Genomic DNA, 60,948 nt, shown 5'->3' with positions numbered 1-60,948 from the left:
ACAACAATATAAAGAAAATAACAGAGAACGAGCTATAAGGATTAACAAAATAGATATCAAAAGCAATGGGATATACAAAAGATGCCTGAAGTTGTGAATTGCAACATACAGAATGTGCGAAAAGGACTGGTTGTGGCCTTCAGCATGTTCAAGGTGAACCACTTTGGAAGCCAAAAAAAAAGAATATGTATATAATCATTGTAATTAAAAATTATTTAATTAATGTCATGTATACTTTTATTTATAAAATAATAATTACTCAACAAAATAATGTGTGATAAGTGATATTTATGATAATGAATTTCTAAAGACATTGAACAACTTTCAAAATACTACTGAATAATGTTATCCATTCTTATCACTGCATATGCTGAAAAAGAATTCAAAATAAAAATTATTAAAATTTTATTCATGGTTTTACTGAAAAGAAATTTTTAAAAAATCTTGATTATGAAAGAATTATGGATAATTTTGCAGAAAAAAGTGCAACAAAAATATTTATGATTAGAAGAGGACATCCATGACACCAGAAATCCTTGAGGGGACAGGTTTAGGTAGGAAACTTGAAATAGAAGTAATGCCTACATTGAAATAAAGTTTGTTTGAAAGACGATCAGGGTACAAATTTTGATACCTTTAAACTATTTCAACAACAAACTTTACAAAGAACATTGAAGAACTAAGCCATTACTCAACTTGGATGGTACAAGCATGCGTTGTAATAAGTTAATGCTGTTTTTTGTAGGATACAACGAGCAAAACTCAGATATGCCCTTCCGTTGGTTATTCAATTCTTTTTGTAGGTAATGAAGAGGAATGGTGAAGCAAACATATTCAGTAGATGAAACTGCAGACTAGTCTGCATGCATGTCCATGGCAGCATCATTGAAACTGAATGCAGCAGAGTCCCTGCTTTGCTGCTGAAGAAAGTTCTCTTCAGTGTTACGGCTTCCATTCCCCATGGAGAGACCACTTGAGTAGTTCCCTACCTCACCAATTTGACGAACAGGATTTGACAAAGCATTTGAAAACACGGAATTCTTTGATTGACTATCAATGTGCTCAGACCTGAGTCCCTGCCCCATAAGTGTCTGGCCAGGAAATTCTGCAGTTACGGGAAAACCTGAACCAGTGACAGTGACATGCATTAGTGGTTGTGATTGTTGGTGTTGCTGTGGAACTCTAGGTGACATACACGGTTCCTCTCCACAATAATCCAGCTCATTCTGTTAGCACAAAAATCAAATTTCATTCATGCAATTTGTGATCAGTAACAACAAAAACCAATATTACATTGCATGAAGTACAAAGACATCCCCATGTAGCCCAAACCTGCCATATTACCTAACCAGCCACTTTTGTTTTTCAGTACTGCAAGGTATCTAACTAGCCACAAGTGCACACAAGTTTCTGAGATAGCAAGCAATTTCTTAAAAACTGACAATCTTACAAATCTTTAAAATGGAAGGAAAAAAATGTTTCATTGTCTTTTCCATCCTTCCTAAACTGCTACAAAAAACTGACACATAATACTTGCCATTTCAATTTGGGGAAATTTCTCAGTCCTATGTATTTTCTACCTGTTTTTGCAATCAGCATTCATCAATGTAATTCTGCAACTTCTCAAAGCCCACAAGTGAAACACAAACTTTCAAACACTTGTTTTCACAAAAATTTAAAATAGCAATTACACTAAAGTTCCACCTCTTCAATAACTTTAGAAAATGAAAATTTAAAGAGAGAAAAGATCACATGAAAGAAAAGGGCAACATCCATCGGAGAAATCAAGATGGCTTTCTCCCGCTTAAAATTTTACCCAATTTTCAGACCTTCTCAAGTTAAACTTCATTTAATTTAAAAATTCACACTAAGAAACCTTTCCAACATTCTGTTATAACTTGCATATACGCAAACAAAACACTATAAATTTCAGTTCATCAACAAAATCACTAATTGATTCAAGGAAAACAAATTGACATTCCACTAAGAACAGAGAAATAAAAGAATGATAACAAAGTAAAACTGCAACAGACAAGGCAGAAAACAAGTAATTTAGAAAAAGGTAAAGACCTGCGTTAATCCAGCCTACAGAAACAAAAACACTACTGATCAATTAAGCAAATGTCAATACCGGAGAATGAAATCAAAATCTGGACAACAAGACTAACATGAACTTCATAGATTATTTTCTTGTACTTTTTTCCTTTCCATCAGCAGTATTGTTCAATAGTGCGATCTGGGCAAGCTTAAACAAAAACAACATAGCCTTGTCTCACCAAGTGAGGTTGACTACAAGACTTCACAAAGCCGTTTGGCTTGTTCATAAACAGGTTTGGCAAAAATTGACCATTTTGTTATTCATTTATGATTGGTTGAAAGTCTTTCAAAAATTTACATTTGTCTCAAGGGAAGTCTAGCTATAAGCCTTGCTGTATGATGATATGATACATGTGCATCATCTTATCAGTAACTAGCAAGCTATAACTCCTCGGCCTCCCTCATTTTGTTTGCTTCACAATGACATGCAAAACACAAAAAGAACAATAGAATGAAACCAACCTGAATGTAGCCGAGTATATCAACAGGTGCAGTTTTTGATCCACCTTCTTGTTGCCTCCGGATCCACTGATAAATCTTTTCCTGAAATCGGACACAGCACACACCAATTAAAACAAATTACATAGTTTAAACCCTAAACACGTGGAAAAAAAACAGTAAAAATGCGGAGGTAAGAACTCAATTGCAATCGAGAACAAGAATTAAAAAATGAAGTAAAAAAAAAGAAAGATAGTTTTTTTATTTTTGAAAAGTCCAGGAAATATATGGAATGGAAAAGGGTTGGAGGATAAAAGAGAAAATTGTTACAAGGGAGTGGCGTTCACCGGCTTGGAAGGAGAGTTTGTGGCGGTTCATGGAGAGAGTGTAGAGGTGTGAGAGAGAATTGGCAGCACTGGAAAATGAAGCGTACATGGTTCGGTCCACCTCGTCCATGCTTGAGGCTATTGATTTTCTCTTCTTCGCCATGATTGTGCCTTTGCCCAATTGCATAGAAGACGTTGTGAGTGGGTTTTATGCGCGAAGGAGAAAGAGGGCGTTTCGGTTTTCATCGGTTTCCACCAATACAAAAATCATTCCACTCCATGGATTGGTAATAAAAGCTTGTCCCTTGCTTTGAACCACTTTGGTGAAAAAATCCAACTTTAATCAATTTAATCTGATTCTTTATACAATGCTATTTATTGATTTTTTTTTCTTTTTTCTTTTACCTTTTCAAGAAACAATCTTTTCTTTCTTTTAGGGCTTATGGCAGTGATAAAATAGAATGAAATTTGTAATTAATGTTTTATTCTAAGATATCATAACCAATATTATAGAAATAACTAATAATCTTTTGAAATGTGTTTTATAATAAGGTCCTAAGGAAGTGTTTTATTTTTGTTTTATTATTATTTTTACATCTTATTCCATTTTCACTACTAAATATTTCGTTGTTATATATATATTTTAAACATACTTATTAGCAGAGAAAATGGAAAATAGAAAAATTATTGTACTTTGTTTGGTAACTAACAGTACAGAGTGGAAGGACACATAATATAATTGGCAAATATAAACCCTTCTTTATTTAGGCAAGGACACGTACGAGTGATAAAATATTACATTTTCTTTCTTTTTCTTCTTTTCTAAACAATTAAAAACAATATCCTCCTTTCTACGTTTTTTTTTTTCATTCTTTCAGTTTTTTTTTTCTTTTCACATTCTTTCTTCAAACTAAACACATAATTATTGTCAATTGATAAATGTCATTATGATTTTAACAATATTTATTAGAAAAAGTTAATAAAATTAAAATATATAATGATTTGTTATTAAATAGTGGTAACAGTTTTTCTTTTACAGAAAAAAATTATAATATTATTTGCACACAAAAACTAAAGATACTAGTATGTGACTAAATGGCAATAATTTTTTTTTATAGAAAGAATAAACTAAAGAACAATATTTATTAATATATAAATGAAAATAACTAATTAAAAACTTCTAATCAATGAATTAATTTAACAGCGACCTTTCATTTAAGACGTGATATACGAAATTTATTATTGTAACTTTAAATATCAATTTTAAATAGTCGAACATTCACAGTTTCCAGATATGAAAAAAATATATCAATTTTTTATTGTAACTTTAAAGAGTTATTCTACATACTATCTGTACTAACTCGTGGAAATATTCTTAATACTCTCGTTTTGTCGTCCCTCTTTAAATTGAGTTGGAATTATCTCCAATTTTAAACTTTAGAATTTGAGAGAATTCAATTACAAACCAAATTTTGAAAAAGATCATTTTATCAACAGTTGATATATTTATTGGAGTAATTTTATTAGGTGGAAGTTTGGAATGATCTTGTTTTGAAAAATAGTTCTTAGAAATATTGAATAGATTTGAAAATAAATGTTATGATATTGAATTTTGTGTGATTTTAAATTGGTATATCTATACCTAAAGAAGATATTTATTTTTGTATATATAATTTTTATTCTTATTTTATCTTTTATAATATATTTATTAATTGATTTAAAAAAAATATAATTGTTAACTAATTTTTTATGAGTAATTGTTATTTTAAAATATTTTATATAAAATTGTTTTTTTCTTATATTTCTTTATTATATTTGTAGTTTCTACTATCACCATTTAATTTCTTATTATTCTTTAATATTAACGTTAAGAATGAAATCCCAATACCCAAAGTTGTGAACAATATATAGATGGAATAAAGAAAAAGACATTAGGAGTAGTACGCAATACCTAAATATTAGCGGTACAAACTGCATATATGATTAAGAAAAAAAATTGAGACATAAGATAATTTTATTCTAAAAAACAAAATAACGTTACTCTTAAAAGTTTAATTAACAATAATAATATTATAAAAGATAAAATATAAATATAAATATAAATGATATATGAGAATTCTATATATATATATATATATATATATATATATATATATATATATATATATATATATATATATATATATATATATATATATTATATGATTTCCTAACTTATCGTAACATGTTAATAACCTCTTAAATTATATCAAAATTTAGTTGACAAAAATATCTTTATATATTATAGATTCAAAGTGTTAAGGTTAAAGATATTTGAATAATTTCTGATTTTTTTATTTTAAATTAAAAATAAAAATTATTAAAATACCCTTGTATTTGAAGTATGCCTTTTTTAATATGAGGGTATTTTTGTCAACTAAATTTTGGTTACTTTAAGAGGTTACGTAAGTTAGCAAACCCATAATATATATATATATATATATATATATATATGGGGTTGGCTAACGTGCGTAAGTGCTGTTTTTGAGTTGGATTCTAAGTTTTAAGCTTAAGGGTATTTTAATAATTTTCATTTTTAAAACTAAAAAAATACCCCAAACCCTTACTCACTTCCCTCATTCATCTCATCTCTCTCACTCCAACTTTTTCTCTATGATTCCTACTGTAGCTCCAATTGAAAAATTCACAAACACTTGTCGTTAAACCATTCGTCTTTGTAAAGAGTTGAGTCATCGACATATTCACCTTCAGGCAAAGGTTCATTCAAGATCTCTTCAATTTCACCATTTTCACTAACCGCTCTAATTTTATCATCTGCATATCTTAGAATCATCATCTCATAAAAAAAAATCTTCAGACCAATGATCAATTCCTTCGGATGTCATTATACTTGTGAAAATTAGATAAAATTATATACGACAAAAATTATAAAATGAAAACTCATTATAAAATCATTTTTTGTAAGAAATTGTTTAACAAGAGAGTGTTTCTGATTTTTGTAGGCCAATTACCAATTCCTTTGATGTCATTATGCTTGTAAAAATTAGATAAGACAAAAATTATAAAATGAAAATTCATTATAAAATCATTTTTTTATAAGAAATTGTTTAACAACGAGTAATTTTTATTTTTTTGAGGTCAATTACCAATTCCTTTATGCTTGTGAAAATTAGATAAAATTAGATAAGACAAAAATTATAAAATGGAAACTCATTATAAAATCATTTTTTGTAAGATTGTTTAATAGTCAATGTCAAAACCCGGTACACATTGGCTAAAATGTACCAACTGAAAAACAGGCGTACGCGCGTTAGCAAACTCATATATATATATATATATATATATATATATATATTATTTGTTTGTTTATTTATAAATATACTTATGTTATTATTTATAATTCTTAATTATTGAATTCTTTTTTCATATAAAATACCCTTGTCATAACTTACTTGCTACATCACAAATCAATTTAACATGACTCAACAATATATAATTTAAAATATTATTAATTGACTCCACCAACAATATATAATTTAAAATATTATTAATTGATTCCAATAATCTAGAATATATTTAATAAAAATCAAATATTTAAATTATTTATGTTCTTATTAACATGCTTAGCTTTCATGCAAGTTTTATACATTTGATTTTACTTTGGAAATATATGTATTGAATAAATTCAGAGATTTTATATTTATAATATTATCTCACACTTTCCAACAACATGCTCTTATAAGATAATAAACTATGACTAATGTTTTTTTTAAGGTAAATTTCTTATATTGGTTTGATCTAGTTTTACATCGTCCTTGGCTCTCAAAACTATATATATATATATATATATTCTTTTATTTGAGTTACATACTACCAAAATCAATATAATCTCCTTTAATACTTTCCGATATATCGTGAAGTCAAAATAATATACAGTAGAAGTCAACTATATAACACCTAACATCCTATCAAATTTTAAAGACTATTATATGTATCAAATTGGTTCATTTGTTTTGAATTATTTTACTCTTATTAAACATAAAATAAGTATAATTTAACTCCAAACATTCTCGGATAACACCAATTTAATTAAGTTCATACATTATAACTCATCTTAATTTTCACAGTTCCAAAAATATATATTCACCAACACGTCGATTTAACTCAACAATCTAATAGATAATTTAAAAAAAACAGTTTCGTTCACATGCAAACTTTAGAAGACTCAACATTTTCACAGTTTCAATATACCAAATTGATCACATTAATTTTCTCTCAATAAAATAATGTATCATAGTTTCATCACATCCACTAAACACTCTAAACTCTATTATAAAACAATAGATTCCTTTATTTAGATTGTGAATCACCGTCAAAAAGAGCTTTACTGTCTCTAAAAACCTATATTTACATATGTAATATTTAGATATAAAAAATTCAGATTTTATCATACTCTAATAATTTTAATGGAACAAAAATTCATCTTGAACCTTTAAACCTCACATGTGAACCTAACAACCTTTACATACAATAGATCTCACTAAAAGACTTCAAAGAATTAACTTATTCTTTTTACAATTTTGATTGGATAAAATTGTTACACTTTTCACCCATACTTTTATAATAAAATAGATAAAAAATGAACAGAAAAAATATTAAAAAAATAGGAAAAATATGATTCTTATAAAATAAAAAAAATTTATGGTATAACATTAATAAAATATTCAAAATATTATTTATAGCACAGTTTGTACCTTAAACTAATTTTTAATCCTCACACCATTTCAAAATTTGATAAACTAGTTCTATATAAAAAATAATAATTAAATGTTAAATTTTCTTAAGCATTTAGTGTAGTTAATAAATGCAATTAAAGTTAATGAATAAGAGTATTAGACTTGTTTTCAAACTGCATGGAATTAGTTAATATAGTATGGTTGAATACAATTGCTGTGATTATTTAAGAAAAGGAGGAAAAAGAAAATAGTTACTGTGTTGGTGTTGTTCCAAAATGATCAAAGCTGAGCATGTTTAGACAAAACAACAGGGATACTTGAGAAACATAACATGCTTATTATGCTCGTCTTTCTTGGGTACATAGCGCGTGCCACTTCTACTCCAATCTGCAAATTGCATTCTCCAATCTTCAATTCCTTTCTACCCACATTTCCTTATGCTACATTCATTCCAACGCCCAATGTCTTCTCCATTCACAGTTAGTTTATTTGTTCTCAACCTATTTTTGTTTCACATTCTCAATCCTTCTCATCTTTTACCCTTTAGTTTGTTTTAATTCATTCATACAATCTTATATTTTTCTTTGTTGAAGGGACTAAAAATATTGAATCTCGGTAAATACCAGGTTACCCATGTTTGATTATGATCTCTCTTTTAGAAAAGTTGTTACCATTTACTAAATTTTAGCGTCACCCTTCTGGATCCGAGATCCCTTTTGGGATCTGTTTATAATGGATATGAAAAATAAGAGTTTTAAATTTTGTTTACTCTGTATTTTATTTTTTCATAGAACGCAAAATATTTAGCATTGTCAAATTGTGTGGGTTCGTTTTGGTGATGGATTGGAGTTCAATTTATTTGAATTGGTTTCTTACATTACGGTGAATTTAGGAGTTTTGTCTTTGATAATTGTCACCCAATAAAGCTAAATTGGAATTGACATTTCATTCAAACGGGCTATCATACTGCCTTCTGCCCTGAAAATGAGTGAACAACTTTAGGGTTGTTACTATGCATGGTTAGAACCGAATTGTAATGTCAGCTTTCTTTGGATGCAAGATCCATTTAATCAAAGGGTGGTTCATTTTATCATTCTTCAGCTGGGTCTAATGTACCGTTTGTATATAAATATAAATGATCTTGGGTCCTGTTTTACATTCCGTTGATCACATTTCCATCTGTATTATTTTTATTTTAAACATGATAATTTCGTATTTTCCAGTTTACCAGGCTTTGTATTTGTTTATTTAAATGGATTGACCAATGCACATCATTTGAATGGTTCAACAGAATGCTATGGAGGCTAGTTAGAAGAACCCAAAGTCAGTTAATTTGTGAAAAATAAGCAAGAACATGGCAACGACTAGCAGGGCTGAGAAGAAGGCAGCAGTGGATGCAGCTGCGTGGGTGTTCAACGTTGTCACTTCTGTTGGAGTTATCATTGTAAACAAAGCTTTGATGGCCACTTACGGCTTCAGTTTTGGTAAATTCCTTTTCCAATTTTTAATGATGTCTTTCCTTGACTTACATTGTTGTTGGAGTTATGGAATTTTAGATATAATGGAAGGAAATACTAACTGTGATATACTACAATGTACAAATTTGTTAGATATGTTCATAAAATCTAGAATATTAACCCTTATACTAATCCTAATAACATATCATGGTAATACGTGAAAATATAGTAATTAGTCTTAAGGGACGATGAGGAAATAGGAAACAGTGGAGGATAATTTAAGATTTGACAAAATATTTTTCGATGTTTCCATAGATTTTAAGCCTTGTCCCAATAAATACATTATAATGTTCTGGCTTAATTTCTTATCATCTTTTAAATACGATTTGCCTTTTCCTGCAGCTACAACATTAACAGGTCTTCATTTCCTTACTACAACTTTGATGACATCCATACTAAAGATGGTGGGATACGTCCAGCCTTCGCATTTACCCTTTCCAGAACTTTTAAAATTTGTTTTATTTGCTAACTTCTCCGTTGTTGGAATGAATATTAGTCTAATGTGGAACTCAGTTGGATTCTATCAAGTGAGTTGGGTTGAATTTATCTATCTGTCGATCAATGCATTCAGAAGTTAACATTTCTTTTTAACCATTTTGCAGATTGCTAAGTTGAGTATGATACCTGTATCGTGCCTTTTTGAAGTTGTTTTCGACAAGGTTAGGTACTCTAGAGGCACTAAACTCAGCATATGTGTCGTTCTCTTAGGTGTTGGTGTTTGCACGGTTACTGATGTGAGTGTTAACACAAAAGGTTTTGTTGCTGCCTTTGTAGCAGTGTGGAGCACTTCTATGCAACAATATGTAAGAATGCATTCCACCATATGCGATGCTTCAGTTCAAAATTCAAACTTAAAATATCATATAATTAAATCTAGATTCATGCTTCTGCATGACAACACTACAAAGAGTGGTAGGCAATATGACAAACATTTTGAAGTTTGTCTTAAAATTGTTCCATGTTATGCTTAAATATTTGAATGCATTTTAGGTAGATTCAGGTATCATTTTTCAGCAATCAGCCCTCCTGTGCTGTAAAACATTTGTATAAGAAGTGTTAGTCTACTTTTTTTTAATGAATTTTCAATGTTTCGTGTGTAGTATGTCCATTTCCTTCAGAGGAAGTATTCACTCAGTTCTTTCAACCTATTGGGACATACAGCACCGGCACAGGCTGGATCACTACTTCTTCTGGGCCCTTTTCTAGACTACTTGTTGACAAACAACAGAGTTGACCAATTTGCTTATAATTCAGGTTCTTTGGTAAGTTCTGGAACACAAAAAAAGACACCAATGCCATTGTATTCAATGTGTAAACCCTTGATGATTTACTTTCTCTGAGAAAGTGAGTAAATGCATCTGTGGATTCACATGGGTATACGTATAATGAACGACTTGATGTGTTAAAATAGATATTGATTTCACCTTCAGATGTATGTAGATAAGATAATTGTGCATATGGTATATATGGTTTTTTTTAATGCCTTTATGTTTAAGAATGCCCCATTTCTTTAGTTATACAATCTGCTTATTAATGTGCCTTATTAATCTAAAATACTTTTATAAATTTATCGTATATGGCTAAAAACTTACTCAGCATTGGAAGCTTTGGGATTTATGTGGTGATTTTCATAGACGAATTTGTCTTAATTTGATTGAATGTGTATAACTTAGATGATACAAACATTATAGAACAAAGTCAAGAATGAAGTAAATTGAATTACAAATTGAACTTTTGTTGCTTTTGATTGTGGTATCTGGGTTGGTATTAACCTTTACCAAGTTTCCCAAATTTTGGGTTGGATTTTGCAGATGTTCATATTTATGTCATGCACTATAGCAGTGGGGACCAACCTTAGTCAATTTATCTGCATTGGCAGATTCACTGCGGTCTCTTTTCAAGTACTAGGCCACATGAAGACCATACTTGTTCTGATAATGGGGTTCTTTTTCTTTGGGAGGGAAGGTCTTAATGTTCAAGTGGTTTTAGGGATGGTTATTGCTGTGTGTGGAATGATATGGTATGGCAATGCCTCATCAAAGCCTGGTGGAAAGGAGCGTTTGAATTACTCTCTTCCCACCAACAAAACAGAAAACCAATAGTTTCATAGAATTCACTCATTATGGTGGTTTATTTACAGAAGTTGAGATGATAAGACGGTAAGTGATTATTTACAGGAAAGTAGTTATTTATTTTAAATTAAAACCTTATTATTTCAATCTCATTTGTAATTCTTTTAATTGATATGATTTATTGTTTTGGATTCCAGTGAATATATTTCATTATAGGGCTGACTACGTTCCAAGCAAAAATATCTCCTTCAATAATGACACTCATCCATTCTTGTTGCTTCTTGATTCTGGTTCTGTCAACAAAAGCAGCATTAAGAGCAGTGTGTTGAGACAGAAATTTTTCACACGACACAAATGAACGACAGAGGTCCTCCCATAGTTTGCCCTCATGAGAGTGCGACTTATCTGAAAGTGCAGGATTAGGTTGTTATTATATTGATACTCTCACATGTAAGTTTATATGATGACTGGTATGGACGCCTTCAATAAATCAAATTAGTTGCAGAATATGATCGATCGGAAGTCTGTTTAAATATTATTTCTGTCAAGAATAAGATTTTAAAGATACTCACAATTCCACCTGATTCTTGTGAATTTAGTTTATTGTGGATAAGAACTTTAAAGAAAATGTTAGATGAAAAAAACAGAGGACAAAGTTAAGCTTTAACAATTTGTAAAGAAAACTATTTATCTGAAAGTATCAGTTACAAGTAACCCATATAAAAGGAAGATTCAATAATATTCGGATTCGGTAACTCGTGAAAGAAAGATTCTCTAGTGCGAAGACCTAAATCGACTAGTGCGAAGACCTAAATCGACAAGTGACTTCATAGAAACTCAGAATTGGGATACGATTAATCGTTGTAAAGTGAACCAGGGACATACTATTGGACAATACACTTAGATAATTTTGCGATTATTTTCGAATACTTTTTACACGAATGGAAAAGAATTACAAGAGTCAAAGGTTTTTTTTTGATATAGACTTAACCAAAAAGGCGATAGAACGATCTTACAAGATCAAATTCCAGGGGAACGGATATTTTATCTTTCTTACATACATACAGTAAATGCTTAGTTTGACAAGTTCAGGAAAAAAAGACTTTCAAGGTGAATAATGATGAAGAAACTTATAATTTCTTGCACAAAAACGATGTCATCATATAATTCACACAGCCAAATACTTTATACAAAAACAAGCGACTAATATTTAAAGAATGTCCATGTTACCATGTAATAAAATTCTAGTGTAAAAAGGTAGTATTTCGCTCCGGGGTTGAAGTGAATATGTAATTTCATCAATAATATTCAAGGTTCTCTACAAATAAAAAACCAGAATCATAAGTAGAGCTTAACGCAAATAACAAACAAAATTGAAATTGTCACAGCATTTAAATAAAACTGATACAAAGTCGGTATGCAAAACATGTCTAGTGTTCTTTCAAATTTCCCTCCTCAACAAAATCTAATCTCCAAAGCCAAAACATAATAGCTTAACGCTTCTTAGAGACACCAACAGTCTTCCCCCTACGGCCAGTTGTCTTGGTGTGCTGACCACGGACTCTAAGGCCCCAGTAGTGCCTCAATCCACGGTGGTTTCTGCATAATGAAACTTAAATAGTTAATTTGGTTCAGAAGTCACCAATACTTCACAAGCAATGCCCAAATTGTCCAGAAAAGTCCTTCGGAAAATTTGTAATTCCACAATTTATGGCAGGGTAAGTTAATCTCATTACACCAATATTTACCATAACAACATAAATGTTCAACTGATTGCAATGATGTTAACTAACAAATATATGACAATGTATACAGGTCATGCTTCAATTAGCTCTTTCTTTGAAAATTATTTGCTTCTGTCAATCTCGCAAGGTTACAACAAAAATTGGAAACTAAATATTCAAAATGACTAGCAGCAAAACCAAATTCAAGTTACTGGTCAAGAAAGCAAATTAAACTTGAAATGCTTCTTCTATAACTGCACTACAATTAAGACTAATATCATCATTAGTTAATGAGAACCATTCTATCCAATTCACAAGATCTTGAAAAATACAAACCAGGCTAGCAGTTACAATACCCAACACAAAATTACAAATTTCTACGCCATGACAGAAAACCAAATCAAATCCAACAACCAACATATTTGGCACAGTTCATCAAACATGAAATATTTCACAAACAAACCACAGAGCAAATCAGTTTAAACAAAACGTCATTCGGCTTTGTCGACAAAAGCAAAACTTATTTTCGACCGAAACTAAATGATGAGACCCAAAAACGATTGAATAACTCAACTATGAATAGACATAGTAAATGAGTGACCTGATTTTCTTGAGTCTCTCCAAGTCATCCCTGAGCTTCATATCGAGAGCATTGGAAACAACTTGGGAGTACTTGCCATCCTTGTAATCCTTCTTCCTGTTAAGAAACCAGTCTGGGATTTTGAATTGCCTAGGGTTGGCTACCACTGTCATCAGATTATCCAACTCGGCAGCACTCAACTCACCAGCCCTGACAGCAGCACAAAAGAAAAAACACCCATGTCAAGAAAACCCAGAAACTCGTGAACCAACGTGCAGTTAAACTGACCAAACAAACAAGCACCTCTTGTTCATGTCAACATCAGCCTTCTTGCAAACCATGTTGGCGAATCTCCTGCCAATACCCTTGATGGAGGTAAGGGCGAACATTATCTTCTGCTTGCCATCAACGTTAGTGTTCAGCACACGGAGAATGTGCTGGAAGTCCTCGTTCGCCACCAGAGCCTGCAATATTCGCAAAAGCAAATTCAATTACCGATAGGGTTCCTCAAAAAATTGAACCTTTTTAGTCAACGTCAAGGAGTGAGAGGTGCTGAAAGGGCACGTACCATTTTCGCCGCGGAAGTATCGTTGGAGAGTGACGGTCGCCGCCGCTGCTATCGGTGCTGGTTGAATGAGGATCTGAAACTCTAGGGTTTGGGAATGAGTGATGTTATATAAATGTGCTGAGCCTGTTCTAGGGTTTTGTCGTGTGGGCTTGTTCAACTTCAGTGGCCCATTTATTACCTCAGTTTGGGCTTTGATTTTTCTTTTATTTCTTATAGAATAGTTGATGAGTAGGCAAATACTTTCTACACCCTAATAAAAAATTTACTACACTAATTTAGAATATTTTTTTGGGTTGAAAAATACATATATTTTCAAATTTTAACAGCTTATTCTCCTCATATCCTCTCACTTCAAATCCTGTGTGATACGTATTCTACGTTAGGTTTTTTATTGCTTACTTGTACTTTACTGTATACCTAACTATGTATTTTTATGTTATTTGATTCTCAATGCCTTCTGGGATACATTTTCAAAGTTACTCCGTTTTTCATTTTCTGTTTTCTGTTTTATTGCTTGATTAAAGACAAATTCTTATTTTTGTTTCCTTAACAATATTATTAAACAACAAATAGAACACTTTATTCTTAATGATTACTATTTTAGTTTCTTTTAATATGTTTATATACTTTCACATAAAAAACAAAACAATTTACTATTCATACATTTTTTAGAATTTTAATTAATTATAATTTGATTCTAATATATTTTTTTATTATCATGAAATTAATTTTACCAATCTTTTTATATTTTCATACATTCAATTTTTTCAAAAAATAAATAACTACGTTCATAGAAAATCGAAGTTTTTAAAATGAATTTTCTTGTAGAAAGTGCTTTTAGATTAAAAACGAGAATTTTTTACTTCTCTTAATTATTTGACCATACCTAAAATGTTTTCCTCGCTAAATTGATGAGATTGATAATTAATCATTAGTATGACTAAGCAAAGTAATGACATCGCCAATCAATCATTAATATGTCCAGAAAGATCAATATCTTATACACTGAGATTTGTTAAAGAAGTTTAATAGTTGGTTAAATATGTTTAATCCTTACACAGAAAATAATAATAATAAAAGGAGATAATACAGCAATAGTTAAGAAATTATTAAATGATATCCTAAACCACACTTTTCTATGATTGGCACTAGTAGGTGATTAAGTTTTTAAACATAAATTCAAATAATTAATGATATTTAACTATATATGACCCAAAGATTGATGGGATCGTAATTAGACCTATTTCAAATTTATTAACTGAAATCGTGTTCAAGTAGAAAATAGTAAAAATACAGAAAATCTTCCAAAATGAAAAAGATAGAAGATAAAAGCCTATAAGAAAAGAAATGGCGGCTAGAACACAGACTACTCCAAACGATTATAAACGACTTTCATTACAAGCTAAGTCAACAGAAACATAACACAAAATGAGACGATGATGAAGAAAAGGACCTGGTTACAGCCTCGTCTATCGTTACTGTACAAGTCTGTTCTATTGAGACCAGAGTGACGACCAAGTTGTGGGTGAAAACTTAGTTTAGCTACAATACATGCACGATACAAAATGAGCTTTCTATAAACATACTAGAATTATGACTGTGACTCTTTTAACAGGACTAGCATAATGATGTTGCTTATTTGTAAAGACGTTAGTTCCATAAGCATCAATAACGTATGTTTTTCTTTTCTACAAGTTTAGTAAAAAAATGTCACAGACTATGATGGATGATAGCAGAGTTTGATTTCATTTCACATGGAGATAGTACAGCCTAACTCTTTGGCGGCGGTATCAAGAAAGTTAATAGACAATCCGGTTGAAAGTCGGCTGTGAGCTTCCCAAGTCAAACATTTTTCTATGTCAGCTTGCCAGTCAATGGCATCCAAATTGAAGTATTGATAAGAAGGGTTGTGGGTGCCATTTATTCTCCGAGGTTTAGGACTAAATCTGATTGAACCAGTATGCAAAATGTCACGAAGAACTGATATACTCAGAGCACGAACATGCGCGCTTGGATGAGAAAGGCATCTGATTGTAGCTGAGAGACGACACTGCATGTGATTTATTTACAGCTCAAATATATCAGTAATTATGACTAAGAAAAATCAAAAGAGTTTTTAGTTTTGCACTAGATAGCCCTTTTGTAAATGTGCATTTGTCTGGGAATTTAAAATTATATTTGCATTCACTAAGTTCTAATAAGGAAAATTTGTTGACCTTTAAAAGGTTTGAAAGGCCGTCTGCCACAGCCAATCCAGATTCTCCAAACTCCAGCACTGGCTGAACCGCTCTAGCTGTCGCTTCCAATAACTGGCCATTGTAATTATTGAAACATAAATATAGCTTAAATATAAAACAAAAATATATGAAAAAGCAAATTCTCCCTTCACATTGCCACTAATAGCTGCTTGAAAATTCATGTTTGTTAGCATACGGAAATAAAATCATGATGTATTATTAGAAAGCTGGTTCATAAGATTAGTAATCTCTTAAGTCACGTTTTGATATAACTTTCTCACCATGTGTGGTTAACCCCGTCGTGTGAGTTCATCAATGCGCACATTTTGAAAACCTAAGATGATGCCCATGCTGGTTGTATAGATATAGAGTATTGACAATCTAAGTGAGTTTAAGTTTTCCATTGGCTAGAAATGAGAATGTAGAACACGATGAAGACCCATTAATTCATTGTTTTAAGGTTATGTCAATCCATTATGTGATTAGACTCAATTTTTATTAGTATTGTATCTTTCTAATAAACCTCCTTCTCGACAAACTCAACAATAGAAGACCTTGGGGCGCTGTATTTTCAGGAAACCAAGTTTCTTGTAAGAGGATAAAGCAAAATGTAGTGGCATCATGGCATGTAGAATCAGGGTATTGTGCTATGGATAAGAGTAGTAAATTTGTGTGGGTGTAACCTGTTTTTCATGAGCTGATTGAACACTATAAACAATGATTGTCCCTTTGTCAGAAACTTCCCCACTGACTTGTTTCTACAAGTGATGCAAAGAGTAAATTCTAATGCTGTGAAATTTTGTTGTTAGAGGATAGATTATATTTGTAGAAAGCTCCACATGATCGAACCTTAAATCTACTCAGAGGGTAGTGTTAAGACAAAATCAATGCTTTAAAAACAAGACCTGTTAATGAAATTGAAGACACCTAGTCCAATTTCACCTGCTAAAATTGAACCGTGGTCAAACTAACAATAATTATTAATTTTAATATTACAAATTAAACAATAAATTAATATAAAAACAATCATGTTAGGTAAATTTTTAAATAAGAATAAAGAACCATTATATCGGCCCAATAAGATAAAAGATCAATAGCAAAAAGGTTATCTCAATCTTCATTGGTTTTAGACTGATTTGACTGTTTTTAACAAATATTTTGCTCTTCTGATTTTTGGTTTTTCTGAAAACAGTGACTTGACTAATTCACCAGTTTCCCCAAACCTGCTGCTCCGTTCCAATTTTCCACTCTAAGAACATACCAATATTTTAATGTGTTATGCATTAAAGGCATGTTGTTTCATCATGCAGTAGTTTTCAAACTGTTCTCTCTATTTATTTCCATGAAAATGTTTAAGCTGAAGACCAGTATAAAGCCAAATCTATGTGGTCCAACATGCACCGCATTCATCACCTATGATGTATGTTCGTACGATGGACCTTCTCCAAATAATTCCTCCTACTCCTTCAATTTCCAAATTATCTTCTAGCCACTTTTCCCATTATTCATGGTCTCCCTTTCTGCTATCTCAAGTAAACCCTCCATCATCCTTAATGTGAAATAAACTTCATGCAGGTAATGTATACTCCCTATGGACAGGGAGATGACAATGAACATTGTGACCGTGGGGAGGGTCGAGAAGAATAATGGAGAACAAGGTAGTTCAGAAAGGAGAGGCGCCAAAAGGTCACCACTTTCACTTCACTGACAAGACTATGCCAGAGAGCAGACAAACCAACATTGGATAAACAGACAGACTCAAGATCGTCACCTTCATTGGTGGATTGTCTTCTTCAGTGGAAAATAAACAATAAAAACTGAAATGGAAAGAAAAAAGGGAATTGACAGACATGGTGGAGGGAAATAAGAGCATTTATTGATGTAGAGGCTTTTAAGATTGGAGAAGTGGTTGGGGAGGGGGTCAAGAAAGAGGTGGTAGCACCGATTTGGATGATGGCTCGGTTTTGGTGCTTGAACCAGTAGCAAGTTTGACAATTAATTCATTGAGAAGTAAGTTCTTGATCTAATCATGGCCATGTATGTTGGAGGCAATGGAGGAGCAACTACAGAGGATTGTTCGAATGGAACACGGAGACAAAAGTCTCATACAAAGAGTAGTGTTCCTCCACAAAAAGCAAATAACAAAACATTGCCTAATTACATGCTCAGCCCTTTCTTATTTTTACTCCTAACACATTACTTCCATCAATTTTTTTTATAAACAACTATCATCAATGAAGTTAACATTGAACTAACTGCTAATACAAGTTATTTTCCATCAGGTATTCTCGTAATGATAACTATGTCCTATCCATCAATGGATCCTTTCCTAAACAACTTAAAAGTTTCAGGGTAAATACAATAAGTAAGAATTAAATGCCCATAAATACTATATAATGCATGTAAATTTTAAAGTAGAAACACTAATATGGAAGTTAGAAATGAGCCGGTTTTCTGATTTTAAGACTGAGAATTAAGTTAACTAAATAATGTACAAAGAAACCAATGTTGAAACACACTACCTCCAGCTGTGGTAAAGTACAAGCTTCTCCATCAACCAGCATCCCATCTGTGGCTCGCAGTAGTAAATCTGATGAACTTGCCACAATTACCAATGATTCCGCACTCTCATGATTCCTCATAAGTTCTACAATCAATTTTACAATCCGCTGATTGATTCTCCACATCTTCTGACCTAAATCATCATCCTTGGCAATCCAGGGCTGCAATTCCCTCTCCGCCTGACAAGTAAACAAGTACAAGAAAGTGACTTAACAAGTAAAATGCAGGAAATAATAACAATGATTATTTATAAAAAGAAATCTATAAAAAATAAACATTGGATAGATGAAATTTCAGTATCAGCTATAGAAATTTCTAGCCAGTAAATGTAAAAGCCAATTCTCATAGATATTAGAAATAATATAATTCCTAAAATTTGGAAATCTGCTTAAAAAATGACATATTTTTGGAAAAAAAAAATAGTAACTATTGAGTCCAAGTTAGCAGCCAAGGTCATTTATGAAATCCTTCATGATAAGACGAAATTTTGGACCTGAAGAACGACGGCCGTAGCTGCTTTCGTTGGTGAGGCTGATACAACATTGCATAAGGCGTCAACAACCTACATAACATTAAATCCAAAATAGTCAATTACCAACCTTTTTCAGTAGAAACAGGGATATAAAAGAGGTATTTGGATCCACACAATTACATTGCACACATTTATAACTCTTATCTTATCATCTAACTCAATAGGGCAACTTTGTCAACCTTTACCAATTTGTCGTATTTAAACAAAAAACTAAAATGTGAATTCTTCGATACATCTCACCAGTTGGCACATACTATTATAGTTTCATTTGAAATTCAGAAGTTACACCCAGTATATCTCATCTATTGTCTTGGTATGACACTTCATCCAACTTAATGTAGCATAGCGGTTTTTAATTGATCAACTAATCTGCCTTTGATGAGAACAACTATTCAGGTTTTTTTCAAGATAAATAATTTTCAAAGCTAATCTTTATGGAAGTTGCTTTCTCGGCTTTCTAAAAGTTCAGATCAGAAATTTCTTCAAATGTATCTGTTACATAATTTTGGCAGTCTTTCCCATGTTTCTTGTGTGTACAAGATACACTTATTTATCCTCAAACTGCAGTTCTGGCTTTTCAGAACCCAACTTCTATGATTAACAAGAATTATGTCGTTCCATCAAAGAATTTTTCTTCTCAAATTCAACTATAGGTTAAAAACATGCACAATTCAACCATTGGAAGAAAAGAGAATATTCAAAAAGAAAAGATGATAAAGTTGCTGCAGTATAACATTTGTACTTGTACCTGTCTCCATCCCTGTTGGGCAGACGTGCTTTCTGCACAAGGTTGAGTCTCGGGAGAGGCAATCAACTTGTGCCATAAAAGTGAAACTACAGAGAAACACAATTCTTGCTTCTCTGCCAGCATGGATCTCAGAAAAATTTGCGCATTGCAATTCAATCCTATATGCCTGTCCATTGTGAGGAAGTTGGCTAGATCAGATGCATCCAGTGGAAAACCAGAGACACCTTTACCCAAGGTACACCCTGATGATTCATTTGAACAAGTGGTTTTCTCAGAAGTATGGTTAGGTTTTGATGGGAATGAATCTGCTGAAGGTACAATGGATGTTTGCCGAGGGTCAAAGCAGCTACTTTCACATTGATTCTGCCTTTTACTACCACAACAAACAAGGGAGTCCCTCCAAATAGGTGCATGAATTAAGGTTGCTTCTAAAGGTTCTGCCTTGTTCACTATAGACGCAACAGCTTTGCTGTGAATGTCTATGAGATTATACAATGATGATGCCCTGGAGTGAATTTCCTTGTCCCACTTGCAACGAATTAAAACAGACAAAGCATGCATGCAAGCTTTGGACCTCCTAAACAATTCAGAAACATGTGCAGCAACCATAGCTGCTGCAACAATCTCATTTGAGCTGTAACTCCAAGGAGTGCCGACAGAAGATGGCTTCAATGAAAATAGTGCCTCTAAAATTGCTAAAATTCTGTGAGTATGACGTACTGCAGAATCTAAGCCATTTCGCAACTCATGGGAAGATCCATTTTGTCTAATATGTGAAGATCCATTTTGTCTAATATGTGAAGATCCATTCTGTCTAATATGGGAAGATCCATTCTGTCTAATATGGGAAGATCCATTCAGTCTAACAGGCTTGGCTATATCTTGAATATTGTTGGAAACTAAATGATTGTTCCCCCGTGAAATCAAAGGGAACAACTGAAGCTCACAGGCAAGAGCACAAACAGCAGCCAGAACATAAGAATCAAACGCTGCTACGGGACCTTGCTTCTTCATTTTCCTACTTTTTGATTCTTTCTGGTTTTCAGATGTTTGTAAGTCCTCAATGATTTCCTCAGCTGGATAGTTATCTTCACCTCTTGGCCTCTTGCTTCCACTGAATTGAGCTTCATGACTAACGCAGACAGTTAAGACAACAAAAAGTAGTCGTGAAGCAAGCTCTACAGACGCACATGATTCTAAGAAAAGGGAATGAACCATAGTACGAAGTTCTGCCACAGCAAGGTTTTTAGAGGCAGAGCCAAGGATAGACAGGTATTTTGACTTTCTGCTTTGTTCTCTAGTGGACTCAGGTGGAAATGTCCGTTGAAGAATGGCTTCTACTGTAGCAGCAAATATTTTCATAAGACATGCCTCTGATGGGCTTCCACGAGGAAGGTATTCCAGGACCTTAAGTAGGGGTATGTACAAATTCCATGACAGTATGGGAGGTTGAAGTGGGGTTGCAACTATAATTTCTGGAAGATCAACAGCTGAGGAACTTGTAGGAATCAGGCCATAAGCAGCTTCCCAAATGGTGCAAATTCTCCATTCAACCTCTGGACCATGGGCACAAAGCATTGATGCAATGCCTTGGGCAGTAGCTTCAATAGAGGCTTCAGCCGCAGGAACTTCTATCTGATCAATAACAAAGGTTTTGGATCATAAGTGTACAGAAAGAACCTACATGCATAACTGTACAAAACTAGAATCACGTTAAAAAATGTTAACTGATAAAGATGAACACAACCTGCTTCTTGTAGGAAGAAATATATCCACCCAAAGGTTCATGTTGAACTTCAACTCCATCAACTTGTCTAAGAGGAGGAAAAAGTAATGCGGGCTGTGAAAGTATACGGAAAAGCAGAGCAGCCGCAGCATCAGCGGCTATACCAGCTCTCATGGACATTGCAGTCCCTATTGCACGCAAGAAATGCAAATGCATCCAATTTCTAGGAAGCTTCATTAACATAAAAAAAGGAAAACACATCAGTCAATTGGTTTTAAATCTGAGTTTCTTCAGATGAAATTATCAAAATGCACAATAGGATGTTATCCTGTAGCAAGTAATCCCACTACAATACACATATAGAATTGATACTCTATGTTGCACTATTATGCTACACACTATACCTTTGTCTATGCTATTTCTGTCATCACCATTCCTAAGTCCCTACACGAAGCCCTTTCTCATCAGAATGGCAGCACACTATGATTGATGAAATGACAAAACTAGAATCTAATCAAACATAGATAAACGTTCTTGTCTTCTTGCAAAGTTCATCGTTGGAGTCATTGGATTTACGTTGTCAAAGTTGGTCCAAATGGAAGTATTGATAGACTGAATGCTCAACTGGTAGCTAAATGCTAAACCCAAGTGTTAGCCTAGATTATTTCTCTTCTACGGTTAAAATAATCTTTGTCCATCTCTTTTTTTTGGCAGCTATGCAAACTAGTTGTTTTATCAATTAGACATTAAGAAGGTCTTCCTTCATGGAGATATGCAGAAAAGTATGTGGAGCAACCACCTTGTTTTGTTACTAAAGGGGAATGTTGTGGATACATATGCCATCTTTACAAGGTTCAATATGGACTTAAAACCCCCCTTCCAGCTTGGTTTGGGGGATTTGAAAGTTTTGTCCATAATATGACATGATCCAAAGTGAACCTGACCAATGTTTATTCTATAGATGTTTCCCTAATTGATTTACATTTTTGGTTGACTATGTGGGTAACATAGTAATGGGTGATGATGACCATGACTAAAAAGTCAATCTGTGACCTTCAACTTTCAATTCTTATAAGAGATTAAAATATTTAAAATAAAGATACTGTCCCTTCTGCACATACATTTATATAAAGTTAAAAACTGCATATAAATCTTATAATAATTAAATAAAAAAAACTTAGTTATATGTTTTCAATATAAGTCATTCCATAATACTTCATAAAGTTATAAATATATGTTAAACCGAATATCACTTTTAGGGGAAATTACACTCACCTCCCCTGAGGTTTTCTTAAATAACACTCACTCACAATAGTTTTTAAATGGACACTCACTTTTCTGTGTTTTAATAAAGTAACACATACTTCCTTTATTTTATTTAATCATAGTAACTTAAATTATTTAATTGTAATAAAGTGATACTAATTACAGTAAATGATTTAATTTTTTTTATATATTGTCGATTAAGTTCCATGTCAGTTCATTTATAATCACCAATTTAAATTAATTATTACAAAATTAGCGATGTTTAATCATATGATAATTTATAATTGGATAACAGTACAAATTTTTTTACATTGTTAATATATAACAATAAAATCCTTCAATTTGTACATTTTAAAACTTAAATTTTTAATCTGCATAATTTATTTTGCTTAAATTTTGGCCAACATGCTAGTTATTAGATAAAATTATAAAGAATGTAAGTGTATATTTATGCTATAAGGATTGTGTACCTCATTTACAAAGATATAAGCAGAAGTAAGTGCAATTCCCCTAACTTTAAAATAAGGTTATTTCAATTTAAAATGAATTAAAGCAAATGAGTTATTCAAAATGTCACTGAATAAAAAAACTTGCAGCTAAGTATTTGATTTAACCTACTCATGGTGGAAAGGACGAATCCACTAAAACAAGTTTCCTGGTGAAGATTAATCAACAACAAAACCACTGGATACTTCTCACCTATAACATGGAAACAACTGGTGGTCCAAGGAAGACAGAATATAGAGTAGAGTAACTAGTTTTAGGAATGGTAGTTTAACTCTTTTTTTCCAAACCTAAAAGTCTAGCAACTTATGCACACTTCCAATTTTCACTGAAATGATAGAATAGCTTATAACATCCACTAGTTTAACATAGCAAGAAACAAAACCATACAGGTGACAAATTTAAGAAAACTAGCAGATTCACCAACTATTAAAATATATAAAACGTGAAAGGAAATCTAGTGAAAAACCAAATATTCAATAATGTAAATGACCTAGCACACTACCTGAGTCAAGCCATATGTTAACTCTTCAATATAAATTGGGTTTTGAATTAAGTTGCATAACTGAAATACTATATGAAAATCATAGTAGTAAAAATGTATGTTTTATTAAAGTCAACATTGCAGTTATTCTCTGTCTATCAGGATTATACTTACCCTTATGCCAGATGCATAATCTTCAGCAGCTCGAAGAAGCTCCACAAGCTGCACAGCAGCATCAAGTGCATCTGGGGCCCATGATGGAGGTGCTTCTAGGAGTCCAAGAAGAAGTCTTTGTGTAGCACTTGGAGTAGCAATTGCATAATATCTGCAAATGTTAGGTGCATATATATATTTTCAGACATATGAACTTATGAACAACTAAAATCAAGAAAGATATTTAAGTTAAAAATAACCTATGAAATAACCGAGCATATGGTTCCAAAGCAGGTAATCACAGCAAACCTAATGCTCGTCCAGAGCAGTTGTTGGAGGAGGAAGCAAAAGTGCAGGAACAGCAGCAGCTGTTAAAGTAGCAGTTTCATTGCGAGCAACTTCATCATCACAAACACTTAATATTACACCGGCACCATTGGCAACAGCCCATCGTGGAGTTGACGGCACAAGTTGAGGATGCTTCCCAGAACCACGAGAAGCTAAAAGATAAAAGAAAAAAGTCATCTCCTTGTCATATTAAAAACATAAACATTAGTGACAATATATAAGTGATAACCATTTTTAATAAAACTTCACTTTTCACATAGTTGTTTGACAAACAAAATTAATTTCTAGTCTCCTATCAGTGTGCATCGAGGATATCAATCACACCAGAAAACTTGTGGTAACGATGATCATTAAGTACAATCAATAAGTGCAAAAAGAAAGAAAGAAAGAAAAAACACACAAATATACCAAGATCACAAATAAAAATGAGAACATAAAAAGTTAACTTTGATACATAAAAACTAAGCTTCATGATTTCTACATTGTACTCTATTATTATATTTCATCATTGGTGTTCTATTATTATATAGCTAACACGATGCAATAGCTTTGGCATTTGTAAAATTCTTCAACATTAAGCATTCGAATTTCAGTTGGCCATTCTATGATTTCAACAGATAAATAGAATGACCAAGTGCTCAAAAACACAAACACTAATAGTGTGTTTGGATAGAAAAATTTAAGAGAGTGTAAAAGAATTTAAAATGCTTTACAAAAAATGTGTTGTTAGGGTAAGAAATTTCAAAAGAAATCAAAATTCTATATTTTTTTTATATGATAGTAATTGGATTTACTGAAAATAAGAAAATTACAAATTCCACCTTAAAAGTAAGAATTTAAAATTCATGTCTTTGATGGGTTTTTTCATAGGGTATTCATTAGAGAGGAACTATATATACGTGACTTTAGTCAAATCCACATAAGAGATTGATACCACTTTTAACCCAAAATCTTAAGGCATTGGTTTATTGACCTTTTTTCTTATATGGCATTTAACTTTGTCAATTCTACTCAATGTGAAACTTAGACTCACACTTAGATTATTCTCAACAATCTTTCCTTCAAGGATGAGTCCCTTTCATATGGTATATTAGCCCTTAAGTGAAAAGTTACCTTTACTTATACATTCATTATTGTGGTTGTAGTGTTGCTATGTTGTGTTGTTGTTGTTGCAAAGGTCTAAGTCAATTTGAGTTTTATTGTATACTTAAGATATTAAAAAATTTAATCAATTAGTACGAAATAATTACTTACCAAATTGTTTAGATATTTTCATACCTCTTAATTAAATTTATACACTTTCAGATTTTGAATTTTTATACTTAGTTAGACTTGGCTTTAAAAAAATCAGAACTAAATTAGATTATGGCCATCGAAACATGTAGAATAATATACTATAACAATAAAATAGTAACAAAATATTAAAAAATTTGAATAGCCACATCAGAAATGCTTCCAAAGCGGGGTAGCCATATCTGAGCTTCATAGTAATTAAGGAGAGATTATGTATGTACCATCAACCCAACCCACATGTAAGGGATTGACATCACTTTTAACCCAAAACATCAAGACATTAGGTTCATGAGTCTTTTTTCTTATATAGTGTTTAACTGTCATTTTTACTCAACGTGAGACTGTGACTCACACTTAGATTATTCCCAACAGTCTCTTACTTTCATATTTTCTTTTTATCTTGATTTTGGTAAGGACATTGTCAGTTTGGCTCAAACAAAGACATTGTTGAGAGGACTACTTTTTGGTTGATGTCAACTAGGGTTTTCTTATTGAAGTTGACAAGACTTATTTTTATATTTATGTTCTTATGATAGGATTATCTTTTGTTGCTACTAATCTTTTCACTCGAGTCAATATTTCTTAGCCAATTTTTGGAAAACTATTTTTTACAGTTGTGAACTGCATTGTTTTTTATTTGTGCCTGTTGTGACTAATTCTTCGGGATGTCTACAATGATTACTTTTTTATCATTGCCAGCAATGTTATTCTCTGTCAAAAGTTGTTAGGATTTTTTTCCTAATGTTGACTAGGGAAACTTTCCGTACACAATAACTTTATTGTTTTCAGAAATGTAGTAAAAATAACCTCAATCAATGCAAACTAAATAATTGTGGTTGATATTAATTGTAAACAATATTGGCCAATTAAAAAACCTTGATTAACATTCATTGAAAAATAATACCAACCAAGATCAACTAAAAAGAAATAATTCATATTGATATTTTTGAAATACTAACAATTGTTTGATGTTTAAATAATTCCTTGTATTTGATGGCAAATGAAATACTTTTTCCAAATCAAAAAATTAAAATTCAGTAAATTTGAATTGTCTTATCCAGACAAGACATTTGAAAAATGAAACAATTTGAAATGGGATAAATTCAAATCGAATGTATTTAAATGTCTTAGAAATTATGAAATTCTCTATCCAAACCCAAGGTCAAGATTTAAACTGAGATTTCTTTTTTCACATGAAACTCTCCAAAAGAGGTTTTCACTGACCTTGTTCCTACGACTTTTTAATTAGTAATTTGTACATTTTCAATCTTAAATGTTGCAGTGCTTTATACCATCTCTTCCCTGCATAGAACTTTCTATCACTTACCTCATTTTTGGATGCCTTGTAAGGATATGCTTCTTTAAAAAACATGAGGTGCATGGCAAGATTATCAAAATCCAGTTAATTTAGCCATTTCTCATAGTAGTTGCAAGATTTTCAAACAAGATGATTCAGTAAAAGTCCAGTTGAAATAGTTTTTTACCCAATTTCAAAACACTTTTACATTTGTTTTCAAAACCAAGAAAAAACAATTTGTAAATTTAGTTTAGTTTTAAGAAAATCATATTATCATTATCTTTGTTTATAACCTTATTGTTGTCATGGCATCATTACTACCACTATCACCACCATCTTTGTTACTTTCACCGCTGACCATTATATGGAAAGATGTATAAAAGAGAAAGGAAAAACAGATACAAAAAATACGGAAGACCAAACTGAAGTCATGTAAAAGAAAACAACAACCCTCCCAAAGAAGAAACCTATAGAAATCTAAAGTCTGAGAGTTGACACCTGGTACAAAAAAAATCTAAACTAATGATACAAAGTAAAAAATCAAATCAGGTAAAGTCTAATCTATTTTCAGTCCCAATGTTAGCAAGACTGTCAACACAGCAAACAGTTATATTGGATGGCTTGTGTGACTTATATTTACCAATTTTTTTATAGTTTCTATGCTTAATATTTATTTTGTCAATTTATTTTTTTTCAAAGTTTTCATTTTTTAGTTATTTTTGTCACTTATGACTATTTTCATGTTTCAATGTTTTTTTTTTATTTTATATTGGCAGAGTTTCCGGTGGGACAAGGTAAATTGCAGTAGTTGACTCATTTTTAATTAGCAAGAATTTATCAAATACTAAACCTAGAAAACTGAATCTGAAAACTCAACAAAAACTGGGTTTAACTTTTGAAATTTTCAAAACTTAAAACTGAAAATCACCATTATAAAATCACAGACCAGAGTACATTATGATTGATAAGACTGAACAGAAAAATCCTCTTAAAGTCTTAAGATGGAAAATAATGCTAAACTTATTTGAAGATAGAATAAGATTAACTATCTAATTTAATTACACTAACTAATAAACTTAAATGCCCAATAATATCTTCATGTCATATTTGGACTAACTGATAACAAAGGGTAGTGGTAGGGATGGAAGAGAGGAGTTATAAATAAATAAGAGAGGAGATGAGAGGAATGAACAAGATTGCACGGAAAAGGCAAATCCTAATTTCGTGCATAAAGCTAACTAGCATATAGTGTAAACATAAACTCAATCTATGATTAAAAGTACTGAAGTAGATTTTAAGTGCTACAAAAAACTAAAAATAAACATACAACTTAACCAAACTTTACTTTTTAAAGAAATGTCTCCTTTTTTATATATGAATTTGTTCACATATTATTGTGGAATTTAAAAAAAGAAAGAAAGAACATCATTCTGTAATAAATTATCAAAATTTATCATACCAGTTGATGGAGGTTTGAGTTCTCCTGCAGCATATTTACCCATAACACCACTGCACCTGTTAACATACACCAAAGTCATGGACTAAAAAGCAATGATGCTCAATGCAAACATAACAAAATGATTCAATACATTATACTATGGGAAGCTGTTTGATTCTACCAAGATAAAGGAAGAGAAACTATAACCATACATAATTTACACTACTGAGAAGACTAATGAAATCATGTACCCCTGAACTTAGTTATGCTATATTCCAATACAGGAAATCCATAATGACCATGAGTCAAATGCCTTCCTTTTCATAGTTATGAAATATGATTTTCAGCTCAATCCATGTATTTCAATTAACAATTAGGAAAGGCTGTCAACAAGCTTATATCTCGATTGGCACCCATTTCATCCTTTACGAGTGCTATGTAATTGTTGAGAGATGAGATACACAAATGAAAGATTTGAAAATAACTAAAGACACTCAACTACAACAAAGCCCATGTTAAAGGCCCTAATTTGCTCTACCAAGATCCTTGTGTGCCCTCAACAAACACATCTACTATGGCCGCTCCATCATCGTCAACATCTCCCTTGCCACTAACCCTCACAAAGTCACATCTCACCTATTCAAAGAGAACAATTACAACCACCATGATTGATGCAATTTCATGTGTGTCAAGCTCATCCAGAAGGACCTCAGATTGAAGCCCTTTGGACTCACCATTGCATCATATCAGCTACTGCTGCGGTTGAAAGCAAAGTCGTCGATGTAGCAGAACCCGAGGCAGAAAGGAGAGGGATTCTCATAGAGGAATAGGAACCAAGGAGAGGAGATATTACACAAAGAGGGATGATTGGACAAAGGAGACACAAGAGCCTGAAAAGGGAGGGAGGAGTTGTGAATGAGGATGAAGAAATTGAATCAAGGAGTTCGTGAAGAATAGAGGATGATGGCGAAGCTGACAAGCATGATACTGTGGAGGAAATGAGCGATGTTACTCATAGAAGGTTGTTGTTATTGGGGAATTATGCAATGGCAAGGCATTAGTTGTCCACGGGAATAAAGTGATTCTCAACTTCAAAGATGACTAGGGAGTTCATTGTAACTCAAATTATCTTAAAAATATATTAACTTAAAACAAAGTTTTGCAAATGCAAACATCTTTTAACTTAAGAAAAAAATGAAAAATATGTATACAACTTTAGCTTAACAATTTAAAGGCCTTTTTTCAAACTTTAGCTTAAAAGCAACTCATATGCAAAAAAAAAGTTTGGCTACACATTCTCGATTTGCCTCATACCACCGTCAAAAATGGCATAGTTGATTTCAAACACAGATGTGATTGGTTTGGGGTCTACCATGTAGATTCATGCTCGCATACCTATAAGGTTTAAAGATTATGCCTTTCTGACTACAATGTGCATTATTAATAAAATCCCTATAACTTCACTAAACTTCATTTTCCTCTAAATAGTCATCTTCGAACAATCCCCTATCGTCATGTTCATCATTGATCCAATCCAATCCAAACCACAGTAATGGAACCAAAAAGTTGATAACCAAACAAATGTGAATCAAATTCTTTTTCACTTTGGATAGTTTTAAATTCCTTTTTGTAAAACAATCCAATCCAAACCGAATTGTATAAGCATTTTACGTATGCATATATTGTTATTTTGTAATTACATTTTACCCATACTAATAAGTTTTTCCATTTCTTCTCATTTCTTTGATAGTAGTTGTCCAAGTCATTAGACCCTTCTACTCCCTTGTCTAGTTGTCATCATACTTACCATACCAAAATCTTATCATGTCATACCAAAACCACAAGCCACCATCATTGTAATAACACTTGCTCCACAGTTAGAAATCGGAATAAGAAACAATTGATGTCTAAAATTAGTTAAGACTAAGGAGAGAGTTAGGTACTCTTGAATTTACCCATGTTATCATTTCTTCTTTTAACCCATTAAGAAAAATACTCTAGCACTCTTTGTTCATCCCTCTTCAATGGCTCTATCAGTAGTTCAAATTTCTCCCACTATTCCATTTTGTTTGATGCTTAATACTGAACCCAATTGAACCAACCTCGATTGAAATCATCATATCAACACACTTAAACACCTTCCCCATTAAGAAATGTGGTTTGCTCTTCCCACCATTGATACCAACTCAAAGTCGAGACCTATAGTGGAATCACTAGCACATCAAGCTTTTCAACCTCTCTAAGCCTAACTTAACGTATTTCTCACCCAAATGATCCAACCATAAGCATGATCACCTTTTCAATATCAAAACCTCCATTTTCCTTCTTCTTGTATCACACTCCCCTCCCGTCTTTTGCATTGGGAACACAAGACCAATCAGTGCAACCATTATCGTCTTCTTCCTTGTCATTTCTCATCAATGTTCATTGTCAACAAGAATGCTTGCGAGCATGAGTTTGCACCTCTTGTAATGTCCACTTAAGCTTATTAGTCTACAAAAGACTCTCCTCAATCAACTCCTCCATACTATGCTCCAAACCCTCAACTTCAAACTCCATTGTTGGGCATCTAGAGAAAATTCCAACTCTTTAGATTGAGTGCTCCAATACCAGTTGGATACCAACAAAATGAAGCAAAATCAAAGGCAAATTTGCATTATCATGGAAAATACTAGTTTGTATAAGGATGATAAATACTAGGCAAATAGATAGAATATTCTCTTTTTCTCAGAGGCATTGCACATTTTTTCTCTACTGACATGTTATCTTTGTTAGGGGGTTCTATCAAAATCGTAATCACAACACAATGAATTACCATCTCTTCTCCCATGTGTCTCTTCACCAAGTAAACAAGTATAATATGAGACGTGACTTTCAATGTAATATTTATCAGTGCATTTAATACTTTTTTACTATTTGTAGGCTCATTTAGAAAATTGAAGATGAATTCAGTCCAACACACACACACTTGGCTGTTCTTAATTCCTTTTACTCCACCCAAATTAGACTTCCACTCTCAAAAGTTTTTTTTCTTGGCCATTCCACCTCAAGCAAAGGCTGTGATTGTCTTTCTTTTACTGGCAAGTAATACATCTCAAAAAATGTAAGCTTCAATGATTTTAAATCCCTCTATTCCTCATTCTTCCTCTTCTTAGAACACGTTTATCCCCCCTAAAATCTCTTCCCAATTCCATTATTACTCTCATTGTTTCAAATATTATTATCTATAACCATACAAATCAACATTCAACTATTTGCCCACTTTATATATCCTTATTCCACTTCATCGTCCTCTCAGCTAACGTTTTTCTTTCACCAACCATCACCTACTCATCTACCACCTAGGTCTACAAACATTTACCAGCAAACAAAATCCAAATACAGTAACCTGTTTTATTATCAACCCATGCAGAAGAAAAAATTGTGAAACATGTCTTGTAGGATCGTAATTGGTTTATTTTTGTCAAATGAATTTACTTCACTTCAATGCAACAACACCTAGACACTAGCCCCTCTGCCTTGTTATTGCAATTCTGCTGGTACAAGAAGATTATTTGGTCAAAGAAATCTTGTTTTAATGAAGCAAGGTCGGTTGCCTAAGGGTTTCACACCTATAGGAATCTTGTTTTAATGAAACATTTTCTCCAATGGTAAACTAAGCCTATCACCATCAAAATCATTCTCAATTGGCACTTACGTACAAGTAGTACTTCCAGTGAAGAGGTCCATATGACCCAGTCACAAGGTTTTGATGCCTCAGACAACCATTGTCTACCCCCATGTGTTGAAATGTTTATTGGTCCAAATCTGTATCTTGGTGATCCAAAATTAAATGGTGATTTCTTGGTTCAACAAAAGAGTGAAATACCCTAACTTAGGACAAGTTTCAACTAAAGTCTTTAGGCTCCAAACCCTGTGATTTGAGCTGTTTGTGCTTACTATTGCCCTTACAATGTTTCAAATCAATAAAAGCAATGTTTCCTTGGCTCCCAATTCTTCCCAACAAGATAAAGCACAAGGAATTTGATATTTTCTTTGTTCAAGAAAAGGAATTGAACAAACAAGTCAAGGTACCTTCTTACAATACAACACCTTATTTCTTACTTTCTAGGAAAACATGTCATCCGCAATAAATTCACCACACTACAAATATATCTCCTTTCAATAGGAGAACTTTCCAATTAGCATTTGAATATTCGAAAGCACAAGCTTGGCCCTTATCTTCATAGACCTATAAGCTCCATACACATTTTGATATTGAAAATGATATACCATACAAATTACAAAAATGATGTGCTCAAGTAATTATAAGTAGGTCAATTCCCAAATATTACTTTTACATCTCTTTCAATCCAAAATTAGAACCGCATATTTGACAAACGTTTAACTTTTCTATTCAAAAGGGAGAGAAATACCATATCATCCTTGAACCTTTTTGATTGGATTCATTCTTATATGAGGATCTTCTTCCAATCGTAATATATCTTGTTCAAAATGTTTTGCTTCTCTATTGATAATTACCTTTATTACAATGATTTTTGTCATAAAAGAGCAAATTGAAGTTTTCTAGTGTTTGTAAACTTTTATTACATGATTCAAACTAAATTTGGAAAATTTATCATGCAACTGTCCTTTGATAGTGGCACATAATACATAAACAACAAATTTCTAAGTTTCTCAATGCAAATGGCATAATTTTTTAGCTACGCTTTGATACCCCAAACAAAACAGGGTTGCAAAAAAGAATAATTGTTAATTCCTTGAAGTTTCCAGAGATTACTGTTCTAGATGTTTATTGGATTAATGCCATTTGGTGTTAATTCGATACAATAAATGTCCTTTCTTTTTGTTCATGTTATGGCCAGTCTTCTACCCTGTTCTTCTGTTATAGTACCTTTGTTCATGTTTAAAGCCTTAACCAGGGAAAGTTAAACCAGCAGGTTGTCAAATAATCTTCTCAAGGATGGTTTGGAAGATTCACACAAGTTTCCATGGGGTACAGGCACAGCCGGGTGATAACTCCCTTGTTCATAAAGCATTTGTCATGGTAATACTCACACTCCTCTATGTTTATGACATGGTCAGTGCATGTGATCATGAAATTGAAAAGAAGTTTTTAAGGAAGAAGCAAGCAATTCAATTTAACTCAGGTACTTTCTTTGGATAGAGGTTGTCCATTCCAAAAAAAGGTATCTTTGACTCAAGGAATGTATATACTTGATCTTATTGAAGAAATGTGCAAATTGGGTGCAAAACATTTGGAATTCCCTTTGAAAAAGGAACCACAAGATTCGAAGAAAAGAAAAAATCCCGAAAAATAGATTTGAGACTTTTCATAGAAAACCATATGATTTGTTTCATTGATTCTGAAAGTAAAAGCTGAAGTTACAAAGTATTGACTTGTGAATTTATAGAGTCAAGCTAAATAAGCTTGCTAATAAACAGGTTAAGATTCAACTATCACGAACAAATTGGTTAAGGTCAAGTTATCACAAACTGATTACAGTTATACAAACAAAAGGAAATTACACAACATAGACCGCTTTGTTGGGCGCTAATACACCCAATCAAGTATACTCTATTAAGACTCACCTAACAAGTCCATGACGGGTGAGAGCTAGGCCAGGATGAGGGATCATACACTTGGGGTTTGGACCTCATCATATCAAACTGGGTTGGAAAGATAGCTTTAGTCAAGATGTCAGCTTGTTGATCAGATAGAAGAACATGCACAGCCAAAATTTACTCACCGAGAACTTTTCCTAAATAAATAAAAAATAAATAAATAAAAAAACGTCAACCTCCATGTCTGGTACAATCATGGAGGACTAGATTATGAGCACGTGAGACAACACTCACATTGTCAAAGTGAATGATAGGAACAACATGCATCACTCCAAGTTCAGCTAACAAGGAATGAGCCAAGATACTTTTGCAATAGCAAGCACAAGGTTGTGGTATTCAGCCTATGTTTTGCACTACACTGCAACTGATTGATTGTAGGACCGCTAGATTACTTAGTCTAATACGATAGTAGAGAAGTCTCAATACCAAAGACTGGTGGGAAAGATAATCTATTCATCTCACACTAGCCTAAACATTGCTCATGCAATGAGTGTGGTAGGCTATGCATGATACCCAAAAGAAACCTGTGGGCAGAAAATAGAATCCCCAAATATTTTAAGGTAAGTACAATAGAACTGTTATTCAAAAGGTACACTATCCATCTAAGGTATAGAAATGCAAACTCTATCAGGTCAATTGTTGATGGAAAATCACCTAAAGGTATCGCATGTTCTTTTTGGAGAAAAGTTGGTAAACAAAGTACAAATGAAAAAATGTAGTTGCTTGATCTAATACTAAAGTGGCGTTGACCTATGGCACACAATATATTTGAGATGTTACGGATGAATATCATTCTAGGTGACTTTATGTATGAGACTATTATATGATAATAATTTGGTTATTACCTAACAATCCTATACAGCAGGACAGAACTATTCGTGTAGAAATTGACCAGCACTTCATCAAAGAGAAGTTGGACAGTAGCCTTATAGACAACACCTATACCCGTGAGAACTCCAATTGGTAAATGATAGATAAGTATCTCATGTCTTTAATATTATTCATATGTTCCTTTTTATGTTAGTTTCCCCATTTCCCTTAGAAGGCCTATAAAAGGGGACTAGAGCTCGTGTTACAAACACAATATATTCAATAATTCCTTCTCTTTTCAAGTGGTAATAACCAAACTTCAAAAACTAATAAACCATGGTTTGGAAGTGAATCAGACCACAATTAGTATCTTCATTTGGTTCTTGAAATTGTGAACCATGAGATATGGTTGATTTTGAGGTCAAACCTTAAACTGAACCATGAAACCCTTAGGACGTGCAAGCAAAGTTAAAACATACATGCATACATAATTAACCACATCTGGCCAAATAAATTGATGGAGATAAACTATTTGTTACTTACTAAGAACAAATTATTAAGAAATACTCACCATCGGAAATAGTCACTTCTAATGCCAACTGGTGAAGCCAACAATATATCAGTAATCCAGGGAGACAATGGCCTTATAGGTTTCTTCTCCTGATGTGTCAAAGAATTTTGCACAGATTTCCCATTAATAGGTTCACTAGTTGTGGCATGACTGCCACTACTGCTTCTTTCTGTTTCACCATATTGCCTTTCCATTTTGTAAATAGGGCGATTATAATGAGTTAAAATACGCAAAATTTCACCACAAGCCAGCGCCCATTGTTCTGAGTATTCATTCTGCAAAATAATACACAAAATGAAAATAATAGAGAACCACTTAACAAAAACTGAAGACGGACAGTTGCTATATTAAATCAATCTCGAAGATGAAAAACTCAAAGAAAGAGACTTCTTTTCTTTCAAAGGGATTAGCTAAATGCCTGATTTATTTATTTCTTACTGATTCTCCTAAAATTTCTCTACAAAGTTTACTTGAGTAGATTTCCATATATTTGAATAACTGATTTACTTGCTGTTTTATTCCATTAATAGAAAGATATGAATGGTTTTAAATTATTCATGTGTTAAGCAAAGTTTCCATGTATACTGTTAAAGATGAGGCATTCAGTCAAATTTGATACTTTGCTATGAAACAGGGGATTATACTTATACCTCAATTTTTGGGCAGACTGAAGATATGAAAGAAGCAAATGGAGGACTAGCCTTATCATAGACTAGTGTCCCATCAATAATACACGAAATAATTGGAAGCACAACCGCATGTCCATGCTCTGGATGATGAAGGACAAATGTGGCTGGATGAAATGTAAAATATAAAGTTATTTCATATAAGATAAAAATAAATATGGTAACCAACATATATGTTGAGTCAACCATAAGTCAAACTAACATGCAAAAAGGCATAAATACCCAAAACATCATCAAAGAGAAGAATCTCCTTGGACGGGTAGCGGTTCCGGATCAACTGTCAAAATAATATAGAACAGAGTGAATGGCATTTGATAAAAATCATTGGCTTCTCATGTAAAATAATAATAGTAATAATAATAATAACAATAACAATAATAACAAAAACAATAATACAAAAAAAAAATTATATAGATTGCTTTTGTTCCAGTTCACAAGGCTCATTACTAAATATGGGAGCATTTATCATACCTCGGCAATATCGTCAGTAAATTGTTCGGATGTAAACTGAATGAAGTATTCAACATATGCAGCAATTTGGTCCTAGGAAAAGCAGAAATGATAAGACAAAAACCAACAAAATATAGCAGAACTACAGATGAAAAAATGTTTACAATAAGCTTTCAATCAATCCACGTATTTGATTGAGAAACAACTATTCTCAGCATTACAATTTATCAAAAGACTGCTGATTTTTCACTATTATAATAGCACTGAAGAGTTTTCAATTTATTACATGTATCATGAAACATTGACTTTTATATTCAAAGAGGACATTTAACATGGTTATTTAGCAAACTTCTGTAAAGATACGTAGAGAAAAGATTACAAATCAACTGATTAAATCATTCCATCCAAGGCATTTTTTCATCAGGGAATTTTTTATCAATAGAAGATATATCAACTGGAAAAAATATACTTAAGTTTGACACTATGGTCTAAATATAAGTATTCTGCATTCCACTGCAGAATTTTGTCTCCACTAGCCATTACTATTTGTTACTCTTACCAAAACCTTTGAAATGAAATACAAGAAAGTTCTCTAAATTCTCAGGATATTCAACAGGCTCAAAAGTACCAGAGAACCACAAAAACCAAACAGCTAGACCGTCAAATTTAAATAGCTGCTAGTCTCATCAGGGGCTGTGCTTATGCTGATTCATGCAAAGGCTACAGTACAAAGATGCATCCCTTCATATTATTCCATTCATGAACCAATTATCTCTCGACAACTCATTGCATTCCCAACACACACAAGTACCCTTTGTGTTTGGATAATGCATGGGCCCACTAACATTGTACTAAATTCAACTTTTACATTAGGAGAATAATAGAAGCAAGGATCAAACTCTACAACAGTTGGTTGTGAGGACTCCAAAAATAGTAAGTAGACATATAGAAATTTCATTCTTAACTTCCTAAGTCCAAAAAGCTTTATTCCAAACGTTGAAACATTAAACAAAATTTTATAATTATTATCATTATTCTTATCATAATTCATAAAAGAGAGCAACTGACATTCAATGACTAAAGTTATAGTTTACTTTGAGAAAAGAACATTATAGAAGAAGGGGCTTGAGGAGGGGGAATCAAGAGTGAAATGACACCTTTCTTTGTTGACCATCTGGTGGGGGAGGCCAGAACAATGAGGAGAACTGAAGACGGTCGGTCCACTTTTCACTGGGAGCAGCCATTGAAGAAGAAGAAGACATCTATCTACTTTCAAGGTATCGTTTCCTTCTACCTCTGACAATTAAAAGCAGTTATCCAAATTCCAGCCAAAACATGCTACCAATCAAGAATTAAAATATCGTAATTCACCATTCCCTGTTCACCATGGCCAGATACGTTTTACCTTAGTAATCAATCCATCACCAATATCCACCAAAACAATTTTCACAAAGAGATTTACTTTCGACAGAGGGCAAGCACATAGGAAGACAGCCAAATTCATCTCGAGATAACAGTAGATACTAGGCACGACAACTAGTTGCTCTGTGCAGCTAGAACACTTATACTTTTCAAAATTACTGATAATTTCTAAGTTCTTTTCACTCTAACACCATTATAAAATATCCAAATTATTTCCTAAATGATGAAAATCAAAAACACAGATAAATCTGAAAAAAAAACTGCCAAACAGAGAAAAATCAAATTTAAAAAGGAAAAAAAAATAAAACAAAATAGTAGTGAGAATAAGACTTTGTAGGAAAATATTGAATTTCTCTCCACACCACAGAGGTCTGCTAAGATTCAAAAGCTAGAACAAATTAAATAAATAAATATATAAATAAGCCCGTTAAATATCTAACAACTCAGATTCACCGTACAAAATTTTCTTAACAAAAAGGTAAGAGAGAGAGCCGATGAAATCCAGTCCAGAAATTTACACAAACACCGTGAACAAACCAGGAAGCCGTAAAATCATTATATCAAGAAAATAAAAAATAAAAAAGCAGCAAAAAAAATGTACCCGAGTCCTTTTGTGTGCATAAGCAATTATCTCAGGAAGCAAACGTGGCTGTTGCAAAGATGAAACGATGGAGGTGAAAAAATGGGAAATTGTGGAGTTTTATGAAATGAAAATATTTAAGAGGTGGTGGTTCAAGGTGGAAGGCAGAGTGAGAGAAAGAGAGAGAGAGAAAGACTCAAAACACACACAACTGGGAGAGAGAAAGAAGGAGAAGATCTTTAGGAGCTCTGAGAAGCCTAGATTGAATGCATACGTGGCAATGATATTTTCCTCTCACCTCAGACCCTGTGTCACGTCATGTTACTCTGCACATGCATCATCATGTATTCACATCATCCACATCCATGCTCACCCATCATCATTACGCATATACATTCACCCTGCCCTTATTTGTAATTTCACCTGTTTCTTTAGGTTAAATTTATTTGCATCTCTTGCAGTTCTATTAAATAAGTCCCTTACATAAAGCACTTAAAAAAATTCTTTAAATTTATTGTTATAATCTGTTGCTTTGTATTTGACTTAAGTGACATGTAAAAAAATCAATTAGTTAATCAATATAAATGAATTTCTTTTTACAGAGACAAAAATATATATAATACATACCTTAAAATGATATTAAAATTATATTTATGTAAAAAGTAATATTGACACTATATAAATAAATATATTATAAGTAAAATAAATATTAATAATGTAAATGAATAGCAAAAAGTATATGTATATTTATTATTAGTAAGAAAAAAAATGTTATTGTGTATTCAAATAAGAGCATATTTAATAAAGCATACATAAATAGAATTACTTTAATCTCTCTGTACGTTCTTTGTATGAAGATTGTTGTCCGAGGTAGTTATTGTTGTCATCTTGTTTTCTTTTTGTTCTTTATTGTAACACTCACTATTAGAAAGTGATTTGTAAGTCTAACTCAATCCTATAAAATCGGTTTGTAAAGTGAAGTTTGCACCTCACTTATATATTATAATTTGGCCTTATCTCTAGTCGATGTGGGACTTCCAACACACCCCTTCACACTGAGGTATAGACATCTTATGCGTGATAGTAGAAATTGGGTGGTCCGATAACGACCCGATAGCGGGTGGAATAAAAGAATACAATGTCAACTTAGAACTCGCTAGGATAGGCTTCAACCATGGCTCTGATACCATATTAGAAAGTGGGTTTTAAGCCTAACTCAACCCCACAAAACCGACTTGTGAGGTGAGGTTTCCACTTTCTAATACTCACATTTTACTAATTTTACATACTTTACCAATTTTCCTGTTGTAGGAGTTCATTTCTCTTACCATAACTATTTTTCTTTATTTTCATCTGTTGAGCTACTTGTTTTTTTCTTACTTTATAACCTGTAATTTTTTTTACATAAGTTATACATGTTTTCCAATGCATTTTCAATTCAATACACAACCTAGCAATCCTTTCACCGTATCTAAAAGATGTATGTTATTCTCTCCTATATCTTTTTCTTTTACAACCTTTATCATTAAGTACATTTTCACATTAATTTTAAGCTTTGCGTCGAGTTTAGATATCAATCACATGCAATGTTACATTAGGTATTTTATATTTTATCCATAATCATGCATTCACCTAAGCCATACAAAAATACTTATTGATATTTGTTTTGCATCTACCTTTCCATTTCTTAAAATCACCTTGTTTTCTTGAATCATATTTTTTTCATAATTGACCTTGACCACTATTCCTTTCATATTTTTCTCCTAATCTCATTCAATACTTCATTAGCTATAAGGATAAAGTCTACCATTCCCTTTGATGAATGTTGATTGAGAATAGTTTATCACTTTTAAAAGCATTTTCTTCATCCTCCATGTTAGCCAACACTTTACATATTACGTTATAAACGCAACCAACCAAAGATATTGCCTAAAATCATTGAAATATATTGGGTTGTGTTTTAGGTACAAGTGTGATGAAATACGCATTATGCCTCCTATGTATTTCTCCGGTTTGTTGGAACCAGATAGCTGCTTAGAAAAATTCATAAATTATTTTTTTATAAGCTTAATTAAAATTTAAACCATTTGGCTTATGGCTCTTTTCACTTCCACATTGGCCGTGGGCAGTGGTCCTATTGTTGTGTGTTGGAGGTGATGGTTGCTTATGGTGGGTGGTGGTTCAAGTGTTCGAGATGGTGGCAACTAATTTATGATGATCGTGGTTATGTTTCGTTTGTTGCGGTGTGGTGTGTTCATGGTTGCTAGTGATGCAATCTATTATAGGTATTTTGGTGTGATCCAATTTCTATTACGAGGAAGTAGTCCCTTTAAAAGAAAAAGAAGCAACCTTAAAAAATAAGAAAAAAATAACAACAATTATAATAATATATAAATACATTTTATTTAAATTTTATTTATATCAATTACATTACATTTTAACATAATTTCATCAATATTTACTTTTTGATTTTAAATAATACTCCACATTTTATTTTTAGCATAATTTACACCAATTACATTATATTTTAATCACTTTTATATCAAATGATAAAATAATAATCATATAATTTCATGAATTAAAATATAATTTTTTTTAATTTATCAAACATACACATAACTTTCACGAACATCTTTATCATTTCTCACCATCTTTTCCTAAATCAAAATAACCTCACTTTCATCTTTTTTCTCTCCTTAAATCTACTTCCGAAAACAATCACAAATTTAATATTTTTTCAAGTTGATGAAACTATGATAATTTATTTCTTTAACTAGGTTTTATGTTTAATGTTTATTGTAGTAGTAAGTTTAACATTGACTCAATTTTACTAAATTAACTTATTAATGAGATGTTTGTCATTTTTTTTACATTCTAATTGGTCATATTTTTAGTTGATGTGTTAAATATGAGATTTTCAACACAATTCCTTACAACAAAGATATTGAACATGAAGATCGACAAAGATCCAATATCGGATCTGTATGGCATGATAGACCAGGACCTCAACTAAGATACACTCTTAGTATATCAATATGGTGAATTTAAGTTTAACTTAATCTTACAACATTATTTTGCAGTATGAAGTTTAGCCCGTATATTATAATTTTGTTTTATATTTAGTCAATAAGAGATCTTCAATAATATTGCACAATATTACTTCATGTATCATCATCACACACCAAAAGTGACACACTCCTAAAAGATTACAATACTACTTTAGATTTTCATATATAACAATATAACAATCATTGTTAAGAATGTTACTCGAGTAAACATAATATATAAAAATGTATCTATACATCAATTAAATATAGATCAAAATACAATAAAAAAATCATGTTAAAAAGTTATTAACCATTTTAATCTAAATCAAATGTTCATGTAACCTCATNTATGACTCACATTGTTAGAGAGGTCGAGAAGCCAGGATCAAGTAAGTTCCGTTCTGTCCATCTTTTTTATTTTTTTTACTAATTTAGGTTAATGAATATACGAATGTTGTCAATCCTGTTTTTTAGTCGGATACCAAGTAGATTGTCAACTACAGGTCTGTTGTCGGTGTGATTTGTTGCCGTATTTTTGCATGTTGAGAGCATGTAAATAATGATACGGATAATGGAATTGAAATTAACCGTTTATAATTTTCGGTTTTACATTATCACTTCATTTTAGTTAAGTTTTCATCGGTTTAGAAAGTATTAAACTGGATGCTTTCAGTGTTTTATGGTTTTCAAATTTGTAATGCCAATATTATTTCATTGTTTCACTAGTACCTGTTTTCAACAGTATTGCCTTATTTAACCTTTTCATTTAGCTTTCTGTTTGATGTTGATATTATGGAACCTGTATTCATTTAACTGTATTTATGCTTTTATATCAGAGCTTCACAAGAAGGAAACTTGTGAGCCTGTGACAATTATTGAGACCCCTCCCATGGTTGTTGTTGGTGTTGTGGGTTATGTGAAAACTCCCCGTGGTCTTCGTACCTTGAACACTGTATGGGCTCAGCACTTGAGCGAGGAACTGAAGCGTAGGTTCTATAAGAACTGGTGCAAGTCCAAGAAGAAGGCTTTCACCAAGTACTCAAAGCAGTATGAAACTGACGAGGGGAAGAAGAACATTGAGACTCAGCTGGAGAAACTAAAGAAGTATGCTACTGTGATTCGTGTTTTGGCTCACACTCAGGTGCTCACATACTTTTGTTTTGACTTTATTTCATTTTTTCCGGTGGTGGTTTTGTTTTATACATGGAAGTTTGGGCTTGTCTTTAACCATTTACCCCACTTTTACGTCTGTTTTTCGTGCCTATTGAGAATGATGAAATTCATGTGCTAACGCAGCATCATAAATTTTGGTGCTATGAGCGGCATTTTCCACACGAGATTTCTGACTCCTAACTGTTTCAAATATTTCTTTTTGGGCTGTTTCAGTGTTATCTGCGCAACTATAGTCTTGTCATTGTCTGCTTTTGGCCATTATTTGTACTGATGTCGAATTGTAATACTGGTTTCTTTCTGAGTTGTGTTTGTAAAATTCCGAATTTAAGGTCACTTCCATTTATCAAGAGTTGTTTATTGAAATATTATTCTAATCTTAGCTTTCTGCCTTTGATCTTACAGATCAGGAAAATGAAAGGGCTGAAGCAGAAGAAAGCCCATATCATGGAAATTCAGGTGAATGGTGGTTCTATTGCACAGAAGGTGGACTTTGCGTACAGTTTCTTTGAGAAACAGGTCCCCATTGATGCTGTGTTCCAGAAAGATGAGATGATTGACATCATAGGAGTGACAAAGGGTAAGGGTTATGAGGGTGTTGTAACTCGTTGGGGTGTTACTCGTCTTCCCCGTAAGACTCACAGGGGTTTGAGGAAGGTAGCTTGTATTGGTGCCTGGCACCCTGCCAGAGTTTCATTCACTGTTGCCAGGGCTGGTCAGAATGGATACCACCACAGGACCGAGTTGAACAAAAAGGTTTACAAGCTCGGTAAAGCTGGAGATGAGTCTCACTCTGCTCTTACCGAGTTCGATAGGTGAGTTTAGTGTCTTTGGTTATGGTTACCTGCAATAAGTTATGCAGTAATTTTTGTTCAAGTCCAACTAACCCTGCATTATTTGGGATGCAGGACTGAGAAAGACATTACCCCCATGGGTGGGTTCCCTCACTATGGTATTGTGAAGGACGATTTCATCATGGTGAAAGGATGCTGTGTTGGCCCCAAGAAAAGAGTTCTTACTTTGCGCCAGTCCCTGCTTAAGCAGACTTCTCGTGTTGCCCTTGAGGAGATCAAACTCAAGTTTATCGATACCTCCTCAAAGTTTGGACACGGTCGCTTCCAGACCACACAGGAGAAGCAGAAGTTCTTTGGACGCCTCAAAGCATAAATATGATAATCGGATGGAAAAGCTGGAACTTACCTTTAAAATTCTATTTGTTTTCCATCGCTCCTTTTAAACTTTGTAGTGTTTCCTTTTTGGCATTATGGGTTGTAGTGTTTCCCTTCGTAATTTCACTTAACTTTTGTTCGAGGGAGATTTCTCTATTAAAAATACTTCAAATTTTGTTTATGATTTTATTTATATAATGTCCCAGTTTTAGTTAGTGGTTTTCATATTATTTTTTGCTGAAACTTAATTCATAAGTGACATGCTAGCCGTTTTCGATATTTTGGTACTGTGGACCGTTTGCTGTATGTTTTTAGTTAGATTTTGATGGACCGTATGTGCTTGAAGAATTATTTAGTTGATAATTTTATCCTGAACCTTAGTAGTAATGTGGAATAACCTCGAAGGAGTTGAATCATGCAATGTGGATTCTATGGTTTGAATTTCATTCCTATTTTAAGCTTGTTGTAAATAATTTAATTTGATTCCTGTAATGATCACATGGTCACTCATTGAGTAACTTATAAGTAACTAAAATAAGTTCATTGCAACATTTAGCACATTTCCCTAATTTTTGTTTCCATTTAAACTGGCAATGGCATTTGAAGAGCATGGTATCATAACCTTATGTATCACATAACACTCGATGGTTTATTAAACGGATATATTCTGAGATATCTCTCTCTTTGTTTGCGTAGATTAATATTTGTGTGTGATTGGATAAATGTTTTCAAATGGTTTTAAGTAAATCTTCATTTTATAAAATTGTTAATTATTAAATCTTTTATCATAAGAGCGTTTAAAATAAAGTAGTTTTAATATATGTCAACAAAAAATTACTTTTAGATGTCAATGATGTGCAAAATAATAATATTAAAGCAGTATGGTAATATTGCGTTATGCTTTTTTCTTTTTTTCACATTACATGTAAGTGGGATTTTTTAACTGGTAAGCTAAATAAGTTATTATACACTTATGAGTCACTCTCGAATTATATGAAATGAAAAAGAAATGAACAAATAGTAAAGAAGTTGGTTAGGCCAGATAAGCACGAAATGCCAACTCAAAAAGAGATGGATAAGTTTGGAGTAGTTGATTGAATGTTTGTAATGAGACCAAAAACCACTTTTGAGCAAATGCAAATCATCACACTTTCAATGCGAACTTAAATTCAATCTAAGGTTCTCTCTTGTATAAAGCCGCAACTGAGTTACATTACCCAACATAAGATAGGGTAACAGTAACAGATTCACGATTTCATACGTGCCACTCTTCTTTAACTCTCTCTCATCCTCTTCCTTTTTCTCTATTTGTCTCTCACCTCTTTCAGGCAATTTCTCTCTCTCCCTCTCTCTGCTTCTCTTTTTGGAACGAAGAAACCTGCGGTGTGTTTGCTTTGCCGATATGTCACAATTTCCTTCAACTTTAGGGTTCTGGGCTTGAATTTGGACATATCCTTTCCTTTTTTGGGATTTTCTTGACTGCCTTTTGTTCTGACTGTTCATAGATTTAGGTCTCCACTTGGATATGCGACTTTTTTCCAGTTTGATAGAGTGCGTGATTAAAATTTCATGTTTTATTTTTCTCCTTCTTTCGTGATTGGTGCTTCGTCTGTGAAGCACCATGATTCTTTGCATTATAATTTATTGGCATCGATCGTGATTTAGTCCAATTGGGTTTTGCGAAAAATCGGAATGGTGGAAGCCTTCAAGCTTTTTTGGGGGGTTATTGTACTTGTTCGTCAGTTTTAGAGTGAGGATTTTGGAGCATGCCAACTGCGAGCTTTTGCTCCAGTTCCTTGCCTTTTGTTTTTAGTTTGATTCAAACTAGAACTGTGTTTTTATGCTATTCATAAACTGAACAAGTGAAACGGAAAAAAAAAAAACAGTTGAAGTGGTTCATCAACATCGTCATCATTATATGTATTTTCTGGTATTTGCAGGTTAGTTTACAATGACCGAACCTTCCAAAGTCGTTCACGTTCGAAACGTTGGGCACGAAATATCTGAAGTACTTTTTCTTTCTCTCTCTTGTTGGATGTTTTCATGGCTGGTTTGTAGAGTGAAAATAGGGTAGCAATGAAATAGAGGAGAAATAGGGAGGAGGGAGAGGAAACACAGGAGATATAATAAGTTTTGGATTGTGTTTTGGTAGAGTGAAAATGGGGTAGAAGAAAAGTACAGAGCCATGGATACCTTTAATTTTAGTTCTTCACTATCTGCAGTGGAGTAGAAGTGAACAGTGAAAGGCTTTTATGAAAAAGGAACAGGGCACGGCTTTGGTTTCCATGGCAGTTGAAAACTGGTCGTCCTATTTTTCTCTTGGCTATTTATTCTCTATTCTGTCAAACTTATCTTCTAAAATCTATATTATTTGTCACATTTCCATTCACCTTATTTCTTTCCTCACCTAGCAAGCACACCTTTAGCTTTATTTTGATGTGATGAGAACAATACAATTACCAAAAAGGTGACTGAAATGAGAGTGGTAAGGTAACCAAGGGTGTTTGATTTCTATTTTCGGAAGTTCTTTTTTAATTTCCAATACGCAAAAGATCAAGAGATGGTGCGAGGCGCAAAGCAGAGTTCGGAATCAAGAGATGTTAAGCAAGAAGAAAATCGAGAATGAAAAAATATCTCGTAACTGTTTCATTCTACAGTTTCCAAAATTTAATTGGATTTGTATGAGAAATTGATAGGTAAGTAGTGAGAACTGTTCTAGAAAACAATAATAATAGTGAAAAAGGAAATCAAATCGGCTCACTCAGGATATCTAATTTTGAATCTTCTTATAATATGGTTCTACATTTTCCGTTTTAGATTTTTAGTTTTTGATTGCAACCCTTTTTTGAGCTGTAATAATAACATGCATGCACATGCATGCACACATGATATATCATAGAAGCTGCAAGACATCTTTGCTTGTCAAAGCGAGTTGAAGTCAACTTTTGATTCATTGTAGAACTTTAGTGTTTATTGTCTTATCATAGAATGATTATACTTCCTTTACATGTTAGAGTTTTTACTTTCTGGAATTAGTAATCCCTTTCTCCTTTGATTGCAGAATGATTTACTCCAGCTGTTTCAGCCTTTTGGTGTCATAACCAAGCTTGTTATGTTGCGTGCCAAAAATCAGGTTTTCTTTTTTCATTCCTTTAAATGAAACTGATAGTTCCTGCATAAACTTAAGGTTGTTTCAGTTCATTATTTTTTGTACAACCTGTGCCATATTTGTAGGCTCTTCTCCAAATGCAAGATGTTCCTTCTGCAGTTAATGCTTTACAATTTTATGCAAATATCCAGCCAAGTATAAGGTACAAATGGCTTGCTCTGTATTTTGGGGATGTACATGATTGCATTGACTGTAGTTTCATAATTAGATTTTTGGTTTTGTATTAGTACATTCTCTTTGATAATAAAACTGCCTTAGCGATAGATTTATCCTTTTGTTTTGTCCTAGGGGGAGGAATGTTTATGTTCAGTTTTCCTCACATCAAGAACTGACAACAATGGATCAAAGTCAAGGACGAGGAGATGAGGTTGGTGTTTTTTGTGTTGATATTTTTTATTTAAAAGAGTGTATGCTCTATCTTGTCTATTTCTTAAAAAAACATGTTGAAATTATTATTTTTATATTTTGTATGATATAGTTTCAGCCCCTCTCCCCAATGTCTTTGTATGTAAGATTGTCCCATTTCGCGGACCAGTGTTAAATTGTTATGTTCTGTATATTCCTCTTTCTCTTTATCATGTACTTCCTCTATTTATTCTCCTTTATCTCTATCTCTTCTCTTTCTCTATGCTGTCATGCTGTCGGGATCTCTGGATGCACAGCCAAACCGAATTCTCTTAGTTACAATTCATCACATGCTGTATCCTATAACAGTGGATGTGCTGTTTCAAGTATTTTCACCCCATGGATCTGTGGAAAAGATTGTAACATTTCAGAAGTCAGCTGGTCAGATTTTCAGATTTCTCCCTTTCTCTTCTTTCCTTCCCTGTCAACTTTTTTTATATCTGGACATTTACTAGCTAAATTGAGGTTATAGTAATAGTTTGTTTCGAAATGTGGAAATATATATTTATATTATATATATTGAATGTAAATAGAAAAATATTTTATGAAAATTTTCAATTGGAAAGTTCCCAATAGCGTCTTCTATTGATCCATGTAACTAACTGCCGTCATAGGATAAACGTTGTTGTTGCTTGTAAGTAAATGGGACAATAGTAGAACAGGGTTCTTTAAATTTAATGAATTTGTAAAGGCTTTGGTTTTTCAATGTGTTGTGGAATGCTCCTTAATTTTCAACGCATAATGTGACATAGAACGTAAGGGGGAAAGAGAAAAAAAACACAGAAAGATTGGAGGAGTTCTGGGAAGGAAAGGATATAGAGAGAGATGAGATAAATAGATGGATTAAATGAACGAACTATTCACTCCACCTGTATTATCATTCCAGTGTGTCAAAAATACAACAGCCATGCTTTATTTATAGGCAGCTATCCAATAGTTGTAATCCCAGCTAACAGTTGCCGACTAACTAAAGCTATCGTGATTTTTGTGCAAAATTTGTCTGAAAATTTTTTGATTAATAGAAATATTTTTTATGTTATACATATTAGATTTTCTATAAACAATTGATGTTTCTTGCAAAAGTCTTCACAAAAATTATAAATAACTTTTCTATTTTTTTTATTCAATAGCAGGTGAGGTTTTAATAGTTGTAAAAGGTAATCTGAGAAGTGTTATTAACGAAGTAGAAAAAATATTTTAGAATTAATTATGCTTTTCATCCTTGTAAAAGTGACAACATTTGGTTTTTATCTGACTTTTTATGATTCCACATTTTAGTCTGCATTATGTAAATACCCAAACTCTTTTATACAACTTTTGAGGATGAAAGTTTGGCATATTACGGTTGAAAGTTTGTGTATTTATAAAATGCAGGTGCGGAAAGTTAGAGTTTTGAAAGTTGCCAAACAAAAAATTGTCCATTCCATGGGGGAGGAAAACATCACTAACGTAATATTTGAATATCTTAAATGATAATTAGTTGAAAAATATATTTTTGAATACCATTACTTTTTTAAAATCACCTATCAGAGATGGTATTGTTACATTTAACTTATACATTATAATCTTAATTATTTTTATCCCTCCAACTCTTTTTAAGCTCAGCCATTGCTCAATGGTCTTGAAATGCAAACAAAATGGTAAGGGGAGTGTAGTTTCTGTTCATTCCCCAAAGTTTTGAAGAACTTCTTCCCAAAATTACACACAAAAACAAGATCTCTAGCACTATATCTCAAATAGTGCTCCATGTAACCTGTAGATCTGATACATGCAGTATTGAGGAAGTGTTGTTGTATATGAATGTTAAATGACAAAAGTTATGTATGCTTGCTTTTGTGATAAGTGATGTCCCAAATGGCAACCTTGGTATGGTGGTAAAAACAAAAATTATAGGCTATTAAGCTTCTTTTTTTAAAGTTAAGATTTCAACATTTTTTAAGAATTCTTGAGGGGCAAAAATTTCATTCTAGGCTATCCCAACTGCCGACTTACTTTGCTTCCCGAACACATTCTTACTCTGCTTCCCCTTATCTCGTGTACCTGCTACTGCGTTCCCATTGCCTGGAGCCAACTAATTCATGTTTTTGGTCAACATTCTCCCCTATACTGCTGTTGTAATGAGATTCGTTGCTCATATGCCAAGCTACGAGCTTCTCTCTTGGCTTGAATAAACACACTGAGATAGTGTAGCATATTCTTCCTGTAAACCGGACCAACCATATAAGCATCAAGATATTCTTTAGATGAAGGAAGTTTACTGGGAATTGCATCTAATTTATGATAAATTCTGCCAAGGTGTGATGCTGTCGCAAACGCATATGATTTTCTTGCAGGTGTTATATCCCTTTCAGGCAATAGCCTCTAAAGCTGATCTGAATTGTGCTCCCCCATGCCTAACAGTGTATCAACCTTTTCAAGCCTTTGTTAAATTTGAACGAAGCGTTCTTTCATTTTGTGTAGTTGTGTTTACATACCTATAGGTTCTGGTCTAGTGACAGGAAAACTAGGCTCTAGATATCACTAATGTAGGATACTGATTGAAAGAGAAAGAAACAGAAAAGAAAGAGGGCAAGAGGGAATAAGAGCAAAACACAGGATAGAAAGAGGGAGATGAGAGAACCAAAAGATCAAAGAACTGTGCCCTACACTTATATTCTCATCTTTCTTGTTTTCCTAAAATACAATAATAAAAAATCATCCATGAACATCTAGAGAGAGAAATATAGCTATGATAGGTGATATAATGTCATAGGAAAAAAGGTGGAGAGAAATAATAAGTGTTAATGAGATGTTTGCTATATAGAAATGGTTTTATCTGTGAAGCACAAACACCACGGACATTGCAACACATAAATTCCAAGATGTAGGACACGGTTATATATATATATATATATATATATATATATATATATATATATATATATATATATATATATATATATATGAATATCATTATGAATTATTTGAATTGACAATCAAGATTTTTATATTGAAAATCATGTATAAAAAAGTTAGTTAAACATAACAATTTGAACATATTGTTACCTAATATAAAAATGAATCTAATCCATGTATCTGAAGTCCAAAAAGTGAAAAAGATATTTCATTCCTTTCTTGATCATCATTGAAAAAGACACTTTATGCAAGATTCATCTAAAGAGACCAATTAACTAACAACTTAAAAAAATTCCACATTATATGAAGATAGATAATGGATAAACTTGCTCTTAATATTTATATATTGTTACAGTACAACTGAACTTTATTTATTGGTAGCCACCTAATAGTTGTAAAAACCTAAACTGACAGGAGCTGACAAACCAACGTAACATAGTGAACATGCCATTGCCTTCTAATCAGATATAAGGATTGTTATTAGATTTTTTATAACTGTTACATTTCATTTATGCATGTATTGTTAGTGTATGTTCTACTGATTCTGTTTTCATGATTTTGCAAACTTTGTAGGCTTTCAAGCTCTCATCCAGTTTCAATCACGTCAGAGTGCTGTTAATGCGAGAAGTACACTTCAGGTTGCTTGTTTTACAGTTCCTTTCATCCTGTACTTGACTTATTAGTTCTAATATTGTTTCTGAATAACTATAGAACTTTTGGAAATTTCTAGGGACGCAATATTTATGATGGTTGCTGTCAGCTGGACATTCAATTCTCAAAGTAGGTTAAATTTATCCACCTAATTTTGTTTGTGTTTATAGATTTGTTTTTTTTTTACTTTGTTTTCTCTCCGCCTTTTTATTTACTTTGTTTTCTTACATGGACTTTTAATTAATTTTAATTGCAGCCTTGATGAATTACAAGTGAACTACAATAATGACCGTTCAAGGTGATTCAGTCAGTTTGTGTTTCTGTTTATATTGATTCCGTCAGTCCTTACGTTTCTGTTTTTATTCACTGAATAATCTCCTTTCTGACATCTTATTTATGACATTGTTGCTGACTTCATTTCATCTTTCGCAGAGACTTCACCAACCCAAATCTCCCAACGGAGCAGAAAGGAAGACCTTCGCAAGTATTTTCTGTTTGGTTCTTCATTTATATGTTTATGAATCATGTCTGTTGATCTTTATAAAGTCCATTCTAATATATTTTTTAACTTTATCTTCTGTTAAGCAGCCTGGATATGGTGATGCGGGAAATATGTATGCTGCTCAAGGTTCTGGAGGCAGGGCAGGTGCTAAATATTTTAAGCTGCTTTGATTGGTTTGGTTTATTTATCATAATGTGTTATTTTTTAATGTACTGATGTTTGTTCTTTTTCTTCTCTCCTTCCAGTTGGATTTCCACAGGTGGGTAATTTTCAGATCAACTTGAAGTTCCAATTAGATACTATTCTTGCGCAGTTGATTATATGAAGTTATCATAATTCATTTTGTATCGTGTGAAAGTAACATTAGAAATATGTTACAGTTAATCCCAACTCTTACCAATCTTTGTAAAATATAAAGGTACGGAATACAAAGTTTGTACAATTATAGCCTACCAGTTTATAGGATTTTTTGTTTACTAACAACTTGGTTAGTGCTTTTTAGTTGATTTTGCTTTTCAAATTGGGTTTTAATTGGTATAGGGAGAAGTCAGTCAGTTGGGATTTTGCTTCTTGAACTCTGATATTTCTTTCGATTAAGATAAATTACATGATGATATGAAAACATTGTTTTTATCTTTAATTTCTAGTAAAACTGCTACAAACATCAGAAATTAAGATGCTCTCTTTCTTTTTGAAAAAGAAGCAATTTACTTATTTATTATTGTTTTTTCAATTATAGATGGCTAATGCTGCAGCCATTGCAGCTGCCTTCGGGGGAGGTTTGCCTCCTGGAATAACTGGGACAAACGAGAGGTGTACAGTGCTTGTATCAAATCTTAATTCTGATGTAAGAACTTTCTCTAGCTTCTATAAAGTTCTCTCCCTTTCTTGCTTACTTGTCTTAAAATCTGCTTATTTCAGAGAATTGATGAGGATAAGCTATTCAACTTGTTCTCTATTTATGGGAATATTGTGAGAATTAAACTTCTCCGAAATAAACCAGATCATGCACTTATCCAGATGGGTGATGGCTTTCAAGCTGAATTGGCTGTACACTTTCTGAAGGTGTGTTTAGTTCAGACCTTGCTGCTCAAATATTATGATACTAGATTTTTGTCACGCCTCTTACTCAAGGGATGGGTTATTGTTGTTCTTGGTGATATATCATCATATATATGATTTAAATATTTTTTTATCTACAATTTCAATGTTATTTGACAACTTGTTGCAAGTTTGATTAGTGAGTTTGTAGAGTTTTAAAAGAAAATGAAGAATGTTTGGTAAGAGCAAAGTCATATTTCTTTTTCTAAGGTTCGATTGTAGTCGTCAGTTTCTAATCCGTCTATATTTAAGTTCCCTCTTAAAATTTATCATACTTTGGTTGTTCTGTTGATATATTTACTTCCAAATATATCTTCCTTTATGAACTTTCTACCATGTCAACTGGCGTTGCCTACAACGGTCCATGAAATTGTTTTACCAAGAAGCTCTTAAAATTTATTTCCTTTATCGTGGTTTTATTTTCTTGATGCTGATGTATGTTGTATGGAGCTAGACTGAAATTAATGGATTTATTTTATGAGAGAAAACTTATCTGTTTATAGTAGATTTTTTTTTCTTTTCATTTTCACTATTAAACAATTTTGGTTTGCGCTCTATACTATTTCATTTGTATCTTTTGATGCATTGTTTTTGTTACATCATTGGTATTGTTCCATGTTTTTGAGATGGCAGCGTTAAATATACTGTTAATGAAAAACAGCAGTTGAATATTCTGACGAGTTAACATAGTTTAGTGTCATTAAATTTAAGTCACCAAAACTTTAATTTTGATTGTTGGTTTGTGTTGATTCTGTGAGAAAATTGAAGAACGGTGAACTATATTCATGATTTTCTGTAGTGATCTTGGTAGCAATTTTATGTTAAGATATTACACTGAATACTTTTTATATCGTCTATAATCCTGCAAATTATTATATATTCCTTCTTTTCTCGTTTTAAGCTGGTCAACATTTTCAACTTTGTGTTGTAGGGAGCCGTGTTGTTTGAGAAACAGTTAGAGGTCAACTTCTCCAAGCATCCACACATAACCCAAGGTGCTGACACACGTGAATACATCAGTTCAAATCTCAACCGTTTCAACCGTAACGCAGCCAAAAACTACCGTTATTGCTGCTCTCCTACAAAGATTATCCATTTGTCCACACTCCCACAAGACATCACTGAGGAGGAGATTGTGAACCTTGTAGAGGAGCATGGAACCGTTGTCAACAGCAAAGTCTTTGAGATGAGTGGGAAAAAACAGGCTCTGGTTCAGTTTGAGAATGAGGAACAGGCTACTGAAGCCCTTGTGTGCAAGAATGCCAGCACACTTTCTGGCTCAGTAATCCGTATCTCCTTTTCGCAGTTACAGAATATATGAGTCTTTGTTAAGAAGTTGTTGAGCACAACAGGGACAGGGATACTGAATTTGGGAAGGATGTTTTTTTATGTAGATCATAGTCATCTTCATTATCTTGTAATGCTCGCCTTGCTTTCCAACTGATTTTACTCATAATATCCGCTCTTCCATTTTTCATCTTTATTCATTTATCTTCTCATCTCCTTTGATGTGCTACTTATTTAGGTTGCTAACATAATGTAGTGGGGAGGTGCACATTTGTATGATTGAGAATAGGTTATTGGGGAAAAGGGAGAGGAGGATTCACTTCCTTATTTCCTTATAAATCATTGTTGTATATGGTTTGTAATGTAGTGGGGAGGTGCACATTTTTGTTGTATTCTCAATCCATGTCAAAAATTTCTAATCTAATTGAGCAAGAAATTAGTTTTTGTGTGTTTGTTTTTGAAGTATCTAACCATTGGTCTACTCTTCATGTTTGCAACTACATATTTCCCTCCACCACCTGTAGCATCTCTCTCTTCTTGCATGCATATGGATTGAGAATATACTCATTATTTTTCTTCCTCCTCCTTTCTCAAACCATTTCCTCCCCTTGACCAGCAAGCTGTTTTATCCTCAATGTGATAATGCAACATTGAAACCTAAGGTTGAGAAGAGGAACTTTATGTCATTGGTCATTTCTATTAGAAGTTCTTGCTTGCAACGCAGAAAAGCAGGTGAACGGGGCAAGTTGCAGCGTGAAGTCATTTCAACGAGTTAAATCGAGCCACGGAAACTCCAAGGTTGTTCATTGTTTAATTCATTGGTAGAATTGAAACACCTCACCATTGTACAACTTTCAAAAACTACACCCAGATCAAGGTACTTGTAGTTGTACCACACTGCAATGGCAAAAGGGAAAAAACCATTTCATGTTACAATAGATTTCATTGAAAGAAAAAGGAAAAAAATTGCCTGTTAAAATTTGTAGGTCTATGAAACACCAACTTTGTCAATGACTCAATTCATATTAATTAGTAAAGGATTGTACAATTGCTGATTAATAATCATTTTAATTGTGCTTATCCAACCATAGCCCAGAAATACTATTTGAGAAGAAAATAAATTGACACGAATATTTCAGAGAAATCGTCGAAGGCTAACTTAAGCCAAGTTTAAGCTCCAAAAGGGACCTTAGAGTTTTAAGGAAATAAAATTGATCATGATATTTCAGCCTGAGTTCATTTGTACTATTGTTATTTTCAATGCCTCAGTCAGTGGCTAATTTTAAAAAAGTTGTCTGGATTTTTCTCCATTGCATAACATCATATATTTAGGCATAGTTCTGCATCTGTTTTCTTGTGTCTATAAAAAAACATCACAACTGAATACATTTTTAAATCTAAATCAACCTTATAAACTGAAGCTTTCATTCATTTTATATACTGTGTAAATTCTCCAACAAAGACAAGTTTACTCATATATCAATTTGTATCTTTATGATGTAGTCTTTATATAAGGAAAACATCAATCATTAGAAGTTAGACACAAGAAAAAGGTTTGACCCTAAAAACTGGTTTATTTTGTGAGAGTCTTCAAACTTAAGCATTATATAAATAGTTCATGTTATTTAATGTGAGACTCTTGTCAGCATGTTGATAAACTATAATGATGTCGTTATCAAAGACAAAGTAGCACCCCTCACATGATAGTATCTCAAACCATTTTACTTTGTTTATGCTTTCTTTAATTGTGCTTTATGTACATGTCCGGTTCTATTTTGATTGCACGTAATGCTCACATTGTAAGATTGATAAATGCTCTATTTGTTGATTAAGTGAAGCTTGAAAATTTTATATTCCTCTAGTTGTTGTCACATTAATTTGGTTGCTTTTGGCATAAGCTAGATCACACAGCAGATCAAGCCTAATTTTTCTTTCATAATTCTTTGTGGGAACTATGCCAAACAAGTAATTTGTATGTTATTATTATTCTATGTAAGATGAGTTGTTTATTATATAATTTAGACCATCCTATGGCATGTTTTTTATTTGTTTTTACTTTTTTTATTGAGAGTATCATCTTTTTATTGTTTTGTACGTGTGTAAGGTCTTTTTTATATACAATGATATCATAGTTTATGAATGTGAAAATATTATTAATGTATTTGATCTAAATTTCGTCAATAAGATTTCATTTATAAAAGTCAAACTAGCAAATTTTTTATACCAAAAACTAAAATAAATTTATCGTAATTATGATATCAACAAGCATATTAAACGTAATTGGTGCCTTGTAGTTCCCAGCTATCTATCTTCCAATTTCCTTTTTCCTTTGGATTGGTTCTTTTTCTGTTTCCTTTTTTCTTCACTTTCGAAAATGTTGACTGAAGTAGTTGAAAATTTTGATCTTTGTTAGAAAGTTGTAGAATTGCTCATTCTGTCAGTGAGCACCGACTATAGGATATTGTGTGATGCATGTTGCTGCCACTTGGATTTTGTTAGTTGCCAAAGTCAAATCAAACATTGATACATAAGTTTTCTTCTTTCAGTTCCAGAGGTGGAATGTTCTTCAAGTCTCTTTCAGATTTTAAGTGTAAGTTTGATTTTAAATTAAGTAGAAATGAATGTCAAACACATTGATGTTTTTGAGTTTTTTTATATTAAACTCTTATGACTCATTGGTGCATAATTTTTTAATATTTTATTGGCGTAGAATCTTCTTGGTATTTTGTTGGAGAGGATTGAAATATCTGTATTTTCTTATTAGTTCGTATATAATAATACTAAGTATTTTAACACAAAAATGTTTATGAAGTATCCTGTCTGGTTACTAAATTTTTAAAGAAAATTTAACGAGTCACAGTTATTTCTAATCAATTTTTATCTATAATTTAGTGTTAACTTCATATGAAATATTCAAACTTAGTTTCATTAAAATTAACCATATATTAATCAACATCAATTCAGAAAGAAGAGTTATATCAACTATATATTAATTATTCAATCCAATAAACATATTAAAGGATATATTAATTTAGTTATGAAAATTCTGATCCTATAGATATATTAAAGACACATATTAATTTGGTAATATGAAAAGAAAAATCCTTTTTTATTCAGATACGATATCCATATCTATTTAGTGTGTATGCACACACTGTTTGATAAAATTTGTTTTAATTTGAAAATGTGTAAGTAACTCAGTTCTATAAGTATGGTACTTTAGATAAATGAAAGAAAAAGAAAGATAAATATATCTATATATCAAGCATAAGTTTGGATTTGTTAATTAATTATATTTTTTATCAGTTTATTTTGGGGAAGGTTTTAAAGTGGCTCAGAATATGTTATTTTCATATAAATCCATATTGAGTAATCAAGCTTCTGCATTTCAACAAGATGATTCATTCATGAAAAAAATAATAAAAGAAACAGAGTTTGCTGATTATATATGATTATCTGTCACAAGATGTCGTTCTCATGTTTGTTTGTCTTTTTATTCTACGAAGTCATTGTGATGATTTAGAATAACTGAATAAAAAATTTGTCACAAGTTTGATTAAACGTGAAGAAATTGAAAACCAGAAACTTGCAAGACTCCTCCTTATTGTTCGCCTTTTTTATATGAATTCATGATGCTGAAGTGTTCAATTTGAACTTTAAAGTTTTCAACTTACTTTATTTCATTGTTTAAAACTATTCTCATTGTTTTCGGTTGTGAGACATACAACCTCTTCTTAATTTCAGGGATATTTAATGTTTTCTTTTCAGTAAATTCACATATGCTTCACTATTTGAATCCATTTTTCTTTTGGTCAATTTTGCAAATACGTTGAAATGTTGAAATGATGAATTATATTAATACTATGAATAAGTAATGATCTATGAGAAAATTGTTTATTGAACATTCTACCAACAATTTGTTGGGTCTATTAAGGAGGGATTTACTGGAAAGACACAATACCAAATGAGATATGAACTTAACCACATCAGGGATTGACATCACTCTTTAGCCAAAACCGATATAGGGACCATTGTATTCGTCTGAACTGGTCACCAAGACAAACCATCGGCTCTGATACCACTGTTGGGTCTGTCAAAGAGGGGGTTCACCGGAGAGACACAATACCAAATAAGATATGAGCCTAACCACATAAGGGATCGACACCACTTTTTACTCAAAACCTTAAGACAATGGATTAATGGGTCTTTCACCTTTATAAGGTGCTCTACTTTCTCATTTCTATCCAATGTGAAACTTAGACTCACACTTGGATTCTCAACACAATTTTCACAGGAAAGCCACATACATCCGGGTGTCTCTATCTCTATATCCTTATTTTTATTATCATCTTTTATATTTCTTTATATATATTAATAAAAACATACGCGATGCTTAAATATATTTTTACTTTTTTATTATAATAAAAAATAATAAAATTATTATTATGGTTATTTTTATTCTAATTATAAATTAAATAAAAATATATTGTATAAATTTATTGTAATTAATTTTATATATTTTGTAAATAGTTTTATAATTAAGAAAATGGTAAACTTAAAAAAGATTGTCCAATAAAAAAGTCAAGATAAAATTTAGAGAAATGGTCTTTTAAGAAAATAACTATTGAAATTTAAAAAAACTTTTATTTAAAAGATAAAACTGTAAAATAAATATGAACACAAAAAATTCTATTTATAAGTATAAATTATATATATATATATATATATATATATATATATATATATATATATATGTTCATTATGTTATTTTTGTTATTATATATAAATATAATAATTAAATGTACATTGTATTCAAAATAAAATATTTAAAAATGTGGAACACAACTATATTTTTCCTAAAATTTATATAAGGATAGCTTTGGTATTCACTCAATATTTTTATTGTTTTCTTATTTTCTATTCCAATCTACTCTCAATTAGTTTGTTTTAATATTTAGTTTTAATCGATTTGTTATGAGTGTTGGTTAAGATTAACTTGTTTTAATTTTTAGTTTAGATTGTTTTTTCTTAATTTTTAATTTAGAATCTCGGATTAACTATTTCAATTTTCGATATTTGATAGTTTTATTAATCTTTGAACTCATCGACTCATTTTGAGCTTCGGTTTTAAACCGTTCAATCCAGTCGAACTCAACATTCAGATTAAGATAACATGTGTCAAGCTTTGGTCTGAGCTGTTCTGTCTCAACTTTCGACTGATGTCGTCCCTTCTCAAATTTTGTCACCAAGATTACTCTCTTGATCTTAGCTTAGGTTGTTCTGTCTTGACTTAGGATCCGATAAAGTTTGACTCAATCTTTAAACCAAATTCCAAATTAAAGATATTGCTTTTAAGAATTAATTAAAGTTTTGTAATGAAATTAAAACTACTTTAATTTAATTTTAACAGTAACTTCTTTTTAAAGAAACTTTGTGTGTTGGTACTTTCTTTCAATCTCGTAAGTTAGGATTTTCTTAAAAGAAAAAAGTTTATTCTTGATAAAAATTTATTTATGAGACATGTATCGAATTGCCAGCTGCTCTAGAAAATTCTTCTCATGCGTTCGTAGTTGTTAAAAGCTTGTATAATATCTATCTTACAGACACTACAATCCCATTTTAGAAGCATGATAAAATGTCCAATATGATGAAATCCGTTGATGAATCATCTATAATATGTAACTAAATTCAGAAAATTACAAATTCCAGTTACTATATATCTTTAGTGTGTTTTCGCTTTGATTGTTAAACAAATATTTCATCAAGTAATTTAAATAAAGAATATTTCAATTTCTTAGAAATGTTTAAATACTTGTCCAAATATAAATGATAAATAAGTTAATCAACTTCAGCTTCTTTTTGCCTTACTTCACTATGAACCTTTTCTTTCGTCTAATATTGATATGGGAACATGGAATGTCGGCTTTACTACTTTTTTTCTAATATTAATTTCAGTTTCTCAAACATTCTCCTACAAGGTGAATGAACCTTTCTATATGCCAACTTCGAATCCTAGAGCTCCTTCTAAGTTCAAAATTTATTTTATTGACACTTACGACATCTTCTAGGTTAGATGGCCCCATGCACTTCACTCTCTCTAGCTAAATATATATGTCCTTTTGGAATAAATTATTTCCTTTTACTTTTCAGAGAATTTGGTTTGTCCTACTTCATTTTTATCAAAATGAAATAAAGTGAAAACGTGTGCCAAGAAAAAAAAACCAAACTCTCGTATTTAATCTTTCGGATAATATAAGAAAGTAAGATTAAAAATCTATTAATTCATTATTTTAAGATTTTAAGTAAAGAGTATATCAGTGTTTCATAAAATTTGGTCTCAAATCTCGTTAATTTATATTTTCTCGTATCTTCTCAATAAACTTTCTGTTTGATAGACCTATCACAAGACTTTGTTATTGTCTTTGGAATAGAAATTAAACAATCCAACTTTTAACATGAAATTTTTGTTTAACAAATCAAGTTTACCACATTTCGTTTTAACTAAAAGCTGATCACTATCCAAAGTGGTTTAAATTCGAAACCACTTCCTAAAGCACGATAGAGATATCAATGTAGAAGGCACAGAATGATAGACTAAAACCGAACCACCACCCCTACAAAAGGAATTTCCATACGCACAAAAGGCACGAGAAAGGCAACAAGCTACATTAACGAAAATATCAAACTCAAAGAAAAAGAAAATTAACAAAATTGCAATAATTTATTAGCTTGTTAGACTGAATCACACATTTGCAATTTTAC

At 32.2% G+C, this 60,948-nt stretch overlaps 7 protein-coding genes across 10 annotated transcripts; 3 read left to right on the top strand and 4 right to left on the bottom strand.

Annotated features, from left to right (window-relative positions):
- Positions 1 to 555: 555 nt before the first annotated feature.
- On the bottom strand, positions 556 to 3,192 carry LOC148194733 (uncharacterized). The gene is made up of 3 exons (XM_088095975.1): positions 2,866 to 3,192; positions 2,560 to 2,640; positions 556 to 1,226 (listed from the first exon to the last, which is right to left on the bottom strand). Exons 1-3 carry the CDS (start codon positions 3,046 to 3,048, stop codon positions 855 to 857), a joined length of 636 nt encoding a protein of 211 aa, XP_087952101.1. The 5' UTR covers positions 3,049 to 3,192; the 3' UTR covers positions 556 to 854.
- A 4,680-nt stretch (positions 3,193 to 7,872) lies between these two features.
- On the top strand, positions 7,873 to 11,693 carry LOC148194732 (UDP-rhamnose/UDP-galactose transporter 6-like). Its single transcript, XM_088097925.1, has 7 exons — positions 7,873 to 8,076; positions 8,889 to 9,081; positions 9,457 to 9,641; positions 9,717 to 9,917; positions 10,215 to 10,376; positions 10,926 to 11,273; positions 11,384 to 11,693. The coding sequence occupies exons 2-6, from the start codon at positions 8,952 to 8,954 to the stop codon at positions 11,214 to 11,216; spliced, it is 969 nt and encodes a 322-aa protein (XP_087954051.1). The 5' UTR covers positions 7,873 to 8,076; positions 8,889 to 8,951; the 3' UTR covers positions 11,217 to 11,273; positions 11,384 to 11,693.
- A 769-nt stretch (positions 11,694 to 12,462) lies between these two features.
- Positions 12,463 to 14,217, bottom strand: LOC148194731 (small ribosomal subunit protein uS13z/uS13y/uS13x). Its single transcript, XM_088097466.1, has 4 exons — positions 14,059 to 14,217; positions 13,794 to 13,954; positions 13,512 to 13,700; positions 12,463 to 12,785 (listed from the first exon to the last, which is right to left on the bottom strand). Exons 1-4 carry the CDS (start codon positions 14,059 to 14,061, stop codon positions 12,680 to 12,682), a joined length of 459 nt encoding a protein of 152 aa, XP_087953592.1. The 5' UTR covers positions 14,062 to 14,217; the 3' UTR covers positions 12,463 to 12,679.
- A 1,208-nt stretch (positions 14,218 to 15,425) lies between these two features.
- LOC148194730 (protein GIGANTEA-like) lies at positions 15,426 to 24,575 on the bottom strand. The gene is made up of 8 exons (XM_088096030.1): positions 24,531 to 24,575; positions 24,292 to 24,442; positions 21,885 to 22,094; positions 20,138 to 21,772; positions 19,351 to 19,419; positions 18,818 to 19,036; positions 16,275 to 16,367; positions 15,426 to 16,108 (listed from the first exon to the last, which is right to left on the bottom strand). Exons 3-8 carry the CDS (start codon positions 22,077 to 22,079, stop codon positions 15,809 to 15,811), a joined length of 2,511 nt encoding a protein of 836 aa, XP_087952156.1. The 5' UTR covers positions 22,080 to 22,094; positions 24,292 to 24,442; positions 24,531 to 24,575; the 3' UTR covers positions 15,426 to 15,808.
- Positions 24,576 to 24,588: 13 nt separating this feature from the next.
- LOC148194729 (protein GIGANTEA-like) lies at positions 24,589 to 39,015 on the bottom strand. Of its 3 annotated transcripts, XR_015781477.1 has the most exons (8): positions 38,812 to 39,014; positions 37,946 to 38,165; positions 36,810 to 36,881; positions 36,541 to 36,615; positions 36,303 to 36,445; positions 35,653 to 35,927; positions 28,668 to 28,723; positions 24,589 to 24,770 (listed from the first exon to the last, which is right to left on the bottom strand). XR_015781477.1 is itself a non-coding variant. In XM_088096031.1 (7 exons), the coding sequence occupies exons 2-6, from the start codon at positions 38,048 to 38,050 to the stop codon at positions 28,703 to 28,705; spliced, it is 396 nt and encodes a 131-aa protein (XP_087952157.1). In that variant the 5' UTR covers positions 38,051 to 38,165; positions 38,812 to 39,014; the 3' UTR covers positions 24,589 to 24,770; positions 28,668 to 28,702. The 3 variants fall into 3 exon arrangements, 1 of the variants encoding a protein (XP_087952157.1); XR_015781478.1 differs by lacking the exon at positions 35,653 to 35,927 and having other exon boundaries at positions 38,812 to 39,015; XM_088096031.1 differs by lacking the exon at positions 35,653 to 35,927 and having other exon boundaries at positions 36,561 to 36,615.
- A 3,171-nt stretch (positions 39,016 to 42,186) lies between these two features.
- LOC148194728 (large ribosomal subunit protein uL3-like) lies at positions 42,187 to 44,391 on the top strand. Its single transcript, XM_088096922.1, has 4 exons — positions 42,187 to 42,226; positions 42,674 to 42,978; positions 43,413 to 43,822; positions 43,916 to 44,391. The coding sequence occupies exons 1-4, from the start codon at positions 42,187 to 42,189 to the stop codon at positions 44,172 to 44,174; spliced, it is 1,014 nt and encodes a 337-aa protein (XP_087953048.1). The 3' UTR covers positions 44,175 to 44,391.
- A 955-nt stretch (positions 44,392 to 45,346) lies between these two features.
- On the top strand, positions 45,347 to 54,382 carry LOC148194727 (polypyrimidine tract-binding protein homolog 3-like). Of its 2 annotated transcripts, XM_088096267.1 has the most exons (15): positions 45,347 to 45,504; positions 46,117 to 46,184; positions 47,238 to 47,309; positions 47,411 to 47,487; positions 47,634 to 47,712; positions 48,008 to 48,131; positions 51,219 to 51,283; positions 51,376 to 51,425; positions 51,553 to 51,594; positions 51,729 to 51,780; positions 51,885 to 51,942; positions 52,044 to 52,057; positions 52,538 to 52,645; positions 52,720 to 52,863; positions 53,831 to 54,382. In XM_088096267.1, exons 2-15 carry the CDS (start codon positions 46,128 to 46,130, stop codon positions 54,218 to 54,220), a joined length of 1,332 nt encoding a protein of 443 aa, XP_087952393.1. In that variant the 5' UTR covers positions 45,347 to 45,504; positions 46,117 to 46,127; the 3' UTR covers positions 54,221 to 54,382. The 2 variants fall into 2 exon arrangements, with proteins under 2 accessions (XP_087952393.1, XP_087952394.1); XM_088096268.1 differs by lacking the exon at positions 46,117 to 46,184 and having other exon boundaries at positions 45,360 to 45,504.
- The last annotated feature ends 6,566 nt before the right edge of the window (positions 54,383 to 60,948 follow it).

The sequence above is a fragment of the Vigna umbellata genome, chromosome 8 (genome assembly GCF_029865625.1).
Source record: "Vigna umbellata cultivar VRB3 chromosome 8, Vumbellata_1.0, whole genome shotgun sequence".
NCBI lineage: Eukaryota > Viridiplantae > Streptophyta > Magnoliopsida > Fabales > Fabaceae > Vigna > Vigna umbellata.
The sequence above is the reverse complement of the archived record's forward strand: the minus strand, read 5'-3'. Positions and strand labels throughout refer to the sequence as shown.

Excerpts from the sequence above, each read along its gene's own strand:
- LOC148194732 (XM_088097925.1), top strand. The coding sequence starts at position 8,952 with ATGGCAACGACTAGCAGGGCTGAGAAGAAGGCAGCAGTGGATGCAGCT. Across the intron at positions 9,918-10,214 it reads GCACTTCTATGCAACAATAT|TATGTCCATTTCCTTCAGAG; the intron begins GTAAGAATGCAT and ends TTTCGTGTGTAG. Across the intron at positions 10,377-10,925 it reads CTTATAATTCAGGTTCTTTG|ATGTTCATATTTATGTCATG; the intron begins GTAAGTTCTGGA and ends TGGATTTTGCAG.
- LOC148194733 (XM_088095975.1), bottom strand. The coding sequence starts at position 3,048 with ATGCAATTGGGCAAAGGCACAATCATGGCGAAGAAGAGAAAATCAATA. Across the intron at positions 2,641-2,865 it reads CCGGTGAACGCCACTCCCTT|GAAAAGATTTATCAGTGGAT; the intron begins GTAACAATTTTC and ends GTCCGATTTCAG. Across the intron at positions 1,227-2,559 it reads ATATACTCGGCTACATTCAG|AATGAGCTGGATTATTGTGG; the intron begins GTTGGTTTCATT and ends TTGTGCTAACAG.
- LOC148194729 (XM_088096031.1), bottom strand. The coding sequence starts at position 38,050 with ATGTCTTCTTCTTCTTCAATGGCTGCTCCCAGTGAAAAGTGGACCGAC. Across the intron at positions 36,616-36,809 it reads TTACTGACGATATTGCCGAG|TTGATCCGGAACCGCTACCC; the intron begins GTATGATAAATG and ends TTATTTTGACAG. Across the intron at positions 28,724-36,302 it reads CAGTCTGCCCAAAAATTGAG|GTGCAGTGGTGTTATGGGTA; the intron begins GTATAAGTATAA and ends GTATGTTAACAG.
- LOC148194731 (XM_088097466.1), bottom strand. Across the intron at positions 13,701-13,793 it reads GATGTTGACATGAACAAGAG|GGCTGGTGAGTTGAGTGCTG; the intron begins GTGCTTGTTTGT and ends TGCTGCTGTCAG. Across the intron at positions 12,786-13,511 it reads GAGAGACTCAAGAAAATCAG|AAACCACCGTGGATTGAGGC; the intron begins GTCACTCATTTA and ends TTCATTATGCAG.
- LOC148194728 (XM_088096922.1), top strand. The coding sequence starts at position 42,187 with ATGACTCACATTGTTAGAGAGGTCGAGAAGCCAGGATCAA. Across the intron at positions 42,227-42,673 it reads GGTCGAGAAGCCAGGATCAA|AGCTTCACAAGAAGGAAACT; the intron begins GTAAGTTCCGTT and ends CTTTTATATCAG. Across the intron at positions 42,979-43,412 it reads GTGTTTTGGCTCACACTCAG|ATCAGGAAAATGAAAGGGCT; the intron begins GTGCTCACATAC and ends TTGATCTTACAG.
- LOC148194727 (XM_088096267.1), top strand. The coding sequence starts at position 46,128 with ATGACCGAACCTTCCAAAGTCGTTCACGTTCGAAACGTTGGGCACGAA. Across the intron at positions 48,132-51,218 it reads AACATTTCAGAAGTCAGCTG|GCTTTCAAGCTCTCATCCAG; the intron begins GTCAGATTTTCA and ends CAAACTTTGTAG. Across the intron at positions 52,646-52,719 it reads TATCAAATCTTAATTCTGAT|AGAATTGATGAGGATAAGCT; the intron begins GTAAGAACTTTC and ends TGCTTATTTCAG.
- LOC148194730 (XM_088096030.1), bottom strand. The coding sequence starts at position 22,079 with ATGCATTTGCATTTCTTGCGTGCAATAGGGACTGCAATGTCCATGAGA. Across the intron at positions 21,773-21,884 it reads TTTCTTCCTACAAGAAGCAG|ATAGAAGTTCCTGCGGCTGA; the intron begins GTTGTGTTCATC and ends GTTATTGATCAG. Across the intron at positions 19,037-19,350 it reads CTACGGCCGTCGTTCTTCAG|GCGGAGAGGGAATTGCAGCC; the intron begins GTCCAAAATTTC and ends TTTACTTGTCAG.